Here is a 72,089-nt window from a genome sequence, read left to right on the forward strand (position 1 = left end):
TCTATCTATAATCTACCCAGTTTTCCTGAAAATAAGATCTCCCTGGATAAAAAGCCCAATTGGGTTTTGAGCACATATGCTAAAATAAGCCCTCCCCAAAAATAAGCCCTCCCCAAAAATATTGCAAAACAGCAGCAGCCATGCTCACTGCCTCCTGCACCTCAAAAATAATAAGACCTATCCAAAAATAAGGCTAAGTGCTTATTTTGGGGGTCAATCCCCCTGTCTTATTTTCAGGGAAACATGGTGTCTGTCTGTCTGTCTGTCTGTCTGTCTGTCTGTCTGTCTGTCTGTCTGTCTGTCTACCTACCTACCTACCTACCTATCTATCTATCTATGAAAACATTCGAAACATTGCATTCAATCTCTCAATCATTTATTTCAACAATTTGTGTAGCCACCTATTTCACAGCAGTGACTTTGGCTTGTTCAGGCCAGTCACTGTTTGATACAAAAGGCAGATCATTTAAGGTTTTGTCAGGGAGAACATCCATTTTCAAATTTTTCAGCAAAGTTGGTGGGGGGGGACGAATGACCAAGAGGCTTCTTGGATCACAAAGTTCCATCTGACCACTAAATGGCAATAAAGAGATTTAGAGAAACTTGCTACCATTTAAGAGTCTGATTTGTTTGGCTTTTTTTTTGGTGGTGGTGGTGGTGGTTGATAGCTCAGATCTGGCTGCCTTAAACTGATCTTGCCTTATTAAGTATAACTGATCAGCCTGGGAATAAATGAATGTATGTTTGTGTGTGTGTGTGTGTGTATGCATGTATGTATGTGTGTGTGTGTGTGTATGCATGTATGTATGTGTGTGTGTGTGTGTGTGTATATATATATATGTATGTATGTATGTATGTGTGTGTGTATAACTGATCAGCCTGGGAATAAATGAATGTATGTTTGTGTGTGTGTGTGTATGCATGTATGTATGTGTGTGTGTGTGTGTGTGTATGCATGTATGTATGTGTGTGTGTGTGTGTATATATATATATGTATGTATGTATGTATATATGTGTGTGTGTAATATATATATATATATATATTTCAAAAAGAATGTAAAGACAAATTAATGTTTGACCTCTTACACATGACACAACCCTTTCATCACTTAACATCTCTAGGGCAGCAGGAGGGCGGCCTGTCAGAATGTATTAAATTAATTCCAATCAGTTCCATGGAAGGATAAAGGAAAGTGGTAACGGCAGTGTGGGAAGGAGGTAGGATTCACACCCTTTATAATCCTTATGGATTCACCATCATATTTTGTTGTGGAATTCAGAATTGTAAATGTTACAAGTTTGAATTGTACCTTGAATTGCACCTGGCTGACCGCTAGCAACATTGCAGTTTGGGAAGCAGTGATGAGATGTGGGTTAGTGAAAAATGCCATTTACAAGTAGTTCTGGACTTACGACCTCAATTGAGCCCAAAATATCTGTAGTTAAGTGCGATATTTATTAACTGAGTTTTGCCCCATTTTACAACCTCTCTTGACTCAGTTGTTAAGTATATCACTACAGTTGATAAGTTAATAACACGGTTATTAAATAAACCTGGCTTCCCCATTGACTTTGCTTGTCATAAGGTCATAAAAAGGGGAGTTGTCATATGACCTTGGGACACAGTAACGGTCATGAGCATGAACCTGTTTGCCAAGCATCTGAATTTTGATCACATGATCATGGGCATGCTGCAAAGGTTGTAATTGTGAAAAGTGGTCATAAATGACTTTTTTCAGTACCGTTGTAACTTTGAACGGTCACTAAATTAACTGTTGAAAGTCAAGCACTATCTGTATTACCTGCCCCACTGTATTTGGAATCAGCTGCAGCTTCTGCATGGAGTTCAAGAGCTGCCCCATATAGAACACACTGCAATATAGGTAGTCCTTGTTTAATTACCATAACTGGGATCAGCAATTCCAGTGCTAAATGATACAGTTGTTAAATGAGACATCACATGACTGTGACTTGTGCTTTTGTTGCCCAATTCTCTCTTGACTCTGTTTTTTGGAAGCCATCTGGTGATCAAACGACCTCTGGTCACTGTGATGGTCGTAAGTGTGAGGACCAATACTAAAGTTACTTTTTCAGTATTGTCATAACTTCACATCTTCCTGAACAAGACAATTGTTAAATGGGGACCTGTAGTCCAGTTGTGAGATGACTAGGATATGGGTAACAGAGGTGGGTTGCAAATCTTGGCGCTACCAGTTTGCTTGTGCTCAGAAGCGTCCGGGTGGGTGGGCGGAGCCTCCTACTGCCACCACTACTGGTTCGCCTGATCCGGGCCCAACCAGGAGCAATCCACCTCTGATGTGTAACCATCTGGAAGTCTTCCAGTACAAGGAAAGGGCGCAATTGGAACACAAAGTAGACTTGTGCAAAAGCTCTCCTTTTCTTCATAACAATTCACTTGATGTTTAAAATTAAGTAATAAGAAGCATTTCTCTTAGTTGTTTTGCAAGACCTTTCTTAATATGGGTCACTCTGAAATAATTGCGAATGCATTTTTTTTTATTTTCAAGTGTACCTCATGCAGAACACCTGGAATTAAAATCTAAGTAGCGTTTATGAAGAGAAAGTGAATGTTAAGTTCTTGCACTGACATAATTAAACCAGATGGATAGCTTTTTATTGTTTCATTCAAAAACCTGAAAATGAACTTGCCCACACATAAAATGATCCCTGGCTTCAAATATATGGTTCTTATTAAAGATAAATTGTAGCAAATGGGCCTTTATTACCCATATGTCTACAGAAAGGAATTGATCAATGAGTTCATATAAGACTTTACATAAAAATTCTTCTTGGGTATGATTGAACTGCTGAACAGATCATTTTATTCAATCCACAACTGTCACTCTATAGTGAATGAACTGCGAAATAAGAATCTATTAAGAATATTAATGGATGTGTCATATGTTCTTAGTAAACTAAAGGAATTTTAGATCCTCTAACTTGGCATTAAAGCAAATAGATAGAAAAACCTGGAGTTACAAAGAAATGGCAATATGAAATATACCACAGTGTTTACAACAGAATTTGTGTTTTAGTCATGTTCCAGTTTAGGCTATTTAGAACACAAAAGCCTATAAAGATAGACATTTTCTCAAGCTAACAAGAATTCCCAGTGCCAAAGTCACAACATTGTACCACTGTGGGAAACAATTTTGTTTTTCTACAAAGGCATCAGAAGCAACTTACCTGAATGGTGGCCTAGTGGTGAAGATGCTCGCTTCCTACTTGGAAGATTGAGAGTTCAATCCTAGATAGCAGCAGTTTCTATCCTAAAGCGGAAAGAAAAAAAAATCTGCTGCAAACTCCACATGGCGTCAGAAAAGGCACCTGGCCAGTAAATGCTCAGCTCCATCCAGTCACCCTGACTGTAACCCTAATTAAGGGAATACAGAGTCATAAAAGGGACCATATGTTCTTTATTATGCAGTCCTTGTATACCAATAGGCAGCCATAGAAATTGGATAGATGGATGGATGGATGGACAGACAGACAGACAGACAGAAATAAAAACAGCCTTAGTACAAAGAACAAAACAAAATACCAGGCTGAATATTTTAATAATGGCAAATCAATGGTTAAACTGTTTGTTTTTATTGTATTCTATTTTTTATTTTATTTCATTTATTTTGGTTTAATGAACAGATACAAAATAGAATCCCGGAATCAATACACTGTTTAGAAAACCATTGATGATCCTTAAGCTTATTTGGTAACATCCAACAAAGGCTCCATGAACATTTTCGAAATACAATGAAATCACAAAGGAAAATGATATGTTGCAGAAATTTATCATATTACAGTAAAATTGTGCAGTTCTAACAATAACTTTTCCCAAAATAGTAACACCGAGGATAAGTGATAAAAAGAAGACATATCTTAGATTGGAATATATTTTGTCACATGAAAAAGCCCTGAATGTCAAATGATGAAAAAAAGACCATAAATGTCTAATATAAGTAAAAATGAGGAAGTGCAGAGTCAGAATACAGAATAGCAAAGTTGGAAGAGACCTTGGAAGTCTCCTAGTCCAACCCCCTGTTTGAGCAGGAGACTCTTCTATTCCAGACAAATGGTTGTTGTCCTCTTAAATTCTTTTAGAGCCAAGGTGGCGCAGTGGTTAAATGCAGCACTGCAGGCTACTGCCAGATCAGCAGGTCAGCGGTTCAAATCTCACCGGCTCAGGGTTGACTCAGCCTTCCATCCTTCCGAGGTGGGTAAAATGAGGACCCAGATTGTTGGGGGCAATATGCTGACTCTCTGTAAACCGCTTAGAGAGGCCTGAAGGCCTATGAAGCGGTATATAAGTCTACTGCTATTGCTATTGTCTTGGTGTATGTTTTTGATTCCTGAGTTTGAAAATAGACTTTTGGAGGCCAATGCTTTCACTTTCCAGGATGTACTCATTTTTGTTTCTTAAAGTTGCATCGCCTTCCTATTAAACTTATGGACATTAATTAATTAATCAATTAAAAGAATTATATGGTCGCCCATATTTAAACAACTCTGAATGGCTCACAATAACCATAAAGCCAATAAATAAAGCATTCAAAACCGTGAAATAGTAAACAAATCCCTGCACTGCAATCATCTGTTGGAAATGTTTGGAAATGTTTATTTCACTTGTATGCCGCCCTATTCCCGAGGGACTCAGGGCGGCGAACAAACCAAAATGACGGGGGGGGGGGGGATGCAAACAATAAATGAGACAAAAACAAGTTAAAAAGATAAACAACAGTCACAACAAATTTGAGTGGGGCTGGGAACTCATCAGCCCCAGGCCTGCCGAAATAGCCAGGTCTTAATAGCTTTGCGGAAAACCTGAAGGGTGGTGAGGGTCCGGATCTCCATGGGGAGATCATTCCAAAGGGCTGGGGCAGCCACAGAGAAGGCCCTCCCGTGAGTGGTCGACAGTTGACATTGGCTAGCGGATGGTATTCGGAGGAAGCCCAATCTGTGGGATCTAATTGGTCGTAGGGAAGTACTTGGCAGGAGGTGGTCTCTCAAGTACCCAGGTCCGATACCATGTAGGGCTTTAAAAGTAATGAAAAGAAATCCCACAGCAGGTTCAGCTGCCCTTCTTCCATGCTTTCTACCTACACAGTCTAAAATATCTACCACATTACCTGAAATTAATTGATTGCTACATCAACCAGCTATTCCCAACAACTTACCCTAAGCACATAAATCAGAGGAGTGCAATCCTTCTTGGTACTATAAAAGTGGCAGCTATTTCGACTCATTGCTGGTTTGTTTGTTTGTTTGTTTTTTAACTGCATCAGAACATTGAGCATTTTAATGGCTCTTACAGCTGTGGCTGTGATTAAAATGCAGACATGACTGCACAACCATACCTTCTTCTTTCAGATAGGATAAGATGAATGCCCTCCCCCTTAAATCAACCTCATTGCAATGAGGAAATTGCCTGATTTATCTTTTTTAACACCCTGACTTTTATAACAACAATGAAGTGTAGTATTGCAAGTTCATCGGGGCTGTCAAGAAGCATATAAAATTACCTAATTTTATTTACTTTATATTTACCACTATTAGTGTCAGGAAGACCAAGATGTGCTTGGAAGGACCTTCTTTCCTTTAATACCACAACTAAGAGATCAGGAAGGACAGTGGAAATGGAACAGATTGTGGTAACCATTTACTCTGTAAAAATATTTGAATATTGTATTTTAATATTTGTTACTGTCCCTTCATTGCAGTGGTGGGATTCAAATTTTTTCACTACTAGTTCTATGGGCATGGCTTGGTGGGCACAACAGGGGAAGGATTCTGTAAAAATCTGCATTCCCACTCCACTCTGGGGGAAGGTTACTGTAAAATCTCCATTTCCTTTCCACTCCAGGAGAAGGTTACTGAAAAATCCTAATTTCCTCCCGATCAGCTGGGGCTTGGGAGGCAGAGAATAGATGGGGGCGAGGCCATCCAGAGATGGTATTTACCGTTCTCTGTACTACTCAAAATTTCTGCTACCGATTCTCCAGAACTGGTCAGAACCTGCGGAATATTACCTCTGCTTCACTGTAACCATACTAATCCAAACCTACAGTTACAGGCTCCATAATTATTTCTTCAGCCCTCAGTCCACATCTCTTGTTACAGGTCATAGAACCTTAGATGGTGCTAGATTCCAGCTGGTGCTGCTTAATGTCATGTTGGCTAATAGAACCTATGTGAAGGTCAACTTGTATGTTGAACATACTGGTAAAGATTGGGGGCAATGCTTTTCTCTGAAATGTGCTCAGATGGGTTTCTATTGTAAAGGATAAATATCAAGACCTTTAAAAGTAGAAATAAAGTTTGCAAAGTTGGTTTATTCAACCAAGGTTAAAATGTATAGGACTTAAAAAAAGTTTTTAATGGGTTTCTCTCAACTAGTACTGAATAATGAGGCTTTAAATATTTGTTTATTAATAAGATACAGGAACAAGAGTTTTTAAACACTTAAAACAAAGTGATAGACTATGGTATTACAATTGAGAGGAGATGAAGAGAAGATGTTATTAAATTAATTTCTGGGACACCATTTGAAGGGTTTAAAGATTACAATTTTTAATATGTTATTTTTGAAAGCTCCTAATGGAATTCAGCTTGAATGATGGGGTTTTAAAGATTTGTTTATGCATATAAGATGTGGAAAGAAGATTTTGTTTTTGTATTTTTAGAGAAAAATGATAAGGGAGTGTGTTAAGGAGAGGAAAGAAATATGAAATTAATTTCCTTGTAGAATATTGATATAATTTCTGATCGTTTTTCCTGGACTTTTGTTGATTAAGATTCAATGATGAAGCTTTATTATTTGCTAATAAAGAAAAAACTTATTTCTTTTGGCTGTTGCACTTACTCATTTAGTGGTACTTGCAGAGTTCCAAAAATACTTCACATGTATCTTCTCCTTTTTCCTCCCACACCTTTGTCAACGTTGATGCTTTATTGGCAACTCTGCCATGCTGATTCTGGGGAAAAGCCTGGAACTAGAAGGGAAAGTCAGGAGCAGAAATGCCTGAAATTTGCTCAAGCGGTGTGTTCTTTCAGGAGGAGGCAGTGTCCTTCTTGGGCCACCTTGCCATTTCTTAGCACCAAAAAGAGTCCCTTTTTGGAGTTGAATAAGAATGGGGGAGTGGTCTGTTCCATGAGGCTGCAAATCTCAATTCATTTGGCCATTGATTTGAGAAATAACTAAGGAACATTGTGGGTGGGTATAAATGCTTACCCAATTTAATTCTCACTCCTAATCAATTTAGGAGGGCTGAGAGAGGATCCAATCTGAATTAGTCATTGGTTTAGTCTTCTGAGCTTTCAGACTTATGTTGGAGCCCATCCTCAGGGAACTGCTCTCTACTGACCCAGACTGCATCTTGCAATATTATCCTGGGCCACGTATATTTGCCTTCATTCATGAGGGTTAGGATAGTTGAGCATAGGCCTCTTACATTCATAAATGGCCTCTACAAGCTTTAGTTCATCAAAATTTGACAGTGTGTGTGTGTGTGTGTGTGTGTATGTTTGTGTGTGTGTGTGTGTGAAAGAGAGAGAGAGAAGGGGGAGTTTGCTAATTTTTTTACTACTGGTTCAGGCGCGCTCCTGCACACATACGCAGAAGCGTCCGGGCAGGTGAGCAGAGCCTCCCATCACCACTATTACTGGTTCGCCTGATCTGGGCTGAACCAGCAGTAACCCACCTCTGGTGTGTGTGTGTGTGTGTGTGTGTGTGTGTGCATTGAATGAAGCATCAGACACTCTTCATCTCATTTTTTTTTTTTGCAATTTGTGTTTTCTGAATTTAAGTAAAAGCTGTGACCTCTTTTGTTTACAACAGTCCATCATATTTTCCATCCAGTAAAAGGGCAAAAACAATTAAACTTCAACTATGCTGTGGTCTATTTTTATTGTCAGCATTACCCGACAATAAAGCCGAGGTGGCACAGTGGTTAGAGTGCAGTACTTCAGCTGACTGTTATCTGCAATTCAGCGGTTCTAATCTCACCGGCTCAAGGTTGACTCAGCCTTCCATCCTTCCGAGGTGGGTGAAATGAGGATCCAGACTGTGGGGGCAATATGCTGACTCTGTAAACCGCTTAGGGAGGGCTGAAAGCCCTATGAAGTGGTATATAAGTCTAACTGCTATTGCTATTGCTACCCATATCGTCCTTGAACTCTTTATAGAGACTTTGATTCTAATGACACTAAACAAAATATTTTATTTTTGAAAATGCATCCTGCTATTTAGAAATTGTCATTCGATTATTTCTATTTTTGTTAACAAACACAAAGCTCAACAGTTTAGAAGTGGTGGTGATCCTTTAATCCCTCTGTATATATTTGTATAGTTCCTTTGTTGCTCAGTGTAGCATAATCAAATTTAAAAAATGCCTTAAAATCCAACTAAATCTAAGCAGAAGAACTGATACAACAATGAACTACTTGCCTTGATGCTAAGGAACTTTAAAGTACACTTGAAAATGATTAGCATGTAACATAGTAGAGGTACATTTGGACGTTAGCAGCTGTTGGGCTCTCTTCCTTCTGAGAGAGTTTAATACAGTCTTAGACTAGTACAAGACATGTATCCATCTGTGCCTTCAGATTATATTACAACAAACAGCACTGATGTGTGTGCATAGCACTGTGCTGTATTTTGTAGAGGTAATCTTGATGATACATTTTTGTTCATTTATGATAGGGGTGTCAAACTCGCGTCATCACGTCATCGTCACGTGAAGTATCACAACTTTTTTTCTCTTCGCTAAACTGGGGGTGGGCCTGGTCAGCACGTGACACACCCGGCCAGAGGGCCGGGAGTTTGACACCCGATTTATGAGATAATGAATTTGATCAGTTTTCGTTCAGCTTGTACAGATAGACATCCCTGAAATCTCAAGATAACATCATTTTAAGTTTCAGGAGGGAAAGCCTCTATAACAACATGGCAGATATAAGAAGAGGTAAACAGACAATATAGGGTAGTGTTTATGAGGAACTCACCTCTATTACTCTCCCTGCTTGCAGATGTCATCTGTTTCCCAAAAGTAACATCAAGGGCCAGTACCTTTCTAAGGCAAACAAAAGGGCTAATAGAGAGCATGTATTGATCTTTCTGTCTTCCGTAAAAACTGTAGTGTTTAATCTGAGGTATCCTCTCTGGAAGAGGAACAAATGATTAAAACAGTCCAGGGCTGTTATACTTCAGTGTGTCCTTTTTTGTATGCTCACGGTGACTTTGCATACATGTAACATAGTTTGCAGACACCTCTGAGTAGATACTAAGTGAGAAGGCAACCATGTAAATCATATCCCTCCATCCATCAATAATTGGGATAAACAGATCTCTGGGAGATATGCCACTATGGGATAATCATGGTGGCTGGGCAGATTTGAGTGAGCTGGGGAATGTGTCGAGAAGATAAAATGGTAGAGAGGAAGGAGTGAAAGGGCAGTACTCAGCAGCTCTGCTCTATTCAATCCATGCAGAAACTAGACTGCCCAAAGTATTTTTGCTCTGCCAAGCTGAGGTTGGCCTGAAATGGTCTGATAAGGCTCCATATAGTGATGCTTTTGTCTTGGATTCAAAACAAAATATTTCCACCTGTTTTGGATATACTGCTATGGTTTTTCCAATGATGACTGCCATTAAGGTATTCTTTCATACATTACATACATTTCAGACTGCCATTAAGGTATTCTTTCATATATATAATATGTCTGGTTACAATTTGCTTTAATTTCCTATGAAGTTGCTCCTGTAAATTAAGGTTTGTTTTAAAAATTATAAACACAATTTCTGCATCCACCTAAGAGTGTAGTAGCTTCTCATTTATCTGCTGGATTATTTAAATAACAGTGTGGCAGATGGGAGTTCTAATCTACTAATTAAAATGACTGATGTGATGAGATCTTTGCTGAAATGCACAAACAAATGATATTCCCCATACCACCTAAGGCATTTTCTGACAAATGAGCTATAATGAAGTGTTTATCAAGTAAGAGATCTTACTTTATCTTTGTCTGTTGCAAACTGTCCAAGCATTCAGGAACTGTGCAAAAGGAGGGAGGGTGGCTGGATAACACTTCATTTCTGATCTTGGATGCTTTTTAGAGCCTCTAGACAACAGTATTTACCTAGGTTTTGTTTAGATGATCCTGGATCTTGAAAATCATCATCTGAAAATAATTTGTTCATGTACCAATTATAGTCTGTTGATTTCGCACACAAAGGTTTTAATAAATGCTTTTACAGTTGTGGTATCCTTCTCTGAAACCTCACCTTAGACTGGCCCCCTTTCCTTTTGGCTTCAGAAAGTTGATTGTCTTATCCGTCAAGCCAGAAGGACTAGAATGTTGTTATAGCAATAGCATGTAGACTTATATACCGCCTCATAGTGCTTTTACAGCCTTCTCTAAGCGGTTTACAGAGTCAGCATATGCCCCCCAACAATCTGGATCCTCATTTTACCCACCTTGGAAGGATGGAAGGCTAAGTCAACCTTGAGCTTGGTGAGATTTGAATTGACGAATTGCAGCTAGCAGTCAGCTGAAGTAGCCTACAGTACTGCACTCTAACCTCGGCTACCTGTGCTACCTCGGCTCTTATGACACTCTTGGGCAAGGAATCGTGTTTGAATTGCTGGTCTATTGAAAGTACTATTCTTGGTTTCTATGGATGGATGTGTATATATGGATATTGTTTTCTTATTCATGTGGCCAACATTAGTATTCGTGTAGTGTGGTAGAATGTGTGCTTCACTCAGGGAAGAGGAGGACTGAGCCATTAAAAAAAGAAAAGAGATGAGTTCTGGGAAAATAGAAAGCGAGAGAAAGAAACTTGAAATACCTCAGCCCTGATCAGATTAGACATAAGTTGAAATAGAGACAGGCTGTTAAGATTCTGTTGCAATACATTAAAGTACATTCCATGATTCCTGTTTTCTGATCATGCCAACCTCCAGGGATAATGTATTGTTATGTTTAATTTACATTTACACAGATAGGAAATGTGTTCTGCTCAAAATCAATTTTGAGTGGCTTATGTGTCAGGTTAAAAGGATTTACAGCACTTCTCTTATTAGTTTTGAAAGTCATTATTAAGGAACACGGTATCTTGTTGGAAAGCCACTCAGCTGACAAGTACAGAAGGTTTTGGGCGAGGTTCACTTTTGGCTGCATTTTTTAAAGAGTTACAGGGAAGCTAAGACCCATTCAAGAAAAATCATGCCTCCAAATTCATGAAAGTGCAGAAATAATTTTTACTTCTTATTAAATGAGAACTTGACAATAAGAACCAAGAGCGTTCAAGAAATTAAAATATTGAAATATGCATAAAGTAGTCCTTGTGTTACAACCATTTGTTTAGCAACCGTTCGAAGTTACAATGACACTAAAACAAGTTACTTTTGACCATTGCAGCATCCCCACAATCATGTGATCAAAATTTGGGTGCTTGGCAACTAGCATGTATTTACAATGATTACAGCATCCCAGGGCCACGTGATCACCAATTGAGATTTCCTGGCTGGCTTTTGAGAAGCAAAGTGAATAACAGAAACTGGATTTGCTTAATGACCATGTGATTAACTTAACAACTGCAGGGATTCACTTAATAACCATAACAAAAAGGGCAATAAACTCAGGCATGACTTCTTTAATAACCCTTTGCTTAGGAATCAAAATTGTCATCCCAATTGTGGACATCAAGGACTATCAATAGTATAGGTAATAGCAAGCCTTGTTACCAGATGCCAGTTAATCAATTGTAGGGTTTAAATTCTAAGTCTAGCAATCAAAGAGTAATGACCTCATCTACACTGAAGCACAAGTGGGGAGAGTAGTATCATCTGCTTCCTATGGCCCCCTTGTTCTGTGGACATAGGTGATCTGCTAATTGCTTTTACATGGGATTCTCTGTTGATAAGAATCCTCTTGCTCCAGGAGAGTGAAAATAAGCTCTAGTAGTACGGTAGTATGAATGTTACATTGTGCTTTAATTAGTGTATTTATTGACTCAATATTTGGACTTGACATCTTTTCAAACATCTCCTTACATAGGCTTAGGTGATAGAGCACCTGCTGGTCTAAACTGAAAATGAGTGTGGTCCTTCCAGGCCTCACGGGATCGGTTCCTCACCATCTTGCTGTGGATAGCACAGCTAATACAATAGTGAAGCTTTACATAGAGTTTGGGTAGCATGTAGGAATCAAAGACACTCATTTCGGAGATATCTCAGACTGCAGCTGCTTCTGCAATACTTTGGTTGACAAGCTTCTTAATAGCTTTATCCTTGGGGACACAACAGACACAATTGATACAGCATATAGGCCCTCCTTGGTACAACCATTGTTTCTTCTCTTCCTTGTCATTTTGACGATGAGGAGGTGAAAAAAGCAGTTTATTTTTCCTTTCACAGCGTTTCAGGAGTGGGTTCTGGCAGCCTCTATTGCTGGTTCGCTCATGGCCATGTGTGCTCGCTATATGCACGGTGCACACTTGATGTGCGCTGTGCATGCATGCGCAGTGCAATAAAATTGTGCATGCATAGAACAAGATGATGACACCACAAGCGCTGCCCAGAGAACTAGTTTGGGAGTGTGGCAGGCTTGGGTTGCTGCCGGTTCCAGTGACCCAGGCCACCAAACCACTACTGGTTCAGCTGAACTGGTTTGAACCATTAAGAACTTACCACTGCAGCATTTGCACTATCAGTCAGTTGTGCTCCAGGTAAATGTCAATTCATATGTTAAAGAAGTTAATCATGAGGGACAGTTGGGATGAGGGACTTTGCTTTTTCTGAGTCACCCATTTCAGCTGGCCAGATACTTCCATCCACTGGCCTCACTGAGCCCTTGTCCAGTTTAGAACTTGGTGCAGATCCCTAAACTAGTGAGCATGCATGGATGCAAAAGATCCCTTACTATGAAACCTGGTTTCCAATTTAGCAGTGGAGCAACAACGGAATCACATTTCCTCACATGTACATCATATCATTGTAGTTCACCGAGAGCTTTCATAACTGGAAAAAAAAAACAATGGCATGTTACAACACTGATTCTCATATTCCAAATCCTTTTAAGCATTCCAAACTTTGTCCTTTTCCTAGAATAGTGTTCCAAATTATGAGAAAACATCCTGGATATTTTTAATTAAATGAACTGAAGGAACAATTAAAATAATTAAAATAGCATCAAGAAGTAGAAAACAATAAACAGTAAACATTATTTGTAAAGGGACTATTAAGATCTATAATAAAATATTGTACTAAATTGTTCATTTCTTTATAGATTGTGATTTTTACAAAAACTCTCAGAATGCATTTTTGTACTTATTTGCATTGAAATATATTTTACATAGTAATGGACTTACTATGCAAATATACTTCAGGGGCATTTTGCTATAATCCCCTGTATAACTTTTATCTGTAAAATTGAAAAGTTCATTATTCACTTCTGACTACAAGTCATTTAAAAAGCTGTTAGAAGCAGCAATTTATATATTCAGATCTTTTGGAGGCACAGTGAAGGGTAGGAAGAAGACTTAGCAGTTTTTCGGTCCAAATGATAATGATCATGATGATTTATTAGGTTTATTACAGCCCTCCCTCCAAACGTCTATGACGAAAATGATAGAAGAGTAATCTAGATTTGAAGACATGATGGCAGAAAAACTAAAGTGCAGAGTAATCTATGGTTAATGATGGATACTAGGAAAAATACGAAGCGTTATTTAGCTATGCTCAAACCAACTATATAGATGATCAGTGAAAATGGCAAAAAAAGATAACAGATGAGCAAGAAAAGGCACAACAACTAAACTCAATCTTCTCTGAAAAATGGACATTCATTTTGCCTGGTAATGATAAAGAATTGATTGATGCATCCAGTTCATTCTGGATAGAAATATGGTCAGGGAATATTTACTAATTTTGCATGAGTCAAAATATCCATAGCCATTGCATGGTACTGAAGAAACATTTTGATAATGTGTGCATGAAGGTCTACCTATTATCTGTGATAAATCCTATGGGCTGGGGAAAATATCATATAACCAGAAAAGGAAAATAGGTTTCTCTGTCTCTAAAAAAAAATACCCAGGGTACACTTAAGAATAAACTACTTTATAATGTTATTTAGTATTCTGAACCTGAATACTTCTCCTTTACTCCTTTCAGTAATTGTAGGAGCTACAACCTGACGACTGAAGATGAAATAATAGCTTCGTACAACAGGAACCATTAGGCCCCAATTCTTTCCTTGCAAGCTCCACTATGTTTCCTAAGAAGATCCTAAGAAGATTATCTTCTGATTTAATTACTATATTTCTCCCATTTATCTTTACATGCTCTTTCCTGCAATTCACTAATTACAAATTCTTCAAAATTTCTAGAGCCCAAGTTGTTTCTTTTGCAAACATTTATCAGTTTCAACCAATTTTACTCCTTTCCCCAATTATATTGCAATTGCCGTGGGTTGTATACAGGCCATTCACAGATTAATATTAAAGCCTGGGCAGGCTTTAAAAAAAAATCTAGAGAAAAGGTTTTTCCTTTTTTTAAATGGAAAACAGGGTAGAAATGTTTCCAACAAGCAACCATGGTAGATCTAAAAGCACTTGAAAACAATGTAGTGATCAATCAAAGTGAACACAGATTTATATAATACAAGTTTTAAGAGGAGAGTTTTTCACTTTTTAAATTGTGTAGATGAGCCTATTGTGGAAATAATACAGCTTCACTTCAGCAAAACATCTTACAAAATAACTTGTCATATTATGAAAGATACTGAAATATGTTGAGAAACTACCCAGTGAGCCTGACAGTTGGACTGGGAACGGTGGAAGAAAAGAAGCTCCATATTCCTATCCTATCCTCTTTTGGGTCCTTCTGGACTTTCTTCATCTCACAAAAAGCCTATTTTTAATGATCGTATCTAAGATCAGAAGCTCATCTTCAATCTTGGAAAAGGGAATTCAGCCAGACTTATGATCCTTGGAGTCATAAGTTCCTGGATCATAGGATTGGACTATGATAGAAGAAAACCTAGAAAACAATTTGCATAACATTCTAGTTGCAAATCAGTTCCTAGGAGACTCGTATGGTGTTTTCTAAGATTTATGTCACTTCGTATGTTCATAGCTTTTGCTGCAGAGCAACAAACACATATGCTTTTAAAAATGGGGAAGGGTAGAATCATGGACCAATGTGAATCTTATCTTTTACTGGAAATTAGGAACTAGTTAAGCTTTCATTTATTACCTCTCTAATTTTGTCATGTGCTTGTAATTTTCTTCTGGGACTTGAAACTATTTTGGGTTGTGTAGATTATTTAATAACAGCATGTGCAGTGTTGCTTTAAATTGCTTCTTACATGGAATCCTCTGAATTAAAATTAAAAGAACTAAGAAAAATAAGTGCTTTTTACTAAGTGTTTGCAAGTTATACATCTCTGTAGAATGTATGTAAAAGATAGCTTATTAAATCACATCATAAATGAACCATGCGGTCTAGTTTATTTTTTCATAGATACTGTAGGTAAGGAAACATGAAACCAGATAAAACAAAAAGAAATAAGGCCAATTTAGTTTATTTTATAGTTTCTAAAATAAGGTACTAATGAAGAAACAATATCATTAAAGATACACTTTCATAAATAGACAATAGATAAAACGATAGACGAGAGACAGACAGAAAGACAGACAGACAGACAGATAATAGATAGACAGACAGATGAATAGATGATGGATAGATAGATAGGATAGAGCTGATAGATAAGAGAGATGATAGTGTACATGTGAAAAGGAGTGAGACTGAAAGCAATATTGTTCATATTTGAAAAATAATTTCTGTGTTTATAGAAGCAACTGCTATTGCAAAGCATTTTTTCAAAAATGCACAATGATTCACACTACTATATGGTGAATCAAATCATTGGTTATCTAGCCTACAGTTATCCCCATTGAGAATGACTTTGTAAGATTACAGGCTTGAATTTTTAGAAGAATACCTAAGATGCCAAGAAACACAGAAACAGATAGTTGCTTTTCAGGGTTATGCCTTTCTCATGTGTTGAAAAGACTAATTATTAAAACTATAATATCAAAGACATCTATCAGAGTCTGCCAACATAGTAATAAGTGAGAACAAGAAATGAAATCCTAAATCACTATGAGGAGCCTGAAATATCTTTTGCTATAGAAAAACACATTCTTTAAAAAAAAAACGGCTTATAGGAATTGCTTGGAAAAGATGTGGCATCTGGGCACTAACATGAAGCAGATGCAAACATCAAGCATGCAGCCCTCATCACATTATTCCTCTTTATATCTTCTTGGCAGGCAATGGACCCAAAAGGGACTTATTATTTTTCCATGGAAAAGAAAGCCAATTATGTTGACCTATTCCTGCAATATTTTTCTCCTAAACCTCATTGCATGAGAAGAACATAAGATTGGGCAGAACCTTGAGCCAAAATTCAGCAGGCAGTAAGCAATCCTGCAGGATGGCTAAACCTCCCAGAACCTTTTGCCAAGACTGTCAAATTAAGTTAAAAAATTCACTTGATTTAGAAAATATTCACAGGATCCAAACCTGCAAGACAGGTTGCAGGGACAAAGTGTGCATGAATACAGTATGTGTGTGTGCGCACATCTATATACACATACATATTGTGTGTGTGTGTGTGTGTGTGTGTGTGCGTGCTAAAAATATTGTTAAAAAACAATAAAAAGCAATGGGTAGTGACAATAAACAGTAATTAATAAATATTGAAAAATTATAGAAGTCATTACAATGCTGCGAGCTCCATGTAGGCATCAGGAAGGGCATCTGGCCAGCAAATGCTCACCTACACAATCCATTATGTTAGGATCAGTTCATCAAAGTTGGGGGATCAATGGCTTAATGGTAGTGTGACTGCCTAAGAAGGTTATATGCTGTGAGGCCTCTGGGTTTACTGGTTGGCTGCTGTGGGGACAGATTGCTGGATGAGAGAGGCCAGGGGTCTGATTTAGCAATGCACTGCTTATTTCCATACGTTCAGTATAGAGCAGTGGTTCCCAACCCTTTTTTGGCCTTGCCCCACCTAAGCATCTGTAAAATCCTGATGCCCATCCCCTGCAGTGGTGCATTCTTACCGCTTGGCCCAGTTCAGCCAAACTGGTCGTGGTATGACAGCCTGGGTCGCTGGAACCGGCAGCGACCCAAGCCTGCCAAGCCCCCGAACTGGTTCCCTGGTCGCTACCGTCACCGCTGCCATCTTTTTTTGAGTTCTGCGCATGCACAGAATAATTTTAAGTGAACTGCGCACACGCGCAAAGCACACACACTAGCAAACCAGCAGTAAAGCTAGCTGGAAACCACCCCTGCCCCCCTGCGACATATAATTCTTACTTTAGTCAAAAAGTGAACTCTACTCATGTGAAGAAAGTCTAAATGCCCCTTAACTTGGTTTAAATAAGGTTCAAATTGCCCCATTAAAAATCAAATTGCCCCCCTGTGGTGCGTGGGTCCCAGGTTGGGAACCACTGGTGTAGAATCTGTTAAAATCAAACTGAGTATCAACTTTGAAGTGCCCAATTACCATGTATATAATAGATGGGGAAAATACAGTTAGTTAGTTGATTAACAACAGTTTGTTTAATGACTGTTCAAAGTTAAAACAGCAGTGAAAAAAGTGACTTATGACCATTTTCCACATGACCATTGCAGCATCCCTCTGGTCACACGACACAATGGAGATGCTTGGCAATTGACTCATATTTATTTGTTACAGCATCCTGGTGTCATGTATCAGCTTTTGTGACCTTTTGACAAGCCAGATTCATATTACAACTGTGTTACTAACTTAACAACTGCAGTGATTCACTTAACAACTGTAGTGAGAAAGGACGTAAAATGGGGCAAAACTCAGTTAATAATTGACTTGCTTAACAATGGAAATTTTGGGCTCAATTGTGGTCATAGGTCAAGGACTACCTCTATTCTATCGAAAGGTTCAGACACAAAAGAGATAAAAGCAATGAAAACTGAAATTTATGATCTAGAGAAGGAACAAAGACCATTGTAGTCCAAGAAAATCAGTTCTGAAGAATCAGTCAGCAACGGAACTATTCTTAGGGGGAAGAAGTGAGAGAGGTGGACTTTAAAGGTAAAGGTTCCCCTCATACATATGTGCTAGTTGTTCCCGACTCTAGGGATGGTGGTCATCTATGTTTCAAAGCCGAAGAGCCAGTGTTGTCCAAAGACATCTCTGTGGTCATGTGGCCGACATTACTAAATGCCAAAGGTGCACGGAACACTGTTACCTTCTCACCAAAGTGGTCCCTATTTTTTTACATGCATTTTTACATGCTTTTGAACTGCTAGGTTGGCAGAAACTGGGCCATGTAATGGGAGCTCACTCCATTATGCAGCAGTAGGTATTTGAACCACTAAACTGTCAACCTTTCTGATGGACTTTAAAAGGACAATGGAAAAAAATCCATTCCCTCATTGTTCTTTTGAATTTCATCCAGACAAGACTGCATCTATTGACTGACTGACCTCACCCATGTAAGAAACTACCCCAATCCAGACAATAGTTGAAGAATCTGAAGAAAATTTCCAAAACAAATTGTGCTGGTATATTTGGATTAGGAAATTTCTGCAGAGGTATTTTATGAATGGTTCTGCATTGCGCTTTCATATCCTGACTCTTATTTTATTCTATCTATATTGTAAGGTATGTGTGTATTGTGCAATACATGTCTGTTTTCTTTTCTCAAAGAATAACCACTGAGTAGAACTTGTAGGAATCCTGATATTTTCCCTAGCACACATTATTTTGAACTCTCCCCCAACCTTAATCTACAGAACAACATTCATATCCTATTTTGCAACTAGTGCCATTTTTCTATGAGGGAATTTATTCTGTCTTTGTTCATTGCCCTTTGAATAGGCAGTGCCCATTGCCCTTTGAAATAGTCTAGACAAGAAACCAGAAATACCAATATTGTCTTTATTGTAAGATTACATTAACAGAAGGTTGCAAGACTAAAAGTATTTCTCCCTCCTTTCTTTCTACTCTCAGTAAACTAGGAAGGATCCCTTCTGAAACATTTCCTACATGTTTCCCCTTTCTTTGGGCTGTTGTATCCGGGTCTTTTCCTGTGTAAGATTGAGATTGTCTTGGCAATGTTTCGGCGAGGTGTCACTCGAGTGACACCTCGCCGAAACATTGCCAAGAAAATCTCAATCTTACACGGGAAAAGACCCAAATACAACAAGACCAGCATACCTAAACCTGTGAATATATCTATATCTATATCTATGTTGCATTTGTGCTGATAAATAAATAAAGGGATATATATATATATATATATATATATATATATATATATATATGTATGTATGTATGTATGTATGTATGTATGTATGTATGTATGTGTGTATGTATATATATATATATATATATATATATATATATATATATATATATATATATATATATATATATATATATATATATATATCTTTAGAGTCACAACCCCTGGTAAGCCCCAATTATGGGAGGAAGCTAACTGCTTCCATCATCTATCAATCGGCTCGTCACAAGAGTCCATCACGACAGAAACCCAATATTTTTACTGTTGCCTTTGTTATATATGTGTTTTTTATTTGTGCTGATAAATAAATAAAGGGAGACTAGTATAGATCTATTTCAAGCTATTTAAGGGCAAACCTTCCACTCATTTCCATCTTGCTGAATAGGGTGCAGATAGGCAATTGCTTTGAAAATAGTACAAGGTGGCTATCTACTAACAGGACTTACTGGGGGATAGGAAATTCTGTAGGAAATGTTTAGAAGCCACAGTGGTGAAACCATCACTTTCCTATATATGAGTGCAAGCACATTGTAATATCATGTTATAAGACAGCACAATAAAACCTTGTATTTTATAGTGCTATTGTTGAAATCTCACTGACAAAATGTCAGCCATCATTGGGAGAAGAAAGAAGGCAAGAAAAAGTCAACCAGACAACAAGATATAGAGAAAAAAGAGAAAAGAAAAGATGAGCAACTGCAAGTTGTGGAAACTAGTACCACCTGTTTGGTTCATGATGGAAAACAAAGAAGTACTGTGTTGCAAGTGAGATCAGAAGCAAATAATTTGGTAAACCATGGTGACTCTCTTCCATTTTGGAGGTTTATGGGATTAAAAACTATATACAAAGAAGGGTTTACTTACAGGGCAATCTACTATATAGAATACGCTGGTTTAATGGGCTGTTGAATGAGTAATTTTTTTAAAATTTTATTTTATGGGTATAATTTTTTATTTTATTCATGGGTAAGTAAAAATATGATAGAGAGAACTCCCTAAGACAGGGGTGTCAAACTGCGGACTGGATGCATCACATGCAAGCTATGCCCACCCCAGCTCTGCGAAGGGAAAAAAGTCATGAAACATCATGTGACAGCAACACAATGCCACAAATTTGACACCCTTGCCCTAAGAGGACAGATATGGGAGAAGCGTAATGTGTTTAAGAGTGGGTAGACAGTGAATAAATGGGGAGAGGCAAGAATTCACTTAGAGAATCCAGCTATACCACTCCAATTCTCTCCCGCACCCACAATTTTTTTGTGCTAAGGGAAGAGATGTGTGTGCTAGAATTTATTATTCAGTACTGCCTGCAGTTAGGCCTCTATTAAATCTTGATATTGCAACTGCCAGCTGCCTCAGCAATTGTGTTTCTTTTGGTATTGAGAAAATACTGGGAGGCTGTAATGCATCTTATGCCTTTAATTTAATAATTGGCACAAGCATTCCTGCTGCATCACAGTAACGCTTTTCCTTTCAGTGTTTCCTTCTGCAACATCACAACGAGACGTTTCTGGAGCTATGATGCCATTGCCAGCTGAGCACCATCTTGGCTGTTATGTCCTTTCATGCTTCACTCATCGGAACAATTTGGGAAGGTTGCAGATAACTTTGTACACAGCTAGTTAACATCCCCACTGTGAGGAAACCTGAAGAGACAAGGAAAAACAGTAAAGTAAAAATAACAGACCATTATCACCAAATCTACTCAAACAAGAAGGAAAAACCTGCAGATTAGACCTGCAGATTCACACCCCCGCAACAAATCCCACCAGCCACAGATGGCAGGCTGATGGCTCAGAGAAGTCCTGATTTTGCTTCCTGATGGGGATTGCAGGATGGGGTAACCCCCTGAAGATCACCCAAAGTATTTTTGTAAAAAAACAACAACAAAATAAATGCTCTGTGGTTTACATAAATGCTGCATAGGTTGAGCTATATGGAAATATAGAAAAAGAATCTCAGAGAGAAACAATTTCATAATATTTCATCTGCTCATGGCAAGGAAGAATATGGGATGTAAATCTACGCCTTTGCATATTTCCTTAAGCAGGCAAAATATATGCTTGTCTGCATTCTTCAAATCCAATAGATGATTGGTGGTACATGTTTGGAATTTTGGCAGAGTTAACTGATAATCTATTCATTAGGTGACTGGTTAATTCTGGGGTCAAAATGATCCTTATTGAATTGATTAGATCCACCTTTCAGTGTGACCAAGGATGTAAAACTCCTGTGACCCGACAAAAGGGCAAACGTCAAAACCACGCCCGACTAAATCGCGTTGCTAAAACCGCGACGTCATCAATACGGCGACAACATTGCGGCAATAACAGCGCGGAGACAGAAGGGCGCTTTACAACAGCGCGGTGACAGCGATTTAACTTAAGGTAAGGGTTAGGTTTAGGGTTAGGTTTAGGGTTAGGTTTAGCGTTAGGTTTAGGATTAGGTTTAGCGTTACGTTTAGCGTTACATTTAGGGTAAGGTTTAGGTTTAGAGTTAGGTTTAGTTTTACAGCACGCTTCTGTCTTCGCGCTGTTGTCGGCGCGATTCAGCGCTCATTCGTCGGAGCGCTTTAGAACACGTGGTTTTGTCACCGCGGTTTAGTCGGGTGCGGTTTTGTCGTTCACCCTTTTGTCGGTGAACCTAAAACTCCTGCTTATGGTAGTTTTAAAAACTACCACCCAATTCCCAACTGCTCATAAGTACAGCCAGACGACTATAGCAAATGATTTCTGGGGGAGGGGAAGTGAGATCAATTTTGTTTAGTTCCAGTTCTATTCCCAATTAGCAGAGCTTCCTGGAAGTTAGTAGATAAATTTCCAAACGTATAAACAAAATTTCAAACTGTGCACACTGGGTCCTGCTGTCAGTAAATCAAATTCAGTCTTGTAAAACAAAAACTTGTAGGGATGAAATTAACAGTCTGTACAATCAGGTATAATGATTCTGCTTTGTAATTGTAAAACAGTTTAGTATACAGCATATTTCAGAGAAGTCTCAAAAGACGGGGAAAAAATTACAGAATGCTAAGTTATAAAATACCTAGGAGAAAATTGTCCTAAAATGACAGTCATATTTCAGGTACCACTATTACCTTAGGAAAAAACCTTTTAAATAACTCCTTCAAAGTAGGCCAACTGTTAGAATTATGCATTTGGGATGGCATAAAATAGAAAACCTGCCATTAATGGTCTAGAAATTTAAACTCAAATTTAGCAAAAGCTACAATTATGGCTGTAGCGAGTGATTCCTTTTGCTAGGTTGAATGATGGTTAATTGGTCATAATGACTGCTCATTTGAGGTTTGACTAGGAGATGATAATTCTGCCTGGATCTTTCTCCGGAGTGTTTTGAAGGACACTCAGCTCAGAAAAATTGAGCATCTTCCACACTCTTTAATTTCTGTCAGAGAAATGGGAATTTGAGAATCTGCAGAATTGCTAGGCATTTGTGTGCAAAATAAGCAGGCATCATTTTTGCACATAGGTAAGAACAGTGGCTGCTGTTCTGTGCACACACCAAATCGGGTTGCTGTCATTTATAAAGTTAGTCCTCGGCTTACAATAATTCATTTAGTGACCATTCAAAGTTGCAATAGCACTGAAAAAAGTGACTTATGACCGCTTTTCAGTTACAACCTTTGTAGTTTTCCCATGATCATGTGATGAAAAGTCAGATGCTTGATAACCAGTTCCTTCCTATGACCATTGCAGCATCATGAGGTCATTTGATCACCTTTTGCAATCTTCTGATGAGCAAAGTCAATGGGGAAGCCAGATTCCCTTAACAACTGTGGCAAGAAATGTCATAAATGGGGGCAAAACTCACTTAATAAATCTCACTTAACAGAAATATTGGGCATTATTGGACTACTTGAATTTATAGTTGGCTGGAAATTCTTCTCCAAGAACTCCAAGGCTAGGGACCTTGTGGTCAAGTATGGTAGAAACTCTGGTCATGACCATAATTCGTTCCATAACTTTGGTCGCAACCTGATTTGGTCATGACCTAAACCTAACCAAAATGAATGCAGTGGCCACACAACAGGCCTCTAAAGAAGAGAGCCCACAAATCTACAGTGCCGTTTAGAACCGGTTCCAGCTCCCTCCCCCCACCCGTCCGCACATCATCAAGATGAAGAGCGAGAGGAGGAATTCTGGGAGTTGAAGTCCACAAGTCTTAAAGCTGTCAAGTTTGAACACCCCTGGGTTTTTTTTCTAAAGGGTTAGGGGTGCAAGGGTCTTGTAACTTGAAAGCTTTAAGACTTGCACACTTCAATGTCAGAGTTCCTGAGCCAACATTTTGGTTGCTAAGCAAGAGCGTTGAGTTTCACCACATTTTACAAGTTGGCCATGCCCACCCAGTCACATGGCTGGTAAGCCACTCCCACCCAGTCACATGGCCGGCAAGCACTCCCACAAATCAGGTCACACCTACAGAAGAGGTTCTAAACATTTTTTAAACCCACCACTGCCACACAAGATCGCTGTTGTTTGGCGTTTACAAAAAAAAAAAATTGTGTGGAAGGAGAAATCGGCCACGGCTGTGTTTGATTGCCACCCGAGTATGTGTTTGTGACCAGATTCAAAAAATTTGTGAATTTTTTTGGTTGGAACCCAATTTGGTCTTGGTCAGAAACATTTGTGACCAGAGGTTCTACTTTATCTTCATTTACCCAAATGACGCATTACATCACTTCTCTCTATGTTCTGACTCCATTTTGTAGTGAGCAAGACAGTGTTTTTGTGTCATTTGAATGTTCTACCCTTTCTTCCTTAGTCCCACCTTTCAGGAACGTTCAGTGAAAGTGATTCTACTTTGCCCCCTGCCATACACTTTCATATGATTATTAGTGTGTAGAATCCAATCAAATTATTTTGCTGCTAAAATTATTTTATCGTCCCATAAACCTTCCCCCTCATATGCTTAAAAAAGAAAAACTTCTACAGGTACAAATGCCATGTTCCCACAATCACTTTCAAATTATACCCTCCTCCACAGCTTTATACAGATTTAGTTTTTCAGATGTCTAAAGCCATCTTAATATTGTATTAATTTTAAAAATTCAACAAAACATGGTTTCTAAAGCTAAACAAGAAGGACTGTATCTACAAGAACCAGTTCAGTATATATTCTTTTGGAGTTATAAGCTGCCATTTAATATATGCTGGTTAACCATGTGTAGCCTGTACAAGTGACCTTTTCAAGGATGAGCGGTGCGTTAAGCATTGTAAATAAGTTAAGTTCCCTCATCTGGCATGACAGATGTTTGATTTTCGTGGCATTTTCAGGGCTGCACAAATAATAATGACCAAAATGGCACATTTGCCAGTAGTGAAGCAGTTACCTTGCAATGTACATTAGCTATTATTTCAACATGATGAATCTGACTGTTCAGGTTTCTTCTCACATATATTTATCAATATTTTGGAAACCATAAGCAGAAATGCTGTTCTGGGAAAAGGTTGTTCTTTTACAACTTGTTACATGGATGTCATATTTCCATCAGGATAATAGAAGTTTTTTAGAATTGGCATAAGTCATAAAAATAAGCAAATTTCTAGCAGAGTGCTGTGCAGAAGTGGAATGGATTAGATTATAATGTTGACCCAACACCCCCATTTCCTAATTACGCCAGGTGCATAGGACAAAACTTGCCCCCCCAGACCAATATGCTATTTGACACACTACCACATGACTGGATAATCAAGTTCCTAGAAATAACAAGTCAGTGGAACTTATTCAAAGGGGAAAGGCGCAATGGAATACACACTTGCTGATCAATGGTGATAAAGTGGGAGAAGTTAATTCAAGAGAGGAATCTTTAATGGACGCTTGCTATTGTCATTACTGTGTGTTATTGCACCGATTTCTCTATGAATGATTCTGAACAAGTCAGACCATGACTATCACACATCTAAAACATCTGCTGTTGGGATAGATAAAAATGCCAAATCGAGTATAAACATCTTGACTGTGTGACCCACCATATTAATTGTTTCATTTACAGTGGTGATAAGAGTGGAAACTGAATACCTTTGAAGAGAAGCCAGAAGTTATTTTAAGTTAGGACTATTTATACAGCTAGTCCTTGCTTAATAACTATTCATACAGCAACCAAAATTATAACAGCACTGAATTAATTTTTGCCTGGTCCTTGAAGTTATGGCTGTTGCAGTTCCCTCAGTCACATGTTCAAAAGTAGGGTGCTTGGTATTTGCCTGCACTTATGACCACCTAGGGGCTCTTCATCTTCCCTACTTGTCTATTGCCCTGGGGGCACTGTTTTTGCCTGGCAGCAATAGTGCCAGTTGACCTTTCAAAGGCTGCCTTTTCTAAGCACAGGGGTTCAATTATATTCCTCTTTCCACAGAGGAAAGAACATGCTTGTGAGGAAGGCACAGAAGAGGCTGTACTTCCTGAAATGCTCAGGAAGATAAATCTATCCCAGCATCTACTTCTGTCCTATTATTGCAGCACCATTGCGTGTGTCAATTCTTTCATGGTATGGGAACAGCTCTGCAAAAAAAGCTCTAGAGAATGATTAAAACGGCTCAGAATATCATTGGGCTCCAGCTACCAGCCCTGGACGACATCTTTCATCTCGCTGTTTGAGGAAGTTGCACAACATTCTCAGAAACTCTTCCCATCCTGCTTACAATCTTTAACAATGAACTAAAGGGCCACCATCAGTAAGCTGTTGGACAGCATTACTTGGTCTGTTGTGTGGATGCTTGGGAGGTTTAGGGGTGGGGAATTTTGGGAGGGTGGGGTGTGTGTGGGAATTATCACCGTCCAGACCTTCCGCACAGCCCTTAAGACCTGGCTATCCCGTCAGGCCTGGGGATAAGTTTCTAATTCACCCCGCCCGAGTGTTGAGTGTTGAATGAAAGTTGTGTTTTTACTGTTTATTTTATTCACATATTGTTTATGTCTTTATATTGCACCCCCCTTTCCCTATGAATGTAAGCCGCCCTGAGTCCCCTCAGGGAAAAGGGCGGCCTATAAATCCCAAATAAATGATAAATGATAAAATCATGTGTGTTGGGCCTGGTTTCTGGGTGTTACGTGAATTTCGTTGCATGGGTATAATGTGTTTACGTACAATGACAACAAAGTAAATCTTAAATAACTGGACAACATAATGGAAGACTGACAGACCCAGTAAGATCAATAAACGTTTATGAAAAAGCTTCTAGTTATTCTGAAGGACCAGAGAAAAGGCAACCTTGTTTTTATAGTCTAAATGACTTGATGGTATGTCTTTTCTTCCCAGTGAAATTACATTTTCTAAAACTACCTGTCCTTTTTTGGTTGTTTTTCTGAAGTGGCATTTTTGTGTGAAAATCTGCTTACTATCTGCAGATGGGTTTTTTTTGAAATATTTCTTGCAAATACTTACAATCATCACTTTAAAAAAATCCTGCTCCTATTCTATGGAATGCGGTTTATTAGTATACATACACACATATGTGTGATACATTACATATTAGCCAACATATGCATCTGTGGAAAATCTCCCTATGGCTTCAGCTGAAATTGACAAATTTACATAATATGAAGAAGCTCAACACTATACTATTCTGGATTCTTGTCCACATAATCGGACTGAGATGGGAGGGTAAAAGCTAGCTACACAAGTTGTGTTGAATTAGCCCAATGTGAAAAATGAATTTTATTCATCCCTGTCTTAACATATTTAAGATTCCAGAAGGTTGTTTCATTAAGGTAAAGGTTCCTCTCGCATATATGTGCTAGTTGTTCCCAACTCTAGGTGGCAGTGCTCATCTCCATTTCAAAGCTGAAGAACCAGTGCTATCTGAAAACATCTCTGTAGTCATGTGGCTGGCATGACTAAAAGCCGAAGGCACATGGAACACTATTACCTTCCTATCAAAGGAGGTCCCTATTTTTTACTTGCATTTTCACATGCTTTCAAACTGCTAGGTTGGCAGAAGCTGGTACAAGTAACAGCTCACTCTATCATGCAGCGCTAGGGATTCGAACCACTGAATTGTCGACCTTCTGATAGACAAATTCAGCGTCTTAGCCATTGAGCCACCGCATCCCTGTTGTATTAATGACTCTAACCTTGAACTTATGTGAAAATAATTTTTCGTTCCATCTTTTACCGCCTAGGTGTTTAATTAACATATCCTGCATAATTTTCTTTTAATTATCTTTCCTAATTTTCCTCCCTTAGCTCACTGTGAGCACTTACCTCCAAATCCTCAACATTTTTCTATTTGTACTTTACTTGTTCCAATGATGACTAGCCTTTTCTGGACCGAGTGTCCAAAGTGTGTGCATGTGAACCCCCAAAATGCAAAGTATGTACCCCCAGGCATATGTGGCACGCATGCACAGTGAAGCGACGGCTTGTATGCCCACATAGGTTCACCATCACGAATTTACCTTAACTTTTGGTTTCTTCCATCTGACTACTTAATGTGTCCTCAAATCTCTTTTTGGTTTAGGCAGTTAAAAAATTTTCTGCTCTGAATTAATATTAGATTCTATTGTTGTACATTTGGAAACTTACAAGCAGTGTATTTATTGTGGTTGAAATAAAAATTTAAAATGGGTGCAATTTTAATTTCTGTATTACAATTATTTCATTGAATATTTTAAATTCTATAGTCTTTCATTTTAGTGATTTCCCCCCATTGATCTTGTGCTTTAGGAACACAATTAGAGTTCTGCATCTTGCATGATCCACCTTGCTTCTATACATATATAAACCCTTCACATTTTATATTGTTAAAATGTGCACATATGCATTTTACCTACTTCATTTGTTTGCCACACATAATATAAATCTAAACATGTCTCTATATACCTGTATTTAAAAAACATAGCATTTTATATAACTAGGAATGGAATTTCTTTCGATATAATTCATCAATCTATATTTAGACCAAACAGAAACAGAATCTACTGTAGTTTCAGGTATAGTTTTTATTTATATATGTAGAATGCTTAGTTTTAAATTTCCTTTTGTTCTTTCTTCTCAACCTGAAAGAAAAAAAGGAAACATAAAAATCCTTAAAATATTTATTATATCCTACAATTCATTCCTTTCAGTTTACCAAAATCGTACTTTGTAGATGAAACTCGTATTAAACAAGGCAATTTAAAACATAGATGGGGAACAATCTATGAAGGCTTTTCTATATAGCTAAAGATGTCTTTCTGACTGAGATTCTTTAATGCTTAATGGATAACAGCTTACAGAAACCACATGCTGCCGATTACATTATTTGCATTTTTTCAGACTGCAATCATGTTAAATAAAGTTCACAGGATTGAGTTTTAGATTTTCTAACATTTTTCTTTCTTTTAGTAGCTTTTCTGGATGTTCTGCTTCAGATTCAGAGCTCTTCTGAAGTTCAAAAATCTAACTCTTTTCATTTCTTCTTTCACATATATTAGAGATTTAATGATTACACTATAACTTCCCCTAAAAAATGCCAGTATCAACTTTTTTCCATTGGTGAATATTTGGTCTAGGATAGCAGATTCATGGTTTTTACCACACCTTCTTACATCCTACTATTAATCATATTTAATCCTGTGAACTTTATTTAACAGCAGTCAAGATTAATTAGAATTTTTAGCTCAGCTCTCTTTGTGCATGTATTTTTAGAAACATTCAGTAAGCGAGGCTAAAGAGATGGGCACTGAAACCCTTCCTAAACCTCTACACTGAGTATGGTCCCCAAGCAAAGTAACTGAAGGGAAAGCTTTCTCCCACATTCCCAACAGACAGCTATTATAAGCAGAACCAGCTTTATGAAGGCCCACCATGACATTTTAAGTATACTGGTATACTGAGTCTTGAGGCCAAAATTGTTTAGCATTTCTCAAAGTTTAAATGCTGTAAGACCTTTTCTGGAAAAAAAAAAAAAACCATTGGTAACAAGTACAGCTAGGTCAAATAGTTATAAGGTCTTTCTTCTGCCTTGTTCTGATTGGTGGCCTGGCTGTGGCCATAGGACCATCTGGAACTCCCAATACTTTTCATAGCAACCCTATCCATAATGCATTTCAATGTGATATATTTAAGACTTTGAAAACTTACTATATATGATGACATTAGGAATGGACCGGTTGTATTATATAAATATGCTCTTTGCATTTCAGGGAGGGACTTTACTCAAATTGTTTTCTAAATGTTACTGAATCATGATTTAAACTGCTATTGGAAGAAAAGATATAATAGAATTTGAAGAATAATAGCAATAGCAATAGCAGTGGACTTATATACCGCTTCATAGGGCTTTCAGCCCTCTCTAAGCGGTTTACAGAGAGTCAGCATATTGCCCCCAACAATCTGGGTCCTCATTTTACCCACCTCGGAAGGATGGAAGGCTGAGTCAACCCTGAGCTGACAAACCCTGACAAATCATTTCCATTACACTGTATAGATGCATAATGAAGAGCTGATCTTCATTAGAAGGCATTATCTTTTTTTTATGCCCTATTTCCAGGTTTACATATTAAGAAATTTAGCAAAATGTTCACTATACAGTTCATTAGCTTACCACCAATTGAATTTTATTGAAATTAAACCAGAAAATGGTTTTTCTAGCTTCCAAGGAGTAACCAAAATAGCTTGTAAAAGACTTGTACAGAATGAAAAGAAAACAAATAGGAATTACCTGTTACAACATATTCACTGCTTAAGCAGCTGATGCCTTACAATAAAACAGGGACCACCAATACCAGTTATGGTAAAGATAAAGGTTCCGAATAACAATTTCCATTTGTTGTTAACAGAGAATGGGAGATTCTGAAAAGATAAGAATGTTGTAGCTTTGCTTTAGCAAAGTTATTAAGCAAAGTATATATATAAAAAGTGATTTGGCCTAAATCCCATGGATAGCAACCAAGTACTAAACGTTCATTCATCATTTATAGTTACAGAAGTACATCACTGTATTCCTAATTTTCTAAAGAGAGTCAGTCTCACGGATTTCATAGTTTAATATCAACATTCTTCAATTCGAACTTCATTTACACTAGTCCTATTTTTTTTCACCTTAAAAAGATACTACGTATGTCCTTTAGATGCCATCTTGGATGAATATGATCTGAAATTAATTAGTATGAGTACAACTTCAGAATAGGTACATCAGAAAGCGTTTACAGTATCATCGTTATTCATGCTGTTATGCTATCATCACCTGTACCGGTAAAATGAAGAAAAATAATCCTGTATTGAACTAAAGGCCCCTACAGAAACAAGAAACTGATTATTGAGAATATTAAAAACACCGCCATCAACACTGAGCAGGGCTTTGTACACATGGCTTTCAAGCTACAACCAGAGAGAAAAATTGCATTTTTAAAAATGATTCCACAGTGGGAGGTAAAGAAAAAAGAAAAAGAAGATATGTTTTCCCATCCTGTATCTTGAGCACAGCCCAAGTGTTTCATGAGAACAGATATATTACAAATATCAAATCCGGAAAAAAATCCGGCTGCTTTATTCTCTACTTCAAAAAGTCTCTTTTCCATGATTATTTTATTTATTTATTAATTTTTAATTGTCAAGCATGCATAAGATAACAGATATAAGTATAAATATGATTATGAATACATGAAATAGATACGAACAAATGAGGACATTAGGACTGGGATGGTAAGCACTTTAGTGCACTTATGCACACCCCTTATAGGCCTCTTAAGTTATTAATTATAGTGTTAGTAGGAACTGATCCCAGAATAAAAACAATGGCAAATCATTTCCATTACATTAAATAGATGCATAATAAAGAGCTGATCTTCATTAGAAGGCATTGTTATCTTTTTTATATGCACTGTTCCCAGGTTTATCTGTTAAGAAATTTAGCAAAAAGTCACTATACAGTTCATTAGCTTACCACTAATTGAATTTTATTGACACTTCATTATTATTATTTTATTGTACTCAATCATAAATAATGATGAAGGCTTCAAGGGTTGGGCCCCGGCCTTCCAATGCAATTCCGTGCTGTAAAACAGGAAGGGCGTGGGGGGGTGGAGAGGGTGAAAAATAAAGAGACTCCTCTCTTCCCAGATTATTTTTCCCTCACTGACTTCGAAAGGCGAAGGGCCCAGAGAAGCCAAGGAGCCTCTTTCCTGTATCTTCAACAAATGACCAAGGAGAGGGAGGACGGGGTGGGGGAGAAGCAGGCCTAGCCCGATTTGCCCAGGAAACCGGCCCCGGCCATGCCGCCGCTCGAGGGGCAGAAATAGCGGAGGCCTTGAATTCATAGCCTCCCCATGCTTCCATCTTACCTTTCCCGGCCCATCCTCGTAATGCATCCGCCGAAGGGCGGAGGTGCCGAAACGGCGGATGGTGGTAGTCAACATATCGGCCGGAATGAGAACCCCGGCGACAAAAAGGTGCCTTTTCCCTCACGACCTTCACTTAATCTAGAGCCACGTGACTCAGGCGTTATGGGAGAAAAGGCCGTCGCCGAAAGGCAATATGGGAACCGTAGTTTTAGGGCAGCAAAAGGCCGCTGCTTGCGGAAATGAATGTTCCTTCATAAGTCTCTGCCTTTTAGCGTCATCGAGGAGAGTTTCGCGGATGGTATTTGAATATTTTTTTAAAACCATAATCTTTCTGTAAATAGGCACTTATTGATTTGTTTACATTAAACCCCTAATTCTAGCAAATAAATATCTTATACATGCTTTACAAATAAATAAATAAATAATAAAATAAATACAATGCACAAAGCAACTATTCCTCCCACCCCCCCATCCCTTGCTAAGGCCGGAAGAAAAAGGAAATAAACACAAATAAAAATCATAAAAGTGCTTCGTTACAATTAAACAAATATCTAACTGCATACAAACAGAGAGAGGGAGAGAGAGAAAGCTTGATTGAATACTGGTAATAATGAAATCAGATGTATTATCTGCTGAACGTGCTCCTCATATTTAAGAACAGATGAAACCGATAATGGCGAGATATAAATGTGATAAAAAGAAATGGCATGCAGTTTTCCCTGCAAAAGAAACCAGTAAGGCTGGTAAATGCAAATATGTCTGTATGTGCATCCTGTACTCCCTCAAGTACAGCTAGAGTCAATAAATTAATAAAACTATGAGATAACCTGGAGCTTTGGAAGTAATATCTAAAAATACAAAGACTGTATTTATTCAACAAATTTGCATGGCATCTCAACTCGCTCCCAGGTGATTCTGGGTGGCTTACAGCATTAAAATCCACAACATAGAAACCATAAATCTCCACTCGCCACTTCCCATGGCAGTAGCAATACAATCAAACCAAACCAAACATTTCGTCCACTCCATTCCCATGCCTGGTCCCCAATCAGTTGACATTCCTAAATGTTGCTTTACAGTTTATTGATCAGCATAATTTATAACTATAATTCTGGACTCATTTACAGCTATACAGAGTAACTGTATACAGTCATTACAGTTACAGGAATATCAATCTGGAATGGACAGGACATATAGAAGTTGGTACTTTGGAATATATTGATCAGGAATTAATGAAAGGAAATTGAAAAAAAAACCCAATATGTTATGCAAGTATGTCTAAGAATTGAATGAAGATGGACAGACTTTGTGGTGTTTATGAATCTAAGCAGGAAAGTGGACATATTTGTTCAGTTATGAATGAAAGAGCTAAAGTATGTGTATGGAATAATGAATTAATCTCATCTAGGTAGTAACAACTGCATATGAAAACCCAGCAATCCGTAGACTAATAATAGCTTCATGTTACACTCCAGTGAATGATGATAATGAAAATAAGTATTTAGGGAAAATTGTGCAACACAAAAGGATGTGATCTGGAGGAAAACATTCAGGTAGGTGACATGGATGAATTGGTTGGAATGATACAAGAGAGTACTGAAAAAGTTTCTGGGACCTTTATAGACCCAAACATAAATGGGAAAAGTCTTTAGTGAGTAGCTATCACTGAGTTTTCAGTAATGTATGTGGTCTAAGCATGTATTGAAATATCTATATGTGACTAAGGAATGAACATAAATGTAAAAGCATTATTGTCCTGTTTATTTATTATGCAAATATTGAGAGAATTGGTGGAGGATAAGGATACTATACATATACTATAGTATCAAAAATGGATCCTTAAGGAAAAAATAGACCTGAAAGAAATGAGAGAAAAGGAAAAATGGAGACTTATATGAATAACTTCAGAAGAGAAATTCATCTCCCAATAAAATGAATGGTAGTTGGGTATAAGAAAAAATAAGATAAGATGAAGATGGAAATGTTATCATTATGATTATAAGAAAAGGTTTTAAAGCAGACTATACATTCATTTTCTGGTCCAACGGGGAACATTTTTAGATTTTCAGGCTCTGCTCTCTTTTTTACTACAAGGGTTAAGTTTGAATGACTTTCAACCCTCAAAGTAAGTGCTCCTCCATTCGCTAAGCTATTAAGCTACTTAATAGCTTAGCTGAATGGAAGCTATTCTTTCAACATGTCCTCAGTTCCACCAAGAAGTTGTTCTCTAATACATTTTTTGCCTTAGTCCCTGACTCTGTCTTGGGTTAATGGTGGTGGTAGTGGTCAAAAGATAAATTCAGAGGAGCTTGGAAGAGCCTAAGAAGTTGATGCAAGAGAATATTTGGAGTGAGCAGGTGTGGAAGGTTTCTGGCCAAGGCAATTGAAGGGATTTAATCTAATAAAGCAGGAAGAAGTGATTTTCAGATGAAGCAGTTATTATAAAACAATGAGACTTTAAGCCTATGAATGGCAACTATTTTGTTGATTTATACAGTAGGAGAAAAATAGCTAGATTTTCTTGAAACAGAGATACTAGATACCAGGTGTGTCAAACACAAGACCCACGACCTAGATCTGGCTGGTGGAGTGCTTAAATCTATCCTGTGAGACCAGCCTGGAAATATCACAGGACCGGCCCGTCACCTATTTTCAGCCTCCACTGCCTCCTGCAGTGCTCTGCCTGTCAAAAACAGCCGAAAAATTCATTTGTAAAAGAAAAAAAAACAAGGAAGGAAGTTTCTCTAGACATCACATCCTTGCTTGGTTTGGGGACCACCTATGTTTAAATGAAACTAGATTAGGGTCATACTTAAATTCTAGATCTTATTTTCAGGGTAGGTCTTATTTGCAGGGAAATGTGGTATATGGCGCTTGTGTTCAGCAATAGGCAAATTCCTTACAGGAAATTTCATCTCATTTGCATTAAAGTGATTAATCTGTACTGAGTCTCTAAGTAGCTATTTTAAAGATATTCCTAAATATAGGGGTAATTATCTGGAGAATTGAGATTTATTGTCTTCTTTAGATGTCTGATGGAAATATCTGCCTATTTTTGTCAAGCTTCATTCCCAGACATAAACTGGAACCCTTCATGCTCTGCCTCTGTTCTTTTCTTTTAGTACAAGAGAAAATGAAGCTCATTCAAAAGGGAGAAAAGGTTAAAAACAGAAACTATATCTGGGTAATGGTGAGAACAAAAAGACAAAGTACAAAATGGTTAATTACGTTCCTACATAAGACTGAGGAACCTCTGATGAGAATGCCACAGAACATTGTGAACATGAGACTGATGTGGTGATGCAGGAGGCAGAACATCAGGTGGCAAAAAATAATCTGATTTCCAAATCTGTTTCTCATTAATAAATAGATAATATTGTTTCTATGCACATCTACATATGCAGATCTCACCATGATTTTTCCAAAGTCATTCAGTATGTATTTGTTGCAAAACTTTTCAATCTCTGGGGATGAGATGAATGTGGCTTCATGATGACGTGCCAAGGTAGAAAGCCTTTTCTATTGGGGCATCCATCTTTAGAACATGAGCTCCCCAAGGATCAGATTGGGGAGATAACTCTACTGGCTTTTTGCAAGTTTTAAAAGGCATGGTTCTGTCACTGTGTTTGAAAATTCAGATATATGATAAAACACATACAATAGTTATGTTGTTGTTTTTTCTCTGCTGTGAATTGTGCTGTACAGTTTTTATATGTTTTATACAATAAAAAAAACCAAGAAGGAAACAAAAAGATCAGAACACACAGACTTTAGCAGCCAACACGCAGATAAGCAGGCATTGCCCGCCAAAATTGGGAGGGCAAGCTACTATATATAAATCAGAAGCAACACCAACACTCACTGATGATGTTATCTGGTTGTGTAATCATACAGCACCAAGGGCTCCAGTTTTATGTTTTATATTATATTTTGTCTCTGGTTTATTTTTAATTGCTATAAGCCCAGAATTGTGTATTTGAAATTAAACAAATAAATAACCAATTATTTTATTAAAGCTGGTAGGTTATGGTGAGTAATTGGTTTTAGTTAGCAATAGGGAAGAGTCTCAGTCATATGAACACAGAATTCTTATACAGAATTGCAGACTAAAGATGAGAATGTATATACTTTTGATTACAAAGAGTTATTTTACAACTGATGAGAAGTTCATATAGGGATACCTAGGATACAGGTACTCACCCTTTGAAAAGTATGAATGATTTTATACTAATCACTATTCAACAATCTGACTTTGCATCTTATGGAAGAAACTAAAGAGCCCCAGTGGCGCAGTGGTTACAAAGCATCTACTTCTGCTGACTGCATCTACTTCTGCTGACTGCTGGCTGACTGCAATTTTGCAGTTTGAATCTCAAGGTTTCCATCCTTCTGAGGTCGGTAAAATGAGGATCCAGATTGTTGGAGGCAATATGCTGACACTATAAACTGCTTAGACAGGGCTGTAAAGCACTGTGAAGTGGTATATAAGTCTAAATGCTACTGCTAAATGCTAACACACCCATTATTGGCATCCTTGAGAATCTTGTATGATAAGGATGCTGTGAATCAAAGCATGAATCAAAGGCTTTTCATTGTTGTTACAAAATCGAAGAAGACATCTGTCATGAAGGAAAAGTTGCAGCATGTATGCGAGGACAAACAAATGTTTTGAAAGGGCAAAACAAAATTGGGTTACAAAAGTCAACATAGGCATTCATTTGGATGCAGCCAGTGAACATTTTAAACCAGCAATTCAAAATAATGAATAATGAATAAGAACTGCACTTGTCTGAATATAAATAACAGCTTAAATAAAAAGTTTGTAAATGTAGGAAAGATACAGCAAGATAAAGATTACTGCCTTTGAAATCCACTGAAAGAAAGCATTTAAATGAAATTGTGCCTGATGCAAATATGGTTGCTTAATCTATTATGACATATATGATCAAAGAGACTAATCAGCTCATTTATAGCCTTACAAAAGTAATAACTGAACTGGGTTATAAATTGAAAACAAGCTGCTAAACTAAAACCCAGTGCCAATTTGAAAAAGTACTATAGATTGGAAAATATAAATCAACTTTAAAAAGAAGTTAGCAACCTACATAATTTAAAATAACACAAACTGAAAATAAGAAAAACAAGCTTGGAAAGATACAATCTTGATAGAAAATGATTACAGAAATCATGTAACAATTTAAGACTGATGGCGACTTGTAGGAAAAGTGAATAATATGGATGTAAGATCCAGCGTTTCCAGCAAAATAGGCTAGAACAGATCAGCAATACTTTTTAAAGCTAAAGTAAAAATGAAAAACCAAATGAATCCCCCTAAATAATGAAACATTAAGATAACAAAAAACCCACCTCACAATGAAATTCCCCAAGATATCTGACATAGAAAAACAAGCAAAACCTGAGCAAATGGGAAAAAATGTAGCAACAACAGTAATTGTAAAAGGACAAGCTAAAAAGATAAAAAATTATAGTAAACCAGGAAAAGACAAACACTGTGTCAGGCCTGCATTTATATTCATTTTAGAATTTTGGCCTGCCACACTTTCTCTTATTTCATTATGCTGTTTCTTTAGTATAGTTGATGGGAGGGGGGAATAGACAGGAGTGAGATTGTGGAATGTATTGTTTTTCATTCTTTACTAGAAGCCAAGGTCATCCTTTGTCTCCACACCAGTACACCTGACCGGAATAAGCTGGGTGTGGATGTTAGCATGGAAGAAGATTGGATCATGTGATGGATTGTGGGTGTGGGGACAAGATCATGAACTTTTAACTGGGTGGAATTCTGATGTCATTTCCAGTATTGGGATTAACACAGATGTGCCTAAGATGTCTGTCTTATTAAATTGGAACAAAAAGGATAGTTTTGCCTTGGACTCTGATTTAATTCTGCATGATACTTGGAATGCTGACACACTGTGGATTTGGGGTTCCAGTGTCTGTCAACACTGAACTGAAGTTGCTAGAAGTCATTTTCTTGGTCCATCGTTGCCACACTATATGGGAGAGGGGAGGGGGTTGGAATGCAATGCTGGACCCAACATTGAACTTTCTTGTGAGAACCAAGGTCATCCCCTAAGTGAAGGAGGGAAAAGGAGAAGAGTGCCTGAGGAGCCCACCAATTAAACTAATTGACCAGTGACATGGAGGTGGGGGAGGGTAATTACTGGTTTTAACTGTGGAAATGATTCAGAATTGGTTTTCAATTAAGTGTGTCGATATGATTACCCAATAAAGATGTTGTCTGAGAAAGTGTCTGGAGTTCTGATTTGCTTGGGTTCGTTAGTTGGAACCTTGACAATATCTATGTATTTTGCATTCTTGTTTTACATTTAATTTCAATCAAATGTTGCGGCAATGATCAATGGTTCGCTTTCATATGTTAGTAATCAGGAAAAGCAAAAGAAACAATACCCAACAATTGGATGCCTGCAGCATTCAAGTTTTTAAGGAATAATTGCCAGTAATATCTAACAAACCCTCTAATCTCAAATTAGTAGGGGAATTCAAAAGTTCTAGAGGTAGAAAAGATCAACTTTGATAAAACAATATTTCAAAAACAAACCCTTAACCCCCAGAAAGACATACCTATATGTTACCTGGATTAATTACAAAAATGTATTAGATTCACTATCGTATAACTGGAGTAAAAATTTTAGACATTTTTTGCATTAATAAAATTATAAAGGTTTTATGTGCAATAAAAAATATAAATGGCGTTTAAATGAAGTATGAATCTTTAGTGATGACATCAAAATGGACTTTGCACTGTTAAAGCATGTAATATAAAAGCTGAATATCTGGTAGAATTGAATTATGGAATGTGAAAGCCAAGTGACTTTGGGCCAATCACTCACTCTCATCGCAATTAATTCACATAGTTGTCATTGTGGGGAAAATAGAAGGAGGAAGGAGTCTTAGATACATTCAATGCCTTGAGTTACTTATAAAGTAATAAGAGATAGATACAAATCAGATAAATGAGTAACTTTGAGAAAGGAAGAAAGGAACGAATGAAACAGAAACTATGGGGTCCATGTGCTCTCTGAGCTTGGTGATTTTCTTGTAGATGTTTCCATACCAAACTAGATAACATCATCAGTGCTAGAAGGGAGTGGCTTTTTTGCCTGCATTGATAGCAATAGCACTTAAACTTACATGCCGCTTTATAGTGCTTTACAGGCCTTTCTGAGCAGTTCACAGTCAGAATATTACCCTCAACAATCTGAGTCTTCATTATACCGACCTTGGAAGGATGGAAGGTGGAGTCAACCTTGAGCCTGGTGGGTTTCGAACTGCCAAATTGCAGGCAGCCAGCAGTCAGCAGAAATAGCCTGCAGTACTGCACTCTAACCAGAGGTGGGTTTCACTTACCTTCCCTATCGGTTCGCAAATGTGAGTGTGCTGGACATGATAACCTTTTACTTTCTTATATAAAGGTCAACTAAATCAGTGTCATCATTTGATTCCAATGCTGATTTATTTTGATGTTCTCAAAAAAATCAGCTTAGGCCAATCATTTTTGCAATTTGGGAAGTGAATATACTGTAGTACTCAACATGGATTTACTATTGCGTCTGTTTTTGTAGCCTTGGGGTAAAAAAAACACACAAGAAAATACCACAGCTATTCCTTGTTTCCCTTATTTCTTTTGGCTACAATACCTCTTATATTGAAATATTGTTCTAATGTGTCACAGAATAGTTATTTAAGTTAACAGGTGAATGCAAGCAAAACATCCCATTCAAAATAGCCTTTGAAAAGGCTCACCACTATCACTTTCCCCAAACATGGTGGTCCAAACTTTTCTTTAGGTCCTTCGTAAAGGCCAGAAATGTAGCTATCAATCTAAGTTTCAAGAAATGATAATTAAGGTGTACTGAATTTGTGTTGAAACAAACAATATCTGTTTTTCACATAACTATATATTACTTTCTGTAACAAGCAATGTCTCTTAATGTTAGTTGCTGAGGAATTTGCATGACAAGGTAAATTTTTTGTTTGTGAATTTCGCAAGGCATCCAGTTCATTACTTTAGGAGCAGAACACTGAACAAAATCTCTTTGATCCTTTTTCCATGAGGCACTTTTCATTTTTTGGGGTATATATATAAATATCCCTTTACAATATTACCTATGTAATATACTTAGCTTCCCAGGTTTACATTATCCTTTTGTTTGTGATGGGGAGAGTGATGTCAATAGGAATGTTTTAAAATACCTATAATGACCATGAAAGTTGAAGAGCAGGGAAATGAATTAAAATATAGACATAAGTACAAATTTTCATTTCAGCCATGGTTTCTAATTCTGAGTTCAAACATCATTAGTCAAACTGATTAATAGTAATAAGAAATTCTTCTTGATCTGTTCAATATCTTTTAGCCAGACTGTCTTTACAATGATTAATATAATTGGGAAATATTTGAAGAATAGTTGTGGTATAGTTTTAATAATTAAATGGTTTGATAATTTTGTGCAATCCACTGAATATTGGACTTTTCATAAAAATTAGGAAGTCGGGTACACAGTACTGTAGCTAGAACACATTTCTTGGTTTTTTTTAACATTTAGAAATATTATTAATGAATTTAAGATATTTTTATGGCCACCCAATATGAACAGTGGTGTCTCTGGCAGTGTTTACTGCCAGAAGAATCTTATATCAAATAAATGAAATGGAGAGAGGAGAAATGGAATGAACATGTGAGTTTAAGCCACTTATGTAACTTTAAATTACAGTTTGACATTAGATCTAGGCTTAAAGTCCTGTTGAGGAATGGCATCAAGATGATTCTGAGGAAAAAACTCTTGACAATGCTCCTTCAGATGATTAAAAAGGGGAAAATGCATTTAACATTCTCTAGAGAGATGAGAGAAATAAAACAGAACTTTCGCAGGTCCATAGGTGTTGATGCATCATGAAAGTAGAACTGATAAGATAATAGGTCTTTCCGTTTGTATTTAATTCTTGCGCCATGTGCATTTATTCTTCTGCTTCCTACTAAGCTAAACAGATCTGGGAAAACACAAATATTTTGCTGCATATGCCAAACCTTTTTATTGGAGCATTTGACTAACATTGTGTCCTTGGTGATAAATTAGGTGACAGCTGCACTACTGATATATATATATATATGATTATAGTAATGATGTATTTACCAAAATACAGTTTTATGCCCATTAAAACATTTTTCCTCATAAAAAGCTGAATGTTCATTCAGTTGGTGGCAACACTGCGAACATCACATATAATTTGCCTGTATTTTGATTCAAAGAATTTGATGTTGATGATTCCGATTACTGAAAATAGCAGGCTTGCTTGTGTTTTTGGAAAGTTATTCAGTACTTCAGTTTGTAATTTAATGGGTTGAAATAACGATAGCAATATTACAAAAGTGATTGCATGCTGTCTAGCTCTGCCTACCTACAGATAAGGCAACAGTGTTTGCAATTTTGTTATCCTTGTTTCAAGCCATTAATTTATAATCATCAATTTTGTGTGCTGTTACATTTATATTATAATGTAGTTTCTGGTTTCTTTCTTCTTCTCCATAAACACAGGCAAAACAAATATATTGGAATATCAGACCAAGGCTACATAAATGATGCCAAACTGTGCAGTTATCCCATTTCTGGTGACTGATAAACTTCCATTTTACTTTTTGTAGTGCATACCACTTAACATTTTCTGTATGGATACCATTTAATGATTCCACTGGCTGTAGAAAATGTTTTATTTTACAGTGCGTGCGCGCGCAAATATACCCAACACACACACACACACACACACACACACACACACACACGAATGATGTAAAGCTACATTTACCAATAATGTATTTCAATCTACAGGGCCAGTTAGCTACTCAAAAAACTGGAAGAAGAAAAACAAAAACACAGTACTACATTAAAAGAGTAAATCTACTAAAACTGCATTAAGTCAGCATTCTATACTTTATAAACCACATTGACTAACTCTACCTATCAGTTCCAGTCTTATCTTTCTTCTGGAATATATCATCCTGCAGGAAACAAGTAATATGAATAGCAGTTTAGTTTAGATTCAAATTATGTTGGAAGCTATAGACTCAAATGTGCAGATATGTAGTGGAAAATTAAGAAGACACATTTTTCTCTCACTTTATGGACTTAGAGTTTAAGACCATTAAGACCACTCAGTCCAACCTCCAGTTCATGAATCTGTATATTAAAACATGTGGTTCTTCAATCTCTTCTTGAATGCATTTGGTGAAGGGGAATCTACCATTTTTCTAGCAATTCAACACTTGGAAGCTCATTTTAAATATTGGATTCTGCAGTTCTGTAACAAATATCCCATGTGGTGCACTTTATTTGGTGACTACTGAAGATCAGATTAAAACAGCAAGCCAGTGCCAAGTTTTTTGTAGATTTTTTTTTAAAAAAAGAACAGGATACAAAAGAGAGCAGAGCATCAGACAGAAACAACAGAAATACATATATGCTTGGTTTTATTCTTTTTCCTTTTGTAGAAAATCAATTGCTATTAATCAATTGCTATAAATTGGCATTAAATTAAAAGAAGGGCTTTATGAATGAACACATGCATTTTTACGTATTACATTTTATACTGGTCAGTGGAATGTGAGATACAGGCAGAGATGGTATTAAGCAGGTTCTGACCACTTCTGGAGAAACAGTAGTGGAAATTTTGAGTAGTTCAGAGAACATGTAAATACCACCTCTGACTGGCCCTGTCCCATCTATTCTCTGCCTCCTGAGTTCCAACTGATCGGGAGGAAATGGGGATTTTGCAGTAATTTTCCCCTGGAGTGGGGAGGGAATGGAAATTTTACAGTATCCTTCCCCTGCCAGGCCCACCAAACCATGCCCACAGAACTGGTAGTAAAAATATTTGAATCCCATCACTAGATACAGGTAATTGAAAAGGCAAAAATCAGTGATGAATATATTTTCTACCCTTTTCCCTTTTTAAAAAAATAAAAAGTAACTCCTTTTTAATTTTTTCAGAACAGAAAAAATATCGGTGATATACTCATAGATCACACAGGAAATTTTTGCAGTTATTACAAGGTGACCTGAAGTATGTCTTTGTAACATTTCTTTCATTTTCAATTGATTCTACAGTAGGTCTTCAGTGAGATTATAAAGGAAAAGGCATTCCTCCTGTGGGACTGAACAGAGTTAACAAATAAGATAAGAAAGACAAAAGGTCTGGAAAGTACACTCTGATGAGACAGTATAGAAGAGAAAAAACTGGAGAAAACAACAAAATATGCAAATAGAAGTAGAATGACTGTGGCAAAGGAAAGCAAAAATAGTACCAACAGTGATAGGTGCCTTAGGTGGAGTCTGAAAATATCTGGAGCACCATTTGAACATCACTGACATTGATTAAATCACCATAAATCAACGCAAAAGGCTGGTTTCTTTGGAATAGCACTTATCCTACCATAATACCTTTGACACCATCAAACAAGATATTCTTCTCAAGGAACTATCCAAGGTCCTTGAGAACTATTTGGTAGGTGGATAAAAATGCCAAATATCTGGCTGACTGTGCAACCAATAATAAATTAGGTAAAAGAAGAATCTCTTTCACAAGGGAATTTTTTTTTAGAAAGTGGAGGTTATTTTTTCATTCAGCTAAATGGAAACAATTGCAAATAAATTTTGCTTTAATTTTTGAACTAATTGTAATATTACAGTATTCTGCCTGAGCAGAGTGGAAGGGGATCAAGCCAAGATTGTGCAACTATTTTTTTAAAAATGGTTAATTTTCAGTATGAAAAAATGAATTGATTTAGATGTAAAATATATTTAACAATCTGGTTGGGTTTAAAGAATTTGCATCTTAGAAAAGGCCTCTTGAAAAAAATCTAGTATGTCCTATGTCCCAGAAAAATTGCAGACTGCAGGACCATCTGCACTTCAGTTTGAGTTGCAGACAACACAGACTCATCCCCAATAGCCTGCGCCTGTCTTCAGAAAACATCCTGCAGCCAAGAAAGCTCCACACTTGTACTACTAAGCTGACCCTGTGGACACAGACAGACCTCCAAGTGGCCTCAAAGACTCTCTAAAAGAATGCAAATGACCATCTGTCTGCAAGGATTATAAATCCTTTCATTCCTCAGCATGCACCCTGAAGAAGCTTCTTAGATGAGAAATTAAATGTCTTCAAAAGAAAAGACACAGAAAGTCCAGTTGCCTCCTGAGAAAGCACCTTTGGGACCACCATGACCTGGATGACTGAGAATCGCCATAGACTTTAAGTATGTCCTGTGTTTTAGTAACCTATGAGGGCTGGCTATTTTTATGAATAGTTCTTAGTTTACTTTTTTTTAACAACAGTTTTATTGCTAATAGGTTTTATTCAGCCTGTTTATAACATAGAAAAGTTGATAGAATGTTTTATCATGCATAGGTTACTGTTGGTTTTATTAGTAGTAATTCATACTTATGTTATTGTTCTTTCATTCAAATGCAAATATATTTTTTACTTTCTCAAAGGTTGCTTAAGTTAATCTTGCTGGTTGTTTTCTTGAGCTTTTATAGTATTATTTTTTATAGCTTATTTTACCTTTTGTTCTTACATTTTAATCTTTTTACTGCCTCTGACAACATAATAGGAGAGTAATACAAAATACTTGTAATAATATAATGAAATAATAAAATAAGCAGGCAGGGCGACTTTGTCCTAGACTATGCATTTCACAGGTTAAAATAAAAATATTTAATTTGTACCAGCTTGGCAGTAATTTTGTTTTGGGGAATTGATAATAGTAGTATTGTAAAAATATTCTTAACACTTATTTATCTATATGTTAGGATTGCCAAGGTAATCAAGTATTTTAGAGAGATTTTCTAGTTCTATAAAGGGCAGATCCTAAATTCTTATAAAGAAAGCTGCTCAACTGTTCCTTTAATATCTTCTGTGTTATATCCAACAATTTTACCTGCAAAAACTCCAAAAGTCATATTAAAAAAAAATTGGCCACTTTTCTAGATTTTGACTTTCATTCCCTGGTTGCTGTTTCCAAGTCCAGACAAGGAATCGTAGGGTAGGTATTGTTGACAAGACTATTGGAATTTCAGAAGAGGATGAGGCTGTGTGGATGCAAGCCTGTTCTTTATTGCAATGGGTTTGGTGTAAATAAGTGAATAAGTGAATGAATGGTTTGCCCTATAACAGTGATGGCTAACTTTTTCTGTCATCATGTGCCAACCTATGTACCTGAAAGGGCACACATCCTGCCTGGAATGCGTGGCCTCGGTGGCCTCACATGCACGCACCATCACCTAAACTTCTAGGGGGTGGGTGGGCATCCATCGAACAGCTGGCTGTCACACATGTGCATGCCAGAACCCTGAAGGTTTGGGTGCCAGCACACAAATGTGCACTGGAACGCTGCTCTTCCGGGTCTCGGCTTTGCCTCTCAAGCAACGGCCAGCTTTCCGGCCAGCGTGCATGCATAGGTACACGGAAGAGGAGCCAGTGATGATGCTCATACCAGGTGACATGGTTCTGCATGCCACTTTTGGCATGCATGCCATAGGTTCGCCACCACAGCCCTATAAGATAACACCCATCTTGACTTCTTTCCCACTGAATCTAGATGGATTTTATGTTAAGAAGCAGCTGTGTTACTTTCTCCTGTTCTACTTCTCTTCCTGCACCCCATGGGTTAGATTGAATTTTTCTTGTCTTTTATGAAGGACATAGCAATGTTCCAATATTTAAGGGGCTGCCACAAAGAAGAGGGGGTCAACTATTCTCCAAAGCACCTGAAGGCAAGACAAGAAGCAATGGATGGAAACTAATCAAGGAAAGAACCAACCAAGAACTAAAGAGAAATTTCCTGACAGTTAGAACAATTAGTCAGTAGAATGACTTCCCTTTAAAAGTTGTAGGTATTCCAACATTGGAGGTTTTAAAAAAGAGATTGGACAAATATTTGTCTGAATTGATATAAGGTTTCCTGCTTGAACAGGGGGTTGGACTACAGGAACTGCAAGATCCTTTCCAACTCTGTTATTCTATTCTGTTATTCTGAATTTTGTATAGATTCAAATTGGTATCTGAAATATTTTAAATGGCACTTATTTATTTTGAATAAAATGCTCATTTTAAGCATCATATTTTTCTCTGAATAAGATATAACAGATTTGTTGCATCAAAGAAGGTGGGACATTTCTTGATTTATTAATATTCATCATTAGCCACAGCAGTGTTTCACTTGATATCTCTGTCTCCCCTTCTCCCTCCCTCCCTCCCCCTCTCCCTCCCTCCCTCCCTCCCTTTCTCTGCCTGCCTGCTTGAAGGTCTGTCTGTCTGTCTGTCTGTCTGTGTCTCCCTCTCTCTCTCTGTAGTCATGGGAGTGTAATGATAGTGGTATGATAATGATATGATATTTTTCATCATGCAATGGCCCATTTTATGGTGGATTGAGAAGATATAGAGAACAAGATCAGGTAGAGTCATTTCTGAAGTGTTCTCCAGCTTGATATTTGCTCCATTAACAAGTCCATTATTCTCAACTATCCTTTGGGAATTTATATATATATTTAATATTATTTATTCTATTTTTATTATTCTTGATAAGCTACATTGGCAGAATTTATATCATGTCCTGAAAAATAGTGATAAATGATTATGAGTAATAATGCCATAAGCAACATATAGCATTAGCTTACTGTTGCTATGACATATGAAAGAGATGTAGAAGTTATATTATGGACTCTTCCTTCTACTGCTATCTTAGCTTGTCTGTACTTACCCAAACAGCCAACATCAATTTAATCTGGGTACCACTAGTAACATGCAGTCAGATATTGTTTGTTTGAAGTTACCAAGAACTGTATGATGCTATCAAGTTTCTTTGTTTGAAACTTCTACATTTTTTTAAAAAATGTAGCATTTTAAAAACTCTTAACATTTGTAATAGGTCATTAGGTGTTCCAAAATTACCCATGGTTTACAAACCTTTAGTATGTCAGTCAATACCTTTCATAGCATGGCAGATCTTATCTCTTCCTGCCGTATGTGACAGGTCTGGCAGATCATATCATTCTGTATTCTGTTATCCTTGTCCAGCATAGCCTACAACTCAATTATTATTTTGTGAAAAAACTGAGCAAAGATCAATAACCACTAGATTCCATTGCAAACTAATAATCCAAGTCTTTGAAATTACAGGTGGAATTTTCAGGGGAATATGATATTTTTATGTAATTCTAAACACATCTGATCCCTACATTGATTTTTATGCATGGTGTTTATTTGTTATATTTACATCTGACTTCTAAGTTGTCCAAGGTGTCACCTCTTATTTTATTCTATCCAGTCTTGTAAAGTTGCTCTGAGAGCAAGTGACCAACCCCAAATCACCAGGCAAGTTTTATGAATGAGTGGGGACTTATACTTTCATCAACCTATGTCACATGGGCTTTATGATTAATATATCAGTAAATTTGGAGTCAATTGTGTCCACAAGATGGATGAGACTGAAAGCCATACTTTGATTCTTCACTACATGAAGGAAAGTAATTCAGATTAATGTATTTTCAGTAGACTCTACCAATTCATATTAGAAATGAAAGGATTATAGCAGTGATGGTGAACCTTTTTTGGCTCGCGTGCCATAAGGAGGGGAACCGCAGGGGGTCGTGCGTGGGTGTGCCACACCAATAATGCAACGTGAGACCCCCCAGTGCGCATGCATGCATGAGAGGAGCGACCCCATTTTTTGCATGCTTTTTTCACCCTCCCCAGGGTCCAGATGCTTGATAGGAGCCTGGGGAGGACGGAAACAGCCTCCCCCTGGAGACCCTCTGGAGGCTTCAGGGACCTTCAGGAGGCTTCCCTGAAGCCTCCGGAGGACTAAAAAAAATCCTACAAGCAAACTGGAAGAGACTTCCAGTTTGCTCATAGGGCTGTTTTTAGTCCTCTGGAGACTTCAGGGATGCCTTCAGAAGGTCCCTGAAGCCTCCGGAGTGCTTAAAACAACCCTATGAGCAAACCGGAAATCCTTTCCCAAACTTCCGGTTTGCCCATAGGGCCGGTTTTTTTGCACTCCAGAGGCTTCAGGGAAGCTCCTGAAGCCTCCGGAGGGCCTCCCAAGGGGCGGGGGGGCTCTTTTCACCTTCCCCAGGCTCATACAAAGCCTCTGGAGCCTGGGGAGGGTGAAAAATGACTTTAAAAAAGGCTGAACTCAGCTGGCCAGCACACACATGTGCGCTGACAAACTGACAGGGCAACGTCCCGCGTGCCCTGACAAATGGCTCCGCGTGCCACCTGTGGCACACGTGCCATAGGTTCGCCATCCTGGGGTTATAGATAATTTACTTTTCCATTCAAAATATTCCCTTAGGTAGATTTTATATTCATTTAGAAATATGCATTCCACTTTTTAAAGAAAGATTTGCAAACATTAAAATATTACAATTTTAGGCAAAAAAAGTTCAGTTAGTTAAGTGAGCTACGATTTGTCTGACAAAGCTGATATTTACTAAAAAGTAGAAAGCAGCAAGGACAGAATAAAATATCTGTATGAAGTATCCAAGATAAAAATTAAAAGGAATATGTTGTATATTTCTCTTAAATATTTTATTCAATAATAAATAGCAATAGCATGTAGACTTATATACCACATCACAGTGCATTTATAGCCCTCTCTAAGCAGTTTACAGAGTCAACATATTGCCTCCAACAATCTGGTTCCTCATTTTACTGACCTCAGAAGGATGGAAGGCTGAGTCAACCTTGAGCCTGGTGATATTCGAACTGACAAACTGCTGGCAGCCGGCAGCAGGAGTAGCTGCAGTACTGCATTCTATCCACTGGGCCACCAAGACTCAATATTCCAGTAACAATGCAGATTAATGTTAAAAGAGTGCCGTTGACATTTCCCCTGCTAATTTACAAGATTTATTGTTATGGTCTTCCTTGGAAAATCCCAAAAGCAATATTTTATAAACACAGAATGAAGAGACGAGAAAAGATTTAACAGGTCTATTAGGATGAAACACCCAACTGAAATATAATTTCAAGTAGATGTAAAATTCAAGTGCCTCAGCATCCCTGACATTCATAAAAATAAACTGCTATGCATTGTTTGCTCTATTTCTGGAAGCCTAAACTTACTGAGTGTGTGTGATGGAGATTAATTGCCAGTTCGACTGTTTTGTTTGAGTATGTGGGCTGCTTTTATAGTACCAGAAAATACATATGTGTCCCAATTGACAGATATTTTGTGATGGCTTCTATGTGGGGCTACTTTAACAACTGTTTGGAAATTTGAACTCAGCAGAACAAAGTTCATTGGGCTAAATGACTGGAAAATAATTGTCACCTCACATCTGAAGTTTTGACAACATGTTATGGACCCTCTCAAAAGCTTGCCATAGGATGATTAGCCAATAACAAAATCAGAAAAATCTGAAACCAAATAAGGCCATGTAAATTTTCTAAGAATGTCTCTGGGATTTAAGTGAGGTTTAATTTGTGCTTTAAAGCCATAAATAGCTTGGAAGAGGCTGTTTGAAGGACTGCAACATTGACTGGATATTCTGTGATTCTTTCCTGTGCTGGTAGTTTGAGATGCCACATGTGTGTTGATAATGTCCTGAAGAAACAATGGGCTATTGAGTTCTGCTGAGGCAAAAGAAATTAATTTTTAGAAGTCTTCTGTTCTTGTGCCACAAGAGGAGATAATGTACTTAAACTGACTATAGATTTTCTTTTCCTTTGGATTAAAAGCAGAAGAGGATATCTTGTATATATTTTTATGAAATATTAATAAAAAGAGCAAAGGTAAAGGTTTCCCCTGCCCAGTCATATCTGACTCGGTGGGTAGTGACTCATCTATATTTTAGCTGAGGAAACCAGCGTTGTCTGAAGACTTTTCCATGGTCATGTGGCCAAGCATGATTATACCCTGAGCCACAGGGAATGCTATTAACTTCCCACTGAAGTGATGCCTGTTTATCTACTCACATTTACATGCTTTTGAACTGCTAAATAGTCAGGAAGAAAAAAAAGAGCATATTATCCCAACAAATGAATTATTAATAATGTTTAAGTATCAACACTCATATATGTCACAGCAACAAGGCTAGGTAATGGTCCCATTCTGCATCCTAGGGATCTTGAAATCTCTTCTTGACATGAAGAAATATGGTAGTCTAGAGCTGCAAAGGAAGAAAGATGAATCAGTTCCTTGGAAATGATACTGCATTATTCTTACATTATACGCTATTTCTGAGGAAATCCTGTGATCGCTGGATAGCTTCTTACTTTGTTGCAAAAGAAAAAAAAATCTGAATAACCATGAAGTTGCTATGCTTGCCTGAATTTTATGGTGGCATAATAGAATAGAATAGAATAGAATTTTATTATTTGTATGCCGCCCTTCTCCAGGAGGACTCAGAGCGGCGAACAATTCAAAAGGGGAAAAAGGGGAACATAAAAACGAAATACAAATAATAAAAATAGGCAACAGTCGCACAACCATACATGTCGAGAGGGGAGGGAACTCATCACCTCCAGGCCTGCCGGCAAAGCCAGGTTTTGACGGCTTTTCGGAAGGCCTGGAGAGAGGTGAGGGTCCGAATCCCTGCGGGGAGTTCATTCCAGAGGGCCGGAGCTGCCACAGAGAAGGCCCTCCCCCCGGGTAATAGCCAGATGGCATTGGCTGGTAGATGGCACCCGGAGGAGGCCAACCCTGTGAGATCTAATGGGTCGGTGGGAGGTAATTGGCAGCATGCGGTCTTTCAAGGCGGTCTCTAATGACACAAGGTATGTTTGTAGCATTACATATAGTTATTCAATTAGGTCCTATCTTCAGTTTTTGGCAAATCTGGTGACTTCTAAAACCAGCTGAATCAATCACAATAATAAAACTACAATATAAGAAAAGCAAACAAATGTATATGTGCAGACAAGAAAATAAATTAAATTAAAACAAATCAAAGACAGAAAAAAGAGGAATATCTTAATTTTTAAGTAATAATGTAACCCTTACTTATATGAATCATATTATGCAATATTTCTTTTGCATCAATGAAGAAACTATACAAAGACTTGAGTGCATATATGTCATCAAGCCAACCTTTCCTATCTGGTACACAAGTGTTTTTCTAAGAACACACATAATTCTTTTTTTTTTTTTTTGCTGTATTTAACTTCAACAGGTCCAATATTATAACTTGTAAGTATTTGTAACACACATAATTACATAATTTTTGCAGTATAGTTTATCACATTGATATATTTAAACTTTAAATCTCTTCCTAGATAGGGTTTACCACATTAAAAATATTCAGCTATGATGAAAGAACCAGAGGGCATGATCAAGCTCTGTATTATAGGTCATCTTCAACTTACAAACATTCATTTAGTAACTTTTTGAAGCTACACTGAAAAAAGTGACAAGCAGTCCTCATAGTTACGACCATTGCAGCACCTCCACAGCCACATGGTCACAATTCAGGCACTTGGCAGTTAGCAAGTTTGGACGACTTTCAACATTTCAATTGTTTTTATTTATTTATTTATTTATTAGATTTTATGCCACTTTTATTTTTATAAGTATAAGTAACTCAAGGTGGTGAATATTCATAATACTGCCTCTTCCTTCTATTTTCCCTGTGAGATGGATTTAACAGATTAACAGAATTGGAAGGGACCTTGTAGGCTATCTAGTCCAACCTCCTGCCCAAGCAGGAGACTCTATACCATTTCTGACAAATGGCAGTCCAATCTCTTTTTGAAAGGCTTCAGTGATGAAGCTCCACAACTCTCAGAAGGCAACCTGTTCCATTGGTTGATTGTTGTCACTGTCAGAAAGTTCCTTCTTATTCTAGATTGAACCTCTCCTTGGTCAGTTTCCATCCATTATTCCTTGTCTGGCCTTCAGATGCTTTGGAAAATAGTTTGACCCCCCCCTCCTCTCTGTGGCAGACCCTCAAATATTGGAACACTGCTATCATGTCTCCCCTGGTCCTTCTCTTTTCTAGAATAGCCATGCCCAGTTCCTGTAACTGTTCTTCATATATTTTAATCTCCAGTCCTCTAATCATCTTGTTTGCTCTTCGCTGCACTTTTTCTAGAGTATCAACATCTTTTTTATAGGGATTCAAATAATTTCAGAACCTGTTCTCTGCCCTAATGATTTCTTCCAACAACCAGTTCACCAAACTGCTCAAAAATGTAACAACTGGTTCTACTGAAGTGGTGTGAACTGGCTGAATCACACCACTGAGTACCCTAGATGTGGTCTTAGTGACTGACTTAAAGTCAGCCAGTCAGCTTTCATGCCTAAAATGGAACTAGATCTCAGAGTCTCCTGCTTTTTTGACCAGCACTTTAACCACTATGCCAAAGCACATTAGAATTATATTGTAAACATCAAAAGTTTTGAAAGTATTATAAATAATAAGCTGGTATAGGGTACTCTCATTTTTAGCTCAAAGTCCCTCCTCCCCTTTCAAAGTTGAGGTATCTCCTATTTAAAAATTATTCCTAGGTATCAAATTTTATAGAAAAAAGAATAATAGTTTAATTTCTTTCCCAATGCCATCCAAAGAAGTCCAATCACTTTCAATGCTGGAAATACACTCTGACTATCATTGAAAAAAAGTATTTGACAGGCTTTCAAAGGTTCCAAATAATAGCTGTCTAATTGAGCCCATAGTGGAACATACTCAGTTTCATTTTCACTGCAATAAAAGAAAGTTAATAACCATGGCCAATGATACAACTGAAAGTCAGGAAAATTAAAACTCCCATGTTCATATGGGAGTCATAACTTTGATAGAAGGAACCTTGAAGCCTGACAATTTCTTTTAAAAAAAGATAATTAAATTGTCAGTGTATCTAAAATATCTAAGTGGAATTAACACAGACATCCTTCTTATATATATATCCTATATACTTGTTGTGGAATTTATATTCATTTTTACAACATTTATTCCTTCACCCATAGGCTTGTAGATATTTTCAACAATTGTTGCTATCAGTATTAATCTGTATTATTGGGAAAAAATGTAGATGAGTCTTGGGAAGGGAGAAAAACAATATACATTAAGGAAAAAGAGATGACCATTCAGCCTTGATAAAATGAAAAGTGTGAGAAAGAAATGCAAAATAATTCCTATTTTGCTTTTGTATGGTACAAGATGGAACAAAGAAAAATTGCTTTCAAGATACTGTTATACTACACTACAACAATAAAAACACATTCCTGCTGCTTCTGTTTCTTTGACTGCTTAAAAAAGCTTACAATTATATAATTATAGCATTTATAAAGCTCCAGAGAGAGGGCTATACTTCAAATTGAATTTCATTCAGTTCATTAAAAAGATCTTTCTTTTCTTGGTTATATAACTCAAACCTTACTGTTTTATGATGCAGAGAACAATTAAACAAAAATTAAAATATTGTACTTTCATATTGGAAAGTCTATCCCAAGTCAAGATCCTAAAAAGAGAAAGAAGTAAAGAAACTTATCCTTATATATAAAACATTTTTTAAAAAATTGTATTTATTTAAATAATTTAGATGGTATCTCCATCTTGCTACTTCAAATCTGAGTGATGAATAAGAAATTTAAAATGCCAAAACATACAAATATATAAGATAACAATATGAAAATGATTTGAAAATCCAAGCACTGACTAGAAGAAAATCTGTTTCTTATTAAATAACTGGGGAAAAAAACAAATCTTCTGATATGTCCCCTACTCCTCAAAATGTGTGTTACCCCTGTGCATGCATTTAATTGGTCTATCAAGTGAAGGAATTGCCTCCTTTCTTGGAACTGAGCTCTCAGAAACATAAATAATTGGATCATTAACAGCATCTGGTATGGATTTTTCTATCTCTAGCTGAGATGGTGCAACAACTAAGGTGGAGTGGGTGGGAGAAATGTGTTTTGTATGCCTGTGAGACAACTTACCTCCCCCGATCCACAACTTGGTAGAAGATTTAATTAGCATTTCTACTTACCAACAATTTTTAATGAGCAGTATAAGTATAGTTTTTTATCAGTTTCTAGAAGTAAAGAAAAACACTGATGTTTCAGCACTTCTCCATCTCAGCCAAAGGTCCTCCCACCATATGTATCTTATATTATATTTTTGGTGCTTTCTTTGCTGACTATAGGAAGAGGTTCATAGAGGTTATTTCTGCAGCATTCCCAAACTCCCAGTAATTTCTTTTGCTCACGATGTATTTGTATGACGTACTCAATCCCTGAGAGACTGCATTTCATGATCCTGACAGAATCCTGAAGACTACAGCTGGAGCTAATGACAGTGATCTGATTATGAAGGTTATTGAACCAAAGACAGATATATTGATAATTAAATCCAATGCCTTTCCCTTTCTTGCTTATCCCTTCCTTCTCTGCCAATGCACAATTTTGTGAGAAATGTAAGCATCACACATTTTAACACCCCCCTCCATTTTTAAGAGACTATCACATTATTTGCAGCATGGCACAGCTGAAAAATGACAAATCAGAGTTGGAGATTGGTAGCAGTTTTCAAATTAGGAGAAATTAGAATCAGGCAACTTGGGTAAATACATTTTTTTTCCTGGAATGTCTACATTCCTCCCAGTCTCATTCTTTCTTCCTAATTGAAGCACACTCCTTCTATGCAATTGTCTGCATGCTTTAGTTTTCATTTCTTTTCTGAAGATCTATAATGGGCCTTTCCATTTTTATCTTGCTTGGGTTTGTAATCCAGGCATGGGCAACACATGATTCCTCAAAATCAAAGTCTGTCTTTGTATGTTGTAATAAATAAATCTATTTTGAAAATCTCTAAAGCTTGAAATGAGTCGTTTGGAAAGCAAAGCCTACAAGCGGACCTCAAACAGAGTGTGCAAGCTGACATCCTATCTGCCTTGCCCTCAGGTCATTGAGCAAGCAATATTTTTTCATGCTGCTAGAAGAAATAAGTTTTCAGATTTAGAAACATTGTAATGTTCTTCCTTTTGTAATAATCTTCTTTTTAGACTTTTGCACTATGCAAAGAGGGACTAAAATATGAACAATCAAAGCAATGCAAAAATAATGATTGATTTTATAGTATTCAGTGAGATTTAATAAGGGATATAGAATGTTACAATTATTTGCTGAATGTAACAAAGGCTGGATATGGACACCCAAAGAGAGGCAGGTGAGTGCGTGCGCGCATGCGCGTGCGCGCGCGCACACACACACACACACACACATCATTTTCTTTTGTTAGGTTGGAAAATATGCAACCAAGGGATTCCCAGTTGCTTAGATGTTGCCTTGACTAATCTCACTGTTCTTTGTGGATATGAATAGCCTGTCTTTGCTGGAGAAAGCTAGAGGCACAATAAACAGTGGAGACCAAAGTTTTGTAGGAAGGATGAAGGGATGGTAATTAAAGGCTGCCTAAAAGGGAGGTATGCCTATGAAGAAACTTGTTACAGGCAAATCCTGCAAAAGGCAAAAGTTCTGTTGGGTTGTCCTGCTGGTAAATAGCACAGCAGCTAACAATTGATTTAATCTTCTCCAATTATTCATTATAGGCTGGATGATGAGGTGGTGACAAATGAATCTGAATGTTAAATAACTTGTGGAATACCTTTTAAATGTGCAAGTAATTTAAAGGTGTGATATGAGAACCTATGAGTGATTGAGCTCCTATACCTAAAAAAGTGATCAAAAAGTAGCTAAGGTATGTGATCTCCTGAGTCACTGGGAGATTGGTAATAGATTCATAGAGACTGTGTCACATGGTTTGGGATGGGAGGGATTGGATGAAGTAAATCAGACATTTAACAAGGATAGTTGTGGCCTAGCAACAGACATGACAGGATGACAGCAGTCCTTGACTCCTGCTTTCACCCTCAGCCACCAGAACTCTCTGAGCAATTGATGAAACATTTCTGTAATATAACCTGGGCGTCTGGAGCAGACATATTCACTCAATTGGGGGGGAGGGGTTGCCATCAGTAAAGAGATGCTTTGGTCCCTTTGAATCCTTTCAAATAATCTTGAATTAGGAATCCACTGTAAGTAAACATTGTTAAGATTAATTCTGTAAAAAAAAAAGCACCTCTGTGTAACACTTTCTTTTCAGCTGATTCCAAGATGCTGGGATAAATGATGTATTTATAACTCCTGGGGTTATGTTTTCCCATAAGGTGAACTTTATCTTCATTTAATCACAATCATATCTTCATTGAAAGATCAATTATTCATCTCCATTTATTGTGCTTTTTTCCTGTCAAACTAATTTCCCACAATAATTGAATAAGACTCATTATTAGTAGGAATGCATAATTTTCTTTGAAAAACAAAAATCAATTACAGGTCTCAGAATACTAGAGAAATTGAGATACATGCTAGGAACAACATTCCTGAGAATACAAGATTAATCTGGCAAACAATGGGATCCTTACAAGTCTGTATTTAATTTATAATTATAAAATTATTTGTTAATCTGGTGACTTTGGTATCTGTTCCTCTTTTCCTGAAAGTAAAAAGGAAATGTAGTTATTCAGATTTGTACCAAATCCAGTTAAATGCACTTTATAAATTAAGGAACCCAACTATTACTGTCACCTTTCAACCCCAAATTAGCAGTTAGGAACAGCTGACATAAGGCTCAAATGGGTACAAATATTTTTCTTCTAAATTTTGAGAAGGATATTTAATCTCTCCCTTCTGAGTGGCAGTGGGACATTCCTCAGGGACGTGCAGTCACTAGAGGCAAGGGAGGCGGAGCTCACCAGTCTCCTCAGGAAAAAGAAAGAAATTTAAATATTTTTTTTAATAATTAAAGCCAAGATAGTTGCTACCAGATTCCAGCTCACAGTGGCTTGGGTGTCTGCTAGTGTTAACCCAAGCAGGAGGCGAGAGAATTCGGACCCTCTTTTCCATAAGGAATTTTTCGCCTTCTAAAAGTTAATAAGAGTTAAAAGGCAAAGAAGTTCAGATGGAAAAGAGGCACTAATTCTCCCGCCTCCTGATTTGGAAGCAGCCAATCGTGTCTTCTTGAGCACACTTACGTTGGGCGGGGCATGCTTCAGAGGAGAGAGGAGTGGGTGAGAAGGATGAGGCTGCCTCTTTGCTGCAGACCTGGGCGCTTGGCGGGGAAGTTTTCGGAGGAGGGAAGAATCCAACCTAGCTTTGGGCACGTAAACCCGGGACAGGCGAGATCAGAGCGAGGCGGGACCGCTGGAGGATGCTTGCTGGATGCTGGGGGCTTTCGCCTGGAGAAAGTTGCTTCTCCCGGGGGTAGCCGGGCTGCCTTGGGCCGGGGAGGGGGCGCCGGGGCAGTGGGGGCTAGGAAGGGGCAGCTGGGAGAGTGGGGCGCGCAAGCGAAGCAATCTGGCGACTGGGTCGAACGCCCAGACCCGGTCGATAGTCACCCCTAATAAGTGTAATAGGTTTTAATCGAGTAATTATCCGAATTTGGGCCCTATAATTTAGATGTTAGGCAGTGTTTGCAAGGTGGTTGAAAGAGATATGCACAGCTCAATAATAGGATATCGACCCGCTGAGCCCGACAGTCCACTCCGGGGCGATTTCCCTCCATTATGCAGCCTCTTTACGCGGCTTGGAGAAGCAGCGGACGCAGGCCGGGACAGCCGGGGGGCAGCGGGGCACTTTGCCAATCGTGTCTTCTTGAGCACGCTTACGTTGGGCGGGGCATGCTTCAGGGGAGAGAGGAGTGGGCGAGAAGGATGAGGCTGCCTCTTTGCTGCAGACCCGGGTGCTTGGTTGCTCCCCGCGATGCAAATCCCCTCCCCTGCCGAGGCTGACCGCTGCCCTGCTGAGCCTCACCAGGTATCGACCTCACCGCACATCACTGACATTCCTTCTTAAGAGAAATGACAGAATTAGTTATCATATTGTCTGTTAACAAGGTTCTCATTAGGATAACATCAAAAGAATATATTGGGAAGACTAAGACTGACAATTTGTTTGAATTGATTCAGTAGAATATAGAACCAAAATTATATCAGTGTTTTTCATTTTCAAATAACTTTAATAATATTTCAATCCACATCCATAATATTTTCAACAGTATGAAGAATGAATGTAGCAGATTGATGCTGTTTATCTTGTGAAGGCCCTCTACATGCTTCATCTAGAAGACATTTCACTCTGCCGGGCTAAATGTAACATCCTTCAGTTAGGATCTTGGCTTTGATACTAATTAGAAAGAAAGGAAGCATTAGAAGTGAAAGAAATAATTTTAGTGTTACACTGCAGAAAAGAAGCAGTAGATATATTGTGGGAAGAATGATATAGGTGATAACTTAGTTAATCTGTTTGTGAAAGGACTGTTTGCACTTCAGTTTGAGATGCAAACAACACAGACAGCCTGTGTCTGTGTTTCAATAGTAAAGGACACAGGGCAGAAAACATCCTGCAGAAAGCACAGCTCCACAACAGTTCTTTCAGCAGTTCCAAGAAGGCTCCACACCCATTTGCATTAATCAGGTGACCCTGAGGACACAGAAAAACCTTGAAGTTGCCTCAATGAATTTCTAAAACCGTGATGGTGAACCTATGGCACGAATGTCCAAAGTAGGATGCAGAGCCATCTCTCTGGGCATGCCAGCCGTTGCCTGTTGCTCTTCTAGGTTCCGGTGTGCACATGCATGCCAGCCAGCTGGTATTTGCATGCGCATGCATGCCAGAAACCAGAATACCAGGTGACCGGCACGTATGCACATGCTGGAAAGTGGAAGCTCAGCTTCCTGGTGTGCGCATGTGCACCAGGGAGCTGCTCTTCTGGTTTCTGGTGCTCCCCCTGTGCACTTGCATGTTCCCATTTCGGCACTCAGTGCCAAAAGTTTTGCCAAGACTGCTCTACAAGAATGCAAATTGTTAGGAATATAATCTAAACGGTTGGGTTGGCAATATATAAATCATGTAACAATGTTGTACCTGTTTCTTTAAATCATACTGGTAAAATGTGATTGGTTGCTGTTTCCTCAATCGGCCATAAGATGGAGCCAGAATTACAGTTCTCTGTTTGTTAGATGCTGGGCTGATCTGATCTGAGTACCGTGAGCTATTGTAGTTTTGCAACTGTTAGCAAACTTTGAGTACCAGACTGTTTGTATGATTATGGCTATGTTATTTGGATTATCCCTTAACTGAAAGACTTGAAGACTGACTGTCTTATCCGTGTATGACTTGAATTGTTGATGACTCTGATACCTCTATTCCAAGAAAGTAAAAGCCTATTTAAACTAACAGTGTCTCTGTATGCTGGTTTGTGTGTTCTCCAACACACTCTCACAACACTTCTCTGAACATACTCGCTCCCAACGGGGAGCTTACCTAACACAAATGACCAGTTGTCTGCAAGGAATATAAATCCTTCCATTCCTGACTATCCTGCCAGAGCTGAAGAAACTTCTTGGATGAGAAGTGAAATGTCTTCAAAGAAAAAAACTAAGTCTAGTGCTTCTTGAAAAGGCACCTTTGAAACAACCATGACATGGGTGACTGAGATCCATAAACAGCTTAGAGTTATTTCTTGTATTGGGAAATTTTACAATCCGAACATAAAGGACCCAAAGAAATTTAGATATCTTCTCATCTAAACAAAGCTTCCCTTATAAACTTTTATTCCTATCCAGAACACTGTCAATTGAAGCTTTTCTTTAATCCAGTTTGCAGGTATCTGTCCTCTCCTACCTGAACTGATGCAATATCACGCACCTTGAAAACAATGTTTTCCACTTATTTCCTCTTGTTTTTAGATGATGAGTGATATATTATTAACTTAGCAATGGTTTTTTTTCCTAGTATTGCTCTGAGGTTCAGATGAAGTGGGATCTGCGATGACTAGGATAACAAATAGTCACTGATATATATCAGTCACATGAATTTGTTTATTTAATCCCTTTGAAAAATATCCTGGGGGCAGTCTGGAGAATTTTCCAGGTTTTACTGCATTTGATACTTAACTCCAATGGAACCTAAAAATAAGTGTTTCATTAAAGAAAATGAAGGTTGATGAAGATCAACCTTGATCTTTCTTACTATCCAATATTCCCTTATGAATTTTGCTGCATCGGTACCTGGAGCTTGTGCTGTAAGCTTTCTAATTCCTTAAAGCTTTGGTTGGATTCCTGATTAAACAATATTACATATATTTTATAATAAATGTATATAATATGTACTGTGACATTAAATTATGTATAAAGTGCCTTAATGATTCATTTTTAGAGTGTTGGTTTTAATTTTAGATTTAGGCATACTCAGAAATCACTGTTTTTTTGTTTTTTATTATTTTTTATATTTTGATTTGGTTTTTGGCACAGAGATAGCGAATGTTAACTTTTGGCGACTAATTCATATTTAGGATAAGGATTTGACAAGGATTTGGTTTGCACAGAACCAGGAAAATTCTCTCATAAAAGTCAAAATTGCAACTGTGATGGTATTATCAAAACTGCTCTTTTTTGGTAATCTCTTCTTCAAGTCAGGGAACATTCAGTGTAATTCAAAATAAACCCATTCTATATTATGAATACTGTTGGAAGAAATAGATTTATTATTTGACCAATACTACACATTTGGTTATGTGAATTAATTTCAAAAACTATTCATTCAAAAGACTACTGAGGACACAATTTTCTGATATTATTTTTCCCATAAATGTTTGCTACAATTTTCTGCAGTAGCCATTTCCATATCATATTTTTAAAAACACATTTGACATTTGTGTGTGTGGTGTGTGTGTGTGTTGTACTTGCATGCATGTAGATTTGCAAGCAAGTTCTGAAACATTTTCTTTCAGCATAACATTTTACATGGATTGCAGGCAATTTCATTTAGAGTTGTTAAATTATATAGTCTGTTATTTTCTTTTCTTTCTCTTCTTCTTGCTGGTAGACTTAGTAGGAGATCTTTTTGGAACTGTCAGGGAACATTGCTGGTGATTTCCAGGAAAAGAATGAAAAAGCTGAAATTTGACAGGCTTCTCCAAGCTCTTGATTGTTTTTCTTATTTTCCTCTCCCTTTAGTCTGCTCTTGAAGATTGGAGAGCAGAAAAGGGAAATAATGAAATGTTACTTGTGTGAATAAAGGCAGCTCCACATGAAATTGCACAAACACAGGTTGTTCTCATGAGTGCAAAAATGGCAGGAAGGAGGGTATGGGGAATCCATCCATTAGCTTACTTCCCCACCCTACACCTGAAAGGCTATTAGCAGAATAAATATGGTGGGAAAGGGAAAGGCTGAATAAGTGTGACCGCACTGCTCTTTTTCTTGACATCCTCTGCACAGGGACCTCTAAAGGGAGAGGCAAAAAGCAAAATATAATGAAAGTTTTCCCCTTGTTATGTGTGTACATATAGTGAAGGGCAGAGCTTCATTTATATTAGTATTTTAATGTTCTTTTCTCTTATTTTACTTTAGTTTTGGTGATTCAATTACATAGCTAATTAATTTGTTGGCTGTTACTTTTTCCCCCTAAAACATGGTTTTTTTTACATGTTTTCTCTCTCTATATTTTTAATTGTCACAAATTTTATATTAAAAAACAAATAAAAGTTAGGCAGAGCTTCAGTTGTATGCTTATAGCTGCCATTTTGACCCCCTCTGTTTTGACCCCCTCCCCATATGGAATGCCTGCCCTACCTCATTTGATAATTAGCACGGTAAGGTTAAAAATCTTGTTGAAGCAATTGTCCCAAAGTTGCTTTTTCAAGAGGTTACTGGACTTTCTGGTTCTTCTTTGAAGACATTTTGCTTCTCAATCAAGAAGTTTCTTCAGCTCTGACTGGATGGTGGGTATTAGAAGGATTTATACTCCTTGCAGACAGTTGGTCATTTGCAGTTTTAGCAAGTTGTTAAGTCACCTGGAGGTTTATCTGTGTCATCAGGGTCACCTGAGTGGTGCAAATGGGCATGGAGTCTTTTGAAACTATTGAAAGGATTATGTTGTAGATTGGAGATATATGATTTGTATCTCTCCCCCTCTGTTGAAAAAGGCTGTTTAATTTTGACATTGATGGCCTCATTGACATCTTTTTCAAACCAGCAGTCCTCTCTGTCCAAAACGTGGACTTCATTAATGACTCGCTAAAAGAATACAAATGACCAACAGTCTGCAAGGAGTATAAATCCTTCCATTCCCCATCATCTATTCAGAGCTGAAGAAGCATCTTGGATGAGAAATGAAATGTCTTCAATAAAAAACCACAAGGTCTAGTTGCCTCTTGAAAAAGCACCTTTGGGACAACCAGGACCTGGATGACTGAGAATCTCCATAGACATTTGTTGAAGCAATTGTTTCAGTCTTCATCAATTCTGCTAAAAATGTCAGTGGGAAGATTCCTGGTCAACTAGTAAAAGATACTGGACTTTCTTAATTCACTGAAGACTTTTTGTTATCTGCTTCTCAATGGTGCAGAAGATTTGGTAGTAAGATATTCTTTCATCCCCATATTATCTTTGTTTCAAAGTTTGGTTTTACTCTTCTTAAGTTAGTGATTATTTCACTTAGGAGAAACTGAATAATGACATTGAATTATTTAATATAGGATTGTAATAGAGAAAGGATATATGTGGAAGTTGGATTTCTTTCAAAAAAGAAATCAAGCATACTACTATATTTAAATAAGAAACACATTAAATGATTTGTCCATATAATCAGTCATATTTATATTACTTGACAGTCTATAAAATATAGTAAAATTGCTATATAGTTTTCCCCAGCTATTGTTGCAGTGTCCTTGAATTAAATATGGGACTCCAGTGAAACCTTAGTTAACAAATCAGTTGAGATTACATGGGTCCTGTTATTCTCAACCATCTGTTTAATAGGAGAGTCTATATTTATTGATAATGTCATTACACAAATGATATAAATTGCATGACTTTGACATTGGTATAATGGTTTTGGTGTGCAAATGATAGACAATAAAATAAATGAAATAGGAATGCCATATTTTATGTCCAGATTTTCTTTCATCAAGGGCTATGAAAGCAAAACGTTGCAGTCTTTATAAAGAAGATAACTAGGCCTCATCTAAGCTATGGACTTTTACCGTTTACATCACACAAAGAGTAGGATTGATAAGGGAGCCAGTGAGTATGTATTCAATGCTGATGGGGATGGGGGTGATAGGAACAGAATGATGAAAGCAACATTATGCTATTGTATGGAAGCCCCATTCCTTTTGAATGTGACTTGTGTGGAGTTTGCAGTGTCATGATACAATGCTGCTTTTGTTATTCTGATGAAAGATGCAAACTCCTGCAAGCACCATCTTTTAGATACAGTTCTTGTGCTGTAATTCATTAAGGCTGTATATTGCTTTTTAAAGCAGCAGTCGCCTATTCTCCTCAATATATTCTCCATTTTCCTTCCAAATGTATTGGGACTCAAATTCCCAGCTGTTTGACTGGAGCTATTTATCATAACGAACATAACATACTACATACATACATACATACATACATACATACATACATACAGCTGTGTAAGTGTGTGTGCTTAGTGCTTCATCTAGTCTGACGTTAGGTGTTTATGATCACTCAAGCAGAGTTAAGCAAGGGTTAAAAGCCGAAAAATTCCTGACGTAGATGAGGCACGTCGTTCTCCTGCCTCCTCCTGTAGAGGGCACTTTTTTAAAGGCTTTTTTAAACAGTTAAGCAGAGTCATCCACGGTGACTCTGGCAGCAACTAGCTCAGCCTGACCTCAGCTCTTGCCTTTTTCCTTTACATTTTTTTTCTTTTCATGATGACAGGCAAGAGCAGAGTTGAAATCCTCTCTGAAGCAGCTGGTAAAGGTACGTATGGGTCGGAGGGAGGGGGAGGAATTCAAACTTTATTCTCCTGATGTGGGGCTTTGGGCAAAGGCTGCAGGGAAGTGCTCTCCCTCCCCAAGTGTAGTTTGATTGCAGGCAGAGCCACTTTGTCTTTTCAAACCTGTAATCAGTGAAGCTTGGCTGGATCCTTCCGGGGCTGGGGGAAAGTGTGTGTGCTCCAGTATGGCTCTTTGACTGGCTTCCTGCCTCCTCCTGCAGTCTCCCTGACTCCCTCCAATCCAACTTTGTGTGTTTGTGTGTGTGTTTGAGAGGGGAGGGAGGGAGAGAGGGAGGAAGGAGGGGAAGGGAGAAGAAAAAGAAAGAAGGAAACTTATTTCGCAAAGGATAAAAACAAATGCTGTCGCTTTAAATCGGAACTGAGCATGCCTGGCTGTGGAATTCTGGGAGTTGAAGTCCACAAGTTTAAAAAATTGTGTCAGTGCCTCACCAGCCATAAACCTCACCGCACGTCACTGGTTCCAGCATACACAACTGACTTATTCTATGGAAAAATACTGTGGGGTAAGACAACTCTAATACTTCTCAGGTGTCTGTTCTGTTAAGATATAGCCTGTTGTGCCTTGAAATGACTTCTACTGTACAGCGCAGTGGAGTTGCCAGGATAATGGCTTTGTAGTACTCCACAAGGGGGCTCCCTCTGGTAATGGGGAAAATCCAACATTAGAAATTACGTTTGATCTGGACATTCCCCCCCCCCCCCCTATAAATAAATACCTGGGCAGAAGAAAATTTCAAGACTAGATTTAGCTATTTTTTTGTAAGATATTCAATTCTGCTAGCTCCAAAAAAAAACCCATTTATATTGTTTCTATAAAAATTGGAAATGGCATAAGAATGGCAGAAGCAGACTTAGAAAATAGGTACAGATTCTCATAAAACCAAGCTCCAAGTATCACATAAATTTGCAGGATCTTAGTTTTTTCAGTTCATTTTTAACATTGCTCATCAGAATGATAAAGTGATGAAGAGGAGGTAAGGAGTGATATTGTTTAAAAATGTTCTTCGTTGTCTTCTTGCTTTTTCTCTCTCTTTTCATTAAATTAAATTTAAGGGAAGGAAAAGTTAAAAGAGAGAAGAATATGTTTAGGAGTTGGGTGGTGGTAGTCCTCGGCTTGTCTCACAAATCCTTAGCATCTAGTATGCTACTGAAATAAATTTAACTGTGAAGTCAGAGGAGAGTTGTGTATTTTAAAAACTTACATTGGTATAGACAAAAAGACGTTGAACTTTTAGAGATAGCTGTGACCCTTAGATGTGGCACAGGTTGGAATGGAGAGAACAAATTATATTTTTTAAAAATAAATGTTGCAAGTAACATTCTTGATCTATTGAACAGTAGCTTACTGACTCATACAGAGAATTTGACTCTAAAGTTTTTTGTTTGTTTTATTGTCAAACACTTTACTGTGACACTATGTCATTCTGCCAAAAGGAAACTGTTCTCTCACTAGATACTGCACAAATTTGTCTCCTAGGATTTTTGGTGTACATTTTTGGCAGGTCATGTATTGGAGGAGTGGAGTTTTTCCCTAGACATTTTCCTAGCATAGTGTTTCAAACCGCTCTTGTCTCTTGTCTTATTTTAGAGGTCATAAGGACTACAGATTCCTTTTATATATTTGGAAAAACTGTCAAGAAAAAGGGAAAAGACTTTTCTAATGTATCCATAGGGAATTATGGGAGAAGGCTTTTCATATTAAAACATTAGCTCTATATTCAATCATGTATTTTTAGCAAAATATTATATGGGGAAGTAAGAGACCAACAAGTTTATGGGAGATTTCATGTTAGATCAACAACATAAAATAACTGCTGGATCAACAGAGGAACTTACTCCTCAGTTGTCCATTCAGTGTTTAGTTAACAATTCTAAATGTATTCTCAAATATTGCCAGTGTCTGGCAGAAATAATTTTTCATGAGCTCAATGTATTGTATCAATGTTCTTCCTCCAGAAAATAGACAGAATCCATTTCCTTTCCCTCTTGTTGTTGTCTGTTCATCCCTAATCTATGCAATTTCCCTATAACAATAGAAATGCATATGTCAGGCCTGACACACTTTTTATTATTCTACTGTACATTTTCTATTGTGGGAAAATGGGAGGGGAGATTGTATGGAGTTAGATGATATGTAGCCAAAATAAAATTCTTTCTAGAAAGCCAAGGTCATCCTTTGTCTCTGCACCTCAGCACCTGACTGGAACTGGGTGGGTGGAAGCTGCCAGCATGGCAGTGGAAGATTGGACCATATGATGGACTTGTGGGTGTGGGGGCAAGATCTTAAACTTTCAACTGTGTGGGAAAACTGGAAAATCTTCAGATTCGGGTTTTCCCAGATGTGCCAACATGCCTCTCTTAATAAATTGGAACATTGAGCAATACTTTGCCTTGAACTCTGATTTACTTTTGGATGCTATTTGGAACACTGACATTATACTTAAGATACTTGCATACTTGCAAATGAATACAGATGATGAAGCTCCAGCTATGCCATATTATGGTGAAACGTGACTTTAAATTCAAGATTTTTTTGTGAGCGTATATGGCAATACATATCTCTAGAAAAATATCTCTAATTAGTAGGGTGTTCAGTAAAAGAAATTGGAGCCTGCAATCCTGAATACTTGGATTGGGCTCCAGAGTAGAGTAAAGACCTCAGCAATGTTGATAAGCAATGAAATGAACAGCAAATTAGTTTTAAAGCTGAGCTAAATCCCACAAAGGACTTGGATGCTCACACTAAAAGGAAGGACAACTGGTGTTTGGAGACAAAATAGTTTAAAAGTTTAAATCAAAAATACAGCCACTCCATCTTTAGTTTTAATTTTTTTTAGAAGACTGCACAATGGCCCGATCTGGACAGATATGTGGGATGAATTTTTAAAATGAATGAACCTATGAGTAAAGTTAAACTTTAGCCATCCTTGTCTAAATTCAAACACTCCATGATGTGATGGCTGCCATCTAGAAAAAAAATCCATATTATTTTCAAGAAAACTGCATGAGACATGTAGTCACTAGGCAGTCAAAATATCTCTATTTTTATTTAAAATTAAGCCTTTGCTCCAGAAGGAACAGGATAAAGAAATTAATCAGTCTGATTTGAACGAGTGATCTTCTGGAAGTCGTCTGGTTAATTGATTGAGATATGTTGTGAATCATACAAAAAAAACCAATGGAAAACAATAAATAGCTCATCATTTGCAAAACATGCATTATCATGAGAACTTGTGCGGAAGATATTTCAGTGAAATTATTTGAAAATGAGAATATTTAGAAGTAGTTTTTCCTGCCAAAACTCTAGAATAGAGCCAATTATTGATCTTCTTGTAAGTTGAATGGTGACTTTGGTAATTAGGTTGTGTAACTGCATGCATCAGCAATTTCCTGAAAACAACTCTGTTTAACTCAGTGGAAAACTACATAACTCTAATTTTTCAACAGAGGAAACCCATGAACAAGTAGATTTGATTTGAATGCAGTCCTCTGATGCATTGTTCATGTTGCTAGGACTGCTCTTTTTCCTGAAACAAGGCTGAAGTTTTGGCCAAAAATGGCAGGGCTAATTGTGCATAAACAGAGACCTAACATGCCTGCATTTATTTGTAGTGTTGCCATGCCTTTTGCTTCAGTGTCCTGTATCTGTTCTTATTTAATTTTCTCTTGTTTTTAGTGCAACAGATGTATTTAGCTTTTGGTCTTCATTCTTTCATGGCAGATATACAATTGTTTCCTATAGATTCAAGCAATGGACATACAGACATTGATTGTCCATGGCACAAAGCTTCCAGTCAATACTATGTAATTAGACTTGGACTCAGTCATGGTTCTTCTTGACCAGGAATTATGTGATTACAGCAATCAAGAAAATGTTAAAGCTATATATCTCTTACCTGAACACTTCTATCATGCTGTGTGTGCATGTGCATGTGTGGCTGATGTGTATGAATACTTTCATACATGCACAGACAGAGAGACAATCAAACAGACTTATATCCCTTAAGAAAGGTGGTTAACTCTAACCCATCGCTGATCCCTATGACCAGCTGGCTTCAGTGTGAACAGAAACCACTGATCATTTCTTAAGGGGTGGGCTGTGCTAAACCTAGCCCACTGGAGTGTCAATCTCCACTTGTGTTTTTCTGCTACAGGTCAAGAATATTATTCTTTTTTTAAAAAAAAAACTTCATTAGATTTTAAAATAAAGGAATAAGAACTAATAATTAAGACAGAATATAGATGAGAGAGAAAAATATGAAAAAGAAAACAAGGTCAATGTGCGGAAAGGAAAAGAAACGCAAAGGAATGACTTCCAACTTTCTTTTAGAATGGATAAATATATACTTATACTTAAGTATTGGCATAAATTTACATTAAATTCTTACACTAAGTTTACAACATAGCTTAATTTCTTTCCTATTATCTACTATTATTTCTAATTATCAAATCCATATATTGTAATTTCATTTATTGCTTGTTTTGTGCCCTGCCTGGTGACACACCCTCCTCAGGCTTTTGTGCCTTCTGGCAGAAATGTTTTTCCTCCTTGGATCACTGGCAGCTCTCCTCTGTGACTATTTTCTTTTACAAATTCATCATTGGCAACCTGAGAAGCTGGCTATTTTACGAACAAGTTCTCTGATAGACCACTAAGAGATGTCACCCCATCCCCCCCTCGTAGAATTCCCAGGACAGGCCCGGGGGTAAATATGGCCTTTCAGTGCATCAAAGTATTGGACGGGGTGATATCCAGAAAGAAATTTCTTAAACCAGCTTCATTTTCAAGTAAATAAGTACATTAAGTAAACTGGTAAGTAAATTAAATAAACTAAGACTGCAGTATTAAAAAAAATCATAATCATGTCCCTAGTATTAAATTAATGCCTCTAGAATTAACCTTGACTTTTTAAAAGGGTCAAAAAGATGTGGGAAATGTTCTTTTTAAAAATCTTCCCCCACTGAGGAATGCCACTGAAGTGTAGCCTATTGAGCAAGAAAGAAGAGATGCTTCTGATTAATTTAAGATATTCTTGATAAAGTTACTAGGGGGATTCTGCTATCAATTTGTGAATGTGTTAATATGGGGAGCCATCCATCGAACCAAACTCATAAATCTCTATATTAATTTAGAGATATATATAAATATAGAAATCCTGCCCTAGCAGTCTCTTTTAAAATAAATGTCTTCAGTAAGAGCTGAAATCCATAGAATCTATATTCAGAGACCAAAGCATGCCTAACATTGGCCTTGATTCAGTGTACTATGTTGTTTATTTGGTTTTTAGGACCACATCAGTTTAATTCATGGATAAATGTCTTCTGTTAATTAAATCTGATCACTTTTCATATCACAGCTGCTAATATCACCCACATGTTTACAGAAGATTCATCACTCCTCTTAAAGCTGTGAAGAATGCCTACTGATATAATAACAGAAGAATCTTCAGACAAAATAGAAAATTCACAAAGTTTAATAATTTCCTGAAGAGGCAGTGGTATCCAGCATGACACTTTCCACAAAGCCCTGTTTATTTGGCATTAAATCTTCCTGATGGATAATCTGAACATTTTCCTTTTCCTGTCTAAGAAAGTTTTATGCAATTACAGTTTAGAAATTGGCAGTCCTGTACATTAATTTCTATAAAAAGATCTGAGCTATGTCCACATCACAGGCTTTTAAATTAAGTACAAACCTCAGTTTAAGAAAATTGGAATAACATTGCTCTCTGGTCCTTAATTTTTAAAGAAAGTTTTAAAGTTTAAAGAAAGTTTTCCCTTTCCGTTTGGTTAATTGCAAAATATCAAATGATTAGTAACTAGAATTACACTGAATTCCAGCGTTTTCAAGTTAAACAATGAGATTCTGTATGCTTTAGGATTTTTTTTTAGATTTTTTTTAGATTTTATTTAGCATTTATAGGCCGCCCCTTTTCCCTGAGGGGACTCAGGGCGGCTTACACTAGTAAGGAAGGGGAGTGAAAGACAAAATACAGAAAAAAAAAATGTGAAATAACTAAAAGTACTAAAACACAACATTCACTCAGCATTCGGGAGGGGCGAAGAGTTTATCCCCAGGCCTGACGGCTAGCCAGATCTTGAGGCTGTACGGAAGGCCTGGACTGTGGTCAGGGTACGAATCTCCACGGGGAGATTGTTCCATAGCGTCGGAGCAGCAACTGAGAAGGCTCTCGCTCTCGGGTGGTCGCCAGTCGGCACTGACTGGCGGATGGAATACGGAGGAGGCCCGCTCTATGCGATCTGATGGGACACAGGGAGATTATTGGCAGAGGCGGTCTCTCAGATAGTCAGATCCACTACCATGGAGCGCTTTATGGGTGGTAAGTAAGACCTTGAATTGCACCCGGAGATCTACAGGCAGCCAGCGCAGCTCGCGGAGGATAGGTGTTATGTGGGCGAACCGAGGTGCGCCCACAATCACTCGCGCGGCCGCGTTCTGTACTAGCTGAAGTCTCCGGGTGCTCTTCAAGGGCAGCCCCATGTAGAGCACATTGCAGTATTCCAGGAGGCAACATCAAACACATTGAACGCTAATGCTGCCACAAAGTTTTAGTCCACTTCCACAAATTTTATTATAGTTTAATTTTGAGGATTACCCTTGAGGTAATGTAGTCTTACTTCAGTTTAGCCTGATTACCAATTTAACATTTTAAAAAATATTAAATTTACACTCATATTTATGTTTCTCGTCCTCTTCTTTGAAAAGCCCTCTGAGAACATGCTTACAATTTATAATTTTTGAATAAATCAATGCATTATATAGCAAGGGCATTTCTGGCTGTAAATATTTTCCTATTTATGTTTCTCATTCCATCTGTTTGAAGTCTATGCATATTCATATGTGAGAGGCACGGAAATTCCATGAAGGAAAAAAAAACCAGTTGTGGCATTAACATGATGTTCGTACTAATGTGGCAGTTGGTAGAGTCACTGAATTTTGGTTACTCCCGAATTGCTTGTGCAGCAATTGCTCATAAACCCAAACATCCAGAGCATGGCAGAGTCCCTCTGCACAATTAGTTTTACATGCTTGGTTTTCTTTGAAATTATCTGGCCTCCCTTTATAAGCGAAGGCCGGATGAGTAATAATTTCATATATGCACATTGAGTTTAAACATAAATGTACAATATATAAAATGAAAGTAGTGCATATAATGGTCTTATTTGCCCTTTACATGAAATTGTAAACAGTGTTAGTTGTCTCAAGGTCTGTTACATTGCAGAGTAAATTATAGTTGCATTGTTCTGCAACATCTATCACTGTTACATGATTTTTGCACAATTATAATCCTTTGTTGTTTTAAGGAATAAATTCCAATCCCATTATTTTTGTAGGTGTTTATAGTTTATGTTGAGGGATTTTATTGATTTTTTTATAAACTCCTTGTTTTAATGAAACAAGGCATTTCTTAATAAAGTGTTTACTACTTTATTTATTTTTTTACCTAAGAATGATTAATACACCTACCAGTAGTTGTTTTTATTTCTATAGCTAAATCCAGATCCTGACAAAATTATTATCCACCAAGGGCTAAAGTTAGAAATTGAAAAATTAAATGTTGCAAATTAAAAAATAAGTTTTGTCTACCTCTTGACAAAAGATATAAAACTCCTATATGTTCATATGAGTTTCCTAGTCCTGTGACTTTCAAATGTGTGAGACTTCCCTAGTGAGCATGAATTATGATGACATCCATCCTCTGGAAACATTATGCCAAAGAAAATTAATGTAGACATAGGGCAATGACAAAATCCAACAACAACCACTAGGCAGTCAGCTTGGAGTTAAACTAGCAGTGTCACAGGTTGTGAAGGTCCCACCAATCTTTGCAGAGCTCACCTTTTGCTACCTTGGAACTATCTATTTCAATAAACAATAGAAAGAATGGGATTCCATAAAAATGTTGTTTCCTCTCAGTAGTGGACACATTGACAATTTCCTGTATAGAAAAGGGTTAGCAGCTCTGTAGGCCATAGTACTGCGTGAAGCAAGAAAATCATTTCTCCACAGTTCAGGTATTTGACTTGCAGTGATTTCTAGTAAGTGATTTGCCATGTTTTGAATTTCTTTTACAACATGAAGAATTTAGAATAAAAAAAAACCCTAGGGTATTTTTGTTGACTTTTTCATTGCTCATCTTTTGCAAACATCTCTTTTCCCTACATACCCTGTAATTTGTTTCAGTGATTTAACTGTGATTATATATACAAGTTTAAATGTTTATGCCTGTTTATCTTCTTGATTTGTTGTCATATTTTAATAAGGTAAAGGTAAAGGTAAAGATAAAAGATAAAGGTCCCCCTCTCACACATGTGCTAGTCATTCCCGACTCTAGGTGGCGTTGTTCATCTCTGTTTCAAAGCTGAAGAGCCAGCACCATCTGAAGATGTTTCCATGGTCATGTAGCTGGCATGATTAAATGTCAAGGCACATGGAGCGCTGTTAGGTGTCCCACCAAAGGTGGTTCCTATTTTTTTACTTTGAACTACTAGGTTGGTAGAAGCTGGGACAAATAATGGGATCTCACTCTG

General features: G+C 37.5%; 1 protein-coding gene, 1 non-coding gene and 1 pseudogene across 3 annotated transcripts; all 3 read right to left on the bottom strand.

The window, feature by feature from the left end:
• Positions 1-11,492: 11,492 nt before the first annotated feature.
• On the bottom strand, positions 11,493-14,367 carry LOC116505492 (annotated as a pseudogene).
• Positions 14,368-20,788: 6,421 nt separating this feature from the next.
• Positions 20,789-31,840, bottom strand: LOC116506575 (cytochrome c oxidase subunit 7C, mitochondrial). 2 transcript variants are annotated; one of them, XM_032214391.1, is made up of 3 exons: positions 31,667-31,840; positions 30,046-30,176; positions 20,789-21,030 (listed from the first exon to the last, which is right to left on the bottom strand). In XM_032214391.1, the coding sequence occupies exons 1-2, from the start codon at positions 31,739-31,741 to the stop codon at positions 30,060-30,062; spliced, it is 192 nt and encodes a 63-aa protein (XP_032070282.1). In that variant the 5' UTR covers positions 31,742-31,840; the 3' UTR covers positions 20,789-21,030; positions 30,046-30,059. The 2 variants fall into 2 exon arrangements, with proteins under 2 accessions (XP_032070282.1, XP_032070281.1); XM_032214390.1 differs by lacking the exon at positions 20,789-21,030 and adding an exon at positions 28,373-28,399 and having other exon boundaries at positions 31,667-31,838.
• On the bottom strand, positions 30,515-30,576 carry LOC116506895. Its single transcript, XR_004255103.1, has one exon. It is a non-coding gene; the product is annotated as a small nucleolar RNA Z39 (small nucleolar RNA).
• Positions 31,841-72,089: the final 40,249 nt, after the last annotated feature.

The sequence above is a fragment of the Thamnophis elegans genome, chromosome 3, assembly GCF_009769535.1.
Source record: "Thamnophis elegans isolate rThaEle1 chromosome 3, rThaEle1.pri, whole genome shotgun sequence".
Classification (NCBI taxonomy): Eukaryota; Metazoa; Chordata; class Lepidosauria; order Squamata; family Colubridae; genus Thamnophis; species Thamnophis elegans.

What these genes read in the sequence shown, in the direction of transcription:
- LOC116506575 (XM_032214391.1), bottom strand. Translation starts at nt 31,741, where the DNA reads ATGTTGACTACCACCATCCGCCGTTTCGGCACCTCCGCCCTTCGGCGG. An exon ending in ACGAGGATGGGCCGGGAAAG is followed by an intron (nt 30,177 to 31,666) that starts GTAAGATGGAAG and finishes TTATCTTTTCAG; the next exon opens with AATCTCCCATTCTCTGTTAA.